This window comes from Rhinichthys klamathensis, unplaced genomic scaffold (assembly GCF_029890125.1).
Source record: "Rhinichthys klamathensis goyatoka isolate OS25496 unplaced genomic scaffold, OSU_Roscu_1.1 h1tg000330l_1, whole genome shotgun sequence".
Taxonomy (NCBI): domain Eukaryota; kingdom Metazoa; phylum Chordata; class Actinopteri; order Cypriniformes; family Leuciscidae; genus Rhinichthys; species Rhinichthys klamathensis.
The window spans coordinates 2,270,536-2,342,624 of NW_026606845.1; the positions used below are offsets into that span (position 1 = coordinate 2,270,536).

Here is a 72,089-nt window from a genome sequence, read left to right on the forward strand (position 1 = left end):
ACAGAAACTGCTCTTTGTAAATAATTGGAATCTGTTCTGGGAGCGACCTAGGCTCTACCGTGCTGATGGCCTGCACCCCAGCAGAATCGGAGCGGCTGTTCTGTCGGACAACATCTCCAAGACGTTGCACACCATCTGACTAGTAAGTCAAAGTCCAATTCACAGTCTTTGCTGTCCCAACTTAATTGATATAAGTAGTGTAGAACATTATATAGAAACTGTGTCTATTCCTCGTCTAGTGAGGCCAAACAATAAATCTAGTGTAGGATCTAGGAAAAATCTTATTGTAATTAAACCAGAAAATCTAAATATCAGTGAACAAAAACAATTTCTAAAACTAGGTCTTCTAAACATTAGATCGCTCACACCTAAGGCGGTTATTGTAAATGAAATGGTCACAGATAATAGCTTCGATGTACTTTGCCTTACTGAAACCTGGCTTAAACCAAATGAGTATTTCGGTCTAAATGAGTCCACTCCGCCAGGATACTGTTATAAGCATGAGCCCCGTCTGAACGGTCGTGGCGGCGGTGTTGCAACAATCTATAGAGATATTCTTAATGTTACTCAGAAAACAGGTCACAGGTTTAACTCGTTTGAAGTACTTGTGCTAAATGTTACGCTCTTAGATGTAAGAAAGAAATCCCTATTATCTCTAGCCTTGGCTACTGTATATAGACCTCCAGGGCCCTACACTGATTTCCTAAAAGAGTTTGCAGACTTTCTCTCAGATCTATTGGTCAATGTCGATAAAGCAATAATTGTTGGAGATTTTAACATACACGTAGATAACACAAATGATGCGTTAGGGACTGCGTTTACAGATTTATTAAACTCCTTTGGGGTCAAGCAAAACGTCAGTGGTCCCACTCATCGTCTAAATCATACACTAGACTTAATTATATCATATGGAACCGATCCAACCGATATAGATATTATACCGCAAAGTGACGATCTCACTGATCATCACATGGTAACTTGTATAATACGTACTGCTGAAATTTGTCATGTTGCGCCGCGTTATCGACCAGGCAGAACAATCCTTCCAATCACTATAGATAGATTCTCAAATAGCTTACCTGATCTATCTCAGCTGCTCAGTGAACCCAAACAAACAGATGAACTAGAGGAAATGACCAGCAGTTTGAGCACCATTTTCACTAGTACATTAGATATTGTTGCACCAATTAGATTAAAAAAGGTTAGAGAGAAAACTAAAGCACCCTGGTACAACAGTGTTACGCATGATATCAAGAGAGAAACTCGTAACTTAGAGCGTAAATGGAAACAAACTAATTTAGAGGTCTTTAGAATCGCGTGGAAAGACAGTGTGTCACGTTATAAAAAGGCTCTAAAAGCAGCCAGGGCAGAGCATCTCCGCAAACTAATAGAAAATAACCAAAATAATCCAAGGTTTTTATTTAACACCGTGGCTAGACTAACAAATAAACAGACATCACCAGAGCAAAATATTCCGTTACAGTATAGTTGTAATGATTTTATGAATTACTTCAATGAGAAAATAGAAAGCATCCGAAATACAATTGTAAATGTACAATCCTCTATGGTGTCTTGTGATTCAGCCTCAATTATCGCCCCTCAAGAACAACTACACCGCTTTACAACTGTAGGACAGGAAGAGCTAAATAAACTTATCATTGCATCTAAACCAACAACATGTTTATTAGATCCAATACCCACTAAACTACTGAAAGAAGTGTTACCTGTAGTGGAAGAGCCTCTTCTCAATATTATTAACTCGTCTTTATCTTTAGGTCATGTTCCAAAAATATTCAAGCTGGCAGTAATAAAACCTCTTATTAAGAAACCGCAATTAGATCAAAATAACTTAGCAAATTACAGACCCATTTCAAATCTTCCATTTATGTCTAAAATACTAGAAAAAATTGTGTCCGCTCAATTGTGTTCTTTCTTGCAAGAAAATGAGATATATGAAAAATTTCAGTCAGGATTCAGACCGCATCATAGCACAGAAACTGCGCTAGTTAAAATTACAAATGATTTACTTTTAGCTTCTGACCAAGGCTGTATCTCAATACTAGTTCTACTCGATCTTAGCGCTGCGTTCGACACTATAGATCATAAAATACTCCTGGATCGACTACAAAACTACACTGGTGTTCAGGGACAGGCATTAAGCTGGTTCAGATCGTACTTATCGGACCGTTACCATTTTGTCTGTTTAAATGGGGAAAAATCGAAGATAACGTCAGTAGACTATGGAGTGCCGCAAGGATCGGTGTTAGGCCCTCTGCTATTCTCAATATATATGCTGCCACTTGGTAATATTATAAGAAAACATGGAATTAATTTCCACTGTTATGCTGATGACACTCAATTATATATTTCATCACGACCAGATGAATACACTAACTTATCTAAATTGACAGAATGTCTTAAAGATATAAAATGCTGGATGATGTGTAAATTCCTGCTACTAAATCCAGATAAAACTGAGGTATTACTTATTGGTCCAAAAAACTACCCACAAAATCTCTTACAATACAACTTTAATTTAGAAGGATGTCCTGTTACCTTATCGACTACAGTAAAAGACCTGGGTGTTATACTAGACCGCAACTTGTCTTTCGAAAATCATATTTCGTATGTTACAAGAACAGCCTTTTTCCACCTTAGAAACATTGCTAAATTACGTAACATGCTATCTGTTTCTGATGCAGAAAAGTTAGTTCATGCATTCATGACCTCGAGACTAGATTACTGTAATGCTTTATTAGCTGGTTGTCCTGCATCTTCAATAAACAAGCTACAGTTAGTCCAAAATGCAGCCGCTAGAGTTCTTACTAGGTCAAGAAAATATGATCATATAACACCGATTCTATCATCTCTGCACTGGTTACCTACTAAGTTCCGTATCAATTACAAAGTACTACTACTGACCTATAAAGCCCTAAATGGTTTAGCTCCTGTGTATTTAATGGACCTTCTATCGCCCTACAATCCATCGCGTTCTTTAAGATCCCGAAATTCGAGGCTTCTGGTCATTCCTAGGATATCTAAGTCCACTAAAGGAGGGAGGGCGTTCTCACATTTAGCTCCTAAACTCTGGAATAGCCTTCCTGATACTGTTCGTGGCTCAGACTCGCTCTCCCAGTTCAAAACTAGATTAAAGACGCATCTCTTCAGCCAAGCATTCACATAATGCTTACCTTTTATACCACTGTTGAATCAGATCGACTGCATTAATATTATGAACAGCAGCTACGCTAATTATTTCCCATCTGCTTTTCTACTGTTATCTCGGGACGCTAGTCCCGAGGTAAATAGCGTTCGTCAGCTCCAGTTTGTATCCAGACTCTCACGGAGACTTCAGATGCTCCAACACCTGCGATGAGACGACTCGACGCCTGTGAAGAGACGACTCAACGCCGGCGATATGTTATGCCCTAAATTAATACATGATGATTAACTAACTATATTCTTCTATGTACATTTCTGAAATGCACTTTCTGTAAAGCTGCTTTGAAACAATATGTATTGTGAAAAGCGCTATACAAATAAATTTGAATTGAATTGAATTGAATTGGAATGTCACTTACCGGAAAAAAAGGAGCGAAGTCCTCCTAGTCCTACAGTGTCGGTTAGTGCAGTTTATAGCAGAGCAACCCATGTTATATACGATATTTCAATACAAATGTTCAGAAAGGATACAGAGGTGGTATGATGTGTTGTGTCAGATCATGGCTGAGAAATCCCACTCAACGCAGCCCGTTATCAGCTGTCAATCAAGCTGTCAATCAAAGTTAACCACGCCCTTATTTGTCTTACATTTTATATCTAAATACGATCTAAACTAATGAGTTAGAAAAAAATTCACCCCCCTCACAGTTGTCAGGCACTCGGAACCTATCGAAAAATACAATAAAAGTCCATGGGACCAACCTGTAAAAACATGAATTTATGCTGTGAAAACGGACATTTTAACATGGGGTATATGGATATTTGCTCCCTTTTGGGACCTCCCTCTAGCGGATTTTACATGTATTGCAGTTTTTCAACACAAGTTACTCGGAGGCGCAGTTCAGCTGTTTGTTCTGTTTTCTTTGATTGCACTGATGTCACATTTACGATTGTGCAGATGTTCGGAAAATCAGCGCTCTTGCTGGTGTGATAACTCACATATCATAGGCTCGTGTTTTAAATATATTAAATGGGAACTCGTTAGGCCTAAATGTTTTTTTGTTTTTTTATCATTTTGATGACATATTCCTATATTGTGATGGCAGTGGGGAGAGCGCTCAAAATTCTCCAGAGCACATAATTTTGTGAAAAAAATAAATAGAAATTATCATTCTCTTTAAAGCAATGAGACGTGAACATATGAGAATTTATCAAGATTTTTCTAAATGTAATGGAGCAGATGCAGATCAACACGCGTGTTATTCTTTGTGATAAATATCAGGTTGCGCCGTTTGATTATAGCCTCGAAGCTCTCAGTCGGAGGATATTAAGGCCCGGGTATTTTATTCCGTCTTTCAAACATAGCCTTTCTACTCCGTGAGTGTGGAAAGACCCGTTTGGCGCGTGCGCGCGCACTATAGTGTATTGGATTTTGTTTTCAAGTGCTCAAGTCACTACTTTGGGCTGATTATAGCCCTCGCTTGCACATGGCCAGACAGTGGAAATACGGCTAATAATAATCTGGCATATACAAGTTTAACTGAACAAAACAAACGAACGAAAACGGGTAAGGGAGTTGGGCCCCCTACTGGGCGGGGCCCATGGGCTGCAGCCCAGTCAAGCCCAATGGTAAATCCGGCCTTGCCTGTTTGATATTACGCTGTAGCCACATTGGACCTACAAATGGCTGTTCCCTCAAATAGTGCCTTATGAAGGGTATAGGGGGCGATTTCAGACACAGCCTCAATGACGTCAAGGCTGTAATGTGATTGGTTATCAAGGCACACGTGATCCAAGTTAGCTGTTACACTTTTTCCAGTGGAAGAGCCACAGATCCTGGTATCTCCCAGTAATAAGACCATCTCTGGTATAAAGCAGGCTTTAGGTGATAGTCAGCTCTGTTCGGTCTGAAGCTGCTGGCCTGAAACTGCTGACACGTATATAGTTCTGCAGTCAGACACATCTCGTCTCATTATGCTCGTTCAATCCCTCAAACTGCCACCAGAGGTCACCATCTCCTGCGACTGACATCCACCTTGATGATCCTCACCTGGAAATCACTATCATTCATCTTCACAATTATTCACCTTTAACTTACAGAAAAATATCATAGTTTTTCTTTAGTTAGTTTTAGTTCAGTAATGTTGTTCTCTTGTTTAGGGAGGGACTGTGATATTTCCATCGCTGGTCATTAATAAACAGTGTTAATCACACAAAGTCCTTCACTGTAGAGCTAAAAGTGCTTGTGTTAAAACAGTCAGTCATTTGGTTGCTGTTGATCTGATGAGCTTCAACACGGTAAGACAAACACACTCTTGCTTAAATGAAACTGATGATTATTCCTCATATAACATACGTGTCTTTACATGAGAAATGTTAAGAATAGGGGGATTTACATATACTTGTTTAAGTGATGAATATATTACCGCAAGTATTCATTACTTCAATGAGCTCATTGTTTCTGCCTTAAATTATTACATTGTTTAAATTTATACATTTTTAGCTAACTGTGATTGTGTACATTTCTGAAATGAATAACTTAGACAGTTTCCTCTAGTAACAGTTCAAAATTGTAATGTGTACTTCTGTAAAGCTGCTTTGAGACGATGTGTATTGTGAAAAGAAGATATTTAATACATACAGTCAACTTCGCGTATTCAGGCAGAAGCCATCTTTGAAAAACAGTCTCTACCAGTCGATCTACGAACACCGATCCAAGCCTACTGTTCGCGCTCACCTTATCACAACTTATAGCTCGTTCACATCTCACCAGCGCACTTGGATCGTAGGGCTGGGCGATATATCGCACGATATTGTTATGCGCATCTCGTCAGTAAAGCCGGTTCCTTGATTAGTAGTAAATAGCCTTCACCTGCTTTCAGATGGAGCGGCATTTACTACAAAGAGCCGTAGTTCACTGACAAGCTGAGCCATATCGCACTAATATCACGGACGTATCGCCAGCGATATTTAATGCGATATGGCTCAGCTTGTCAGTTAACTACGGCTCTTTACACAGCAAAAACTCCAGTGTTAAATGAACACACCTGGGAGTGTATGAGTCCACACTCAAGAGTGTTAAAGTTAATGAGATATTTAAGTGATTAATTGAGTGATGATTGAGCATTATTGAAGACACCTGAAGCAGAATCACTGAAGAAGAAAACCGGAATTTCAGGTCACCATTATGGAGTTGAGTGTTTGCTTTAGTTGGGCTCTTGACCCTTATATTGTTAACTTTAGATTTTGTTCAGCTGTTGTATCGGAGTTATACCTGCAAGATGAATAAAGAAAAACAATGATCTAATGGTATTTATTATATTATGACCTTTATCATTTGAGCTAATTGTTTGTGATGTATGCTGTTGGTAACAGTATAACTGAGATTCTGGATAAATATCCAGAATTTGTGATATAATATAAAGGATTTCTTAAAAGTTGTAAAAAAAATTCTCTCCTTTAGGCACACACAGATATCAAGATTCAGTCAATGCATCTCAACAATGGTGATAAGCAGAATATTCAATTAGGAAAAGTAAATTACATAGACAATTCAGATCATAATTTATTCATACCGCAATGCATGATGGGAGCCATTAATGAGTTGTGATTGGTGGCAACAAGGATTATTATTGTCACCATTGTTGAGATTCACAGGCTGATTATTGATGCCTGTGTTTCTAAATAAATGCATTTGAAAGTGAATTGATCAGAACAATTTTTATTAAATGGTTTGAATTATAAGAAACATACAATTATCATATGCTGTAGAACCACTAAACTGTTGCTATCAAATTAAACAAGATCATCTGAATGAGTTTCATTTTTCAGATCACAGCATGATTATTTCAAAACATAACCAACACTATCAGATCACACTTGTCTTTGTTCATTTGACTGTAATAAATCAATAATAGCAGACAAACAAAATTTAAACTTAAAGTCTAAGGATCAAGAGCCCAACTAAAGCAAACACTGATCGCCATAACGGTGGCTTACAATTTGTGATTTTCTCCAGTGATTCTGCTTGTTATCATCAGGTGTCTTCAATAATGCTCAATCATCACTAAATTAATCACTTAATTATCTCATTAACTTTAACACTCTTGAGTGTTAATTTAACACTCATATCTGCATCATATCTTCCATCTGAAAGCAGGTGAAGGCGATTTACTACTAATCAAGGAACCGGCTTTACTGAAGAGACGCGCATAACAATATCGTGCGATATATCGCCCAGCCCTATTGGATCGGCGTTCGTAGATCGACTGGTAGAGACTGTTTTTCAAAGATGGCTTCTGCCTGTATACGCGAAGTTGCCTGTATGTATAAAATATCTTCTTATTAAACTGTCTGGACACTGACAAAGTTCTCAATGCTTCGGTTTGAAGGTAGGGACCCTCATTATGCTACCGTGTTCGTGTGGGGCTTTTTTGAGCCTTGTTAGTGGTATTAACAAGCGATTTTTATTTGTCATTACTCTATGCCCTATATACTAGCGTTATAGGCTAAACTGTTTTTAGAGATAAAACTATTTACATTCAATAATCATGAAAACAAATCTCAGATAACAGTTGACTAGGTAACAATGTGTAATTAGACCAAAGGTTCATTTTGCGCCGGAGTTCTCCTTTAAGCAATATTAGCTAAGAATTAAGACACATTGTGGGTGAACTGATTCTGGATGAGGTCATTTCCTGTCCCACCCACCTCTACTGTCCACAACTTCCTGTCACTATTCTTTTCGCCAATAAACTGATGGCAAATATTCTCTCAAGGATGTCAAAATATAACTGGTCTGTCCGCGGTCAAAGTGTCGACATCCAGTCTTCCTCAATATAAGTTCCTATCTCGAGTGTCTTGCTCAATAATTCTTCAGAAAATGTTTCCAGGAAGAAAGGTTATAAAAACTTGGTTTTAAAACTATTTTTATTCTATTTATTTATGAACATCCCTTCAACAACCTTAAAATATAAAATAATCCAAGTGAAACTGTAAATACATCCTATATGTTAATACATCTTTGTGACCAATCAAAGTGGTGGACAAAGGAGAACGAGTAAAGAAAGAGGAAGAAACATTTCTGTCTGTGCAGCATTTTAAAAACAGTGTGTAACCATGAGAAATGCATCAGTTCAACATCCGCGGGAGAGACTCGCCAGAACACGGTAAGAGTTACGCTGGTTACTGTGTCAGAGTAAAACTGTTGTAGAAACCACTGACCTAATCAAAAGGAAATATTCTCAATGAAAAATAGTTTATGGAAATGTTCCTAAAGCTGAAGATTGTTTTATAATGCTCATTGTGTGTGATAGTGTATTATTGTTCTTGTAGAGATGTCACTGATAATGGCTGCTCCTCTTCCTCTGGTGTTTCTGCTCATGATTCACGGTGAGTCGCTCCTGTTGGAGAATAGTTTAATGTTCTTTAGTCTCTTATCAAAGTCTTTCTTTCAAATCATGAGTCCGACAGCGCACTGTTAAAACCCCTTTCAGAAAAACAATTATGTGAATAAAAATTCTTCAAAATAAAGTAAAAAATAAAGGCAGTCAGAGCTTCAGATAAATGTTTAAATTATTCTGATTGGAATTAATGTACACTATAAATATGTGCATCAATAATGATTATAATAATGTTTTTAATGTGTTTAATGTGTAAAAAAAGAAAGAAAGAAAAAAGAATGTAATGAACACAAGGGGTCAGTTATTATGAAAAAATATTTTTTGTGTGAACTATCCCTTTAATATGTGTTTCAGGAGTTTGTAGCCAGTGGGGTGATTGGGGTGTGAGTTACAGTCCTTCACACATCTGTGCACTAAACGACTCAACAGTGATAATGAGATGCTCTTATACATACCCTACTGGACATCAGATCAAGAAAGTGTTCTGGACCAAAACACTGGTAATAGATCATGGAGAGCCTCCAGATCTGTCTAATGACCCTGAATACAGTCAGAGGCTTCAGTATCTGGGAGATAAACAGCAGAACTGCACCGTCAGACTGAGTCATGTGACACTGAAGGATTCACACATGTACTATTTCAGATTCATCACTGATAAACCTGATGGAAAATGGACTGGTGATCCAGGAGTGACTATTACTGTCACAGGTGACTTTGGTGAGGTTTATCTCTTCTTCTGTGCATTATGTTGAATAATAATCAGTGTATGACAGCAGCACTAGATATAATGTGTGTGTTGTGTTCAGATCTTCAGGTGGAGTCTCCTGAGAGAGTGACAGAGGGAGATTCAGTCAGTCTGACATGTAAAAGCAGCTGCGCTCTGACTGACAGAGCAACATTCATCTGGTACAGAAACTCACAGCCATTAACTGAGAGAAGAGACAGAAACAATGAACTCCTGCTGCAGTCAGTCAGAAGAGAGGATTCAGGCAGATATAGCTGTGCTGTAGACGGACACACTCACGTCTCTCCTGCAGTTCAGCTCAATGTCATGTGTGAGTGCAGATTAACTTTTTCTCTTTGTCTTTGAAAAGCTAGCAGAGTTTAAGACATAACTAATAAATTAACGGTGAGTTTTGTGGGAGCTCTTGTGTTTTCACTAAAATCTGGAAGAAAAACAACAGATTTATATCATGTGTCTCAAAAACAACAGATTTCTAAGGCCGAGAAGGAAACTGGAAAGATAGTTTTTTTCAAATGCAGTGTTTTGTCAATTGATTGCTTACAAATTATGTAATATATATAAAAAACATAACTATAAATCAAATTTACCATAAATGCCAGAGGCTGCTGGTCAATAGACGGTGATGCCCTCCCTGAACCACACACAAAATAATCATTATTATCATTATTATTTGTATTAATAATAGTATAAATTGATATTGATAAATTATATTTATGTTCCCTCTGCTTGTCCACATGTCTCAAGTTCAGCTCTGATGTGAGAGAGAAATCTGTGAAGCAGTTTAGCCAATTGCTGATTCACAATATATGTCGAGTTATCTTGGTTTTGGCTTCAGTGACTGCCTTAAACTCGAAAAGGGCTTAGGAGATGATAGAGGACACTTGGACAACTCAGCTCCTTAAAATCTTCTTTCTTTGAATTTATTTAATTTTCCAAAACCATCATTTGTAATTCATACATTACTGGAGTTTAATAGGTTGATCACCTTTAAATGCAATCAGAAAAAAAGAAAACACATCAGCTCAGTATTAATTTCTATGCAGTGAAACTATCAGTGTTAGTAAACACATGATCAAAAAATAAAGTTATTTTCCTTATATAATCACACAATAATCACTATAATCACTCCTTCAGTGATTCTGCTTGTTAACATCAGGTGTCTTCAATAATGCTCAATCATCACTCAATCAATCACTTAATTATCTCATTAACTTTAACACTCTTGAGTCTGGAGCCAAATGAACTCCTAGGAGAGTTCATTTAACACTGGAGTTTTTGCTGTGTGAGTTCATGGGTGGAATAAAAATATGGCAGGACTTTTACTTTCTGACCCCTGGACTTTCCACCTCTGATAGTCTCTATATACATCAGGTCAAGCCGGAGGAGAGCGCTCTCTTGGCTTTCTCCATGTGCTCCTACATACATATAAAATATCTCTAAACAAATGTAACATTTAATTTGTCCTCAGTTTTTGTGGTTTCAGTATATACTGTATATATTGTAGAATAGGAAAATAACAAATTATTTTTAAATACAGTTTTGTGAGAATCATCCTTAAGCTGAATCCAGAAAACATTTATCTGTATTTCAGATGTTTCAAGCCTCTCAAATTCTAGTCTTAGTTTCCTTCTGTTAACTTTTTCCTAAACTTGTTCTTTAACTTTCACTATGTTGACCATTAAACAGTGAAAAATAAAACTGGGATGTTTGTTGAAATTGTCCAATAATAAAAAAAAACTTTATAGAACATTTTCCCAGCCGCCACTGATAAATACTTTTACCTGACATCTGTAGATCCTCCAGTGAAACCTGTGATCTCCATCAGTCCATCTGGTGTAATAGTGGAGGGAGATTCAGTGACTCTGAACTGCATCAGTGACTCAAACCCTCCTGCAGAAATCCGCTGGTTTAAAGGAGGAACGATTGTAGGATCTGGAAGAATCTTCAGCATCTCAAAGATCAGCTCTGATGACAGTGGAGAATACAAGTGCAAGTCCATCAATGAACATGGAGAGAAATACTCTGATGCTGTGACTTTAAACGTCATGTGTGAGTTTTATGAATCATATTCTGTATTTTAACCACATACACCTGCTTTCTTTCTTATCTGTCAGTATATTTTGTCTGATCTAGTCCTGTTTAACATTGGTGTGTTTTTATCTGTATTTCAGTGGTCAGATGTTTCTCGTCTGTAACTGTCGGTGTTGGTGTTGCTGTCTGTGTTTTACTCGGTGGAGCATCAGGTGCTTTTATTATGTACATTTGGTAAGAAGTTCATTTAAAAAAAATCTCCTTCTCTATGTATGAAGAATTACTGTATTACATTTAGGTTAAGTGTTACATTTAAAGCAGTAGTGTGTAAGTTTTGCCTCTTTGACGCCATCTCTGTTGTAAAGCTGAAATTGCAGTTATTTGTGGAGTTATCTTCTGTATGTGGGTTGTGCATCGGCACGGCTCGTCAGCGCGAGTGAATCTAATGTTTTGAGGTGTGTGTGGGTTTTCTGATGTTGGAAACTTTTCTTCGTCTTCAAAGCAGAGACCAGGAGACGTTGGGATATCTTTCAAGCAGAAGTTACTCTTTATTGAGAAGTTGCTGTTGCATCTCTGTAGTATCCAAGTCTAAATCAAGGCAGTATTCATTTTAGTTCATATACCTTTCAGGGTGAGGGATTTACAGAGAGGTGGAGACACTCTGAAACAAAGCATGTAAATGAAGTACACACTGTAAAAAATAAAATCGTAAAAAAACGGTCAATGACTGGCAGCTACGGCTGCCAAACAAAAACCGTAAAAATAAAGTAAAATATCCTAATTTAAATTGAGTGCAAAAAACGTTTCCAAACTTTGTCCTTAAATGTTTTACAGAAAAACACTGTTATTTTACAGTTATTTCCTGAATTATTATGATCAAACACCTTCACTGTGAAAAAAAGGTCAAATGACTGTCAGCAATGGCTGCCATACAAAAAACATAAAATGAATGTAAAATATCCTAATTTAAATAAATACTATTGCAGAAATCTTCATTAAGCTTTTTAACGGAAACACAGTTATTTCACATATATATATATATATATATTTACTGAATTTTTATTAAAAAACATAATCACTGTAAAAAGTAAATATCTTGCTATAAACTACATGCATGATTTACTGTGATTATATGTCATCAGCATCTACACAGTTACTGTCTGTTAAATAAAGCAACACACAACATTTCATCAGTGTTTCTTAACTCATCCTGGACTGAAGCTCAGGCTCTACTCTTCAACACAATGGTGACACACAAAACACACCATACAGAAACACTTTACATCCCAACAGAACATTAAACACTAACAGATCTCTCAAGATCTCAGCATCTTCACTTATTACAATCCAGACTTCTTTCATACTAACAATCTTATTGAGAAATATCAGAGGTTTAGAAGTTGATATTTTATTGAAAATAATAAAGTTTGATGTCACCATGATAGAGATCAGTGCTGGCTTTAGTTGGGCTCTTGACCCTTCAGATATTAACATTAGTTTTTCTCTGGCTGCTTTACCTGTGTGTCTCTGATACATATTTGTTATTGTAGGAAGCCGAGAGAAACTCAGATCAGATGATGTTGGTCATTAATTAGTGATAATAATATCAAGCAGTTGTCTGCTTTATTGATACCACCTGATTGGTATGACTTATTATTAACTGAATAAGTTGTAAAATATTATTTGTTAATTTAGAATGCCAGTATTGCTATAGAAGATCCTACAATGCTGTGATATTAAAGCTCCAGTCGGCAAGTCTGGCAGATTGAGTGGATTTAGTAAAATTTTGAATGTTTACAACTCTCATGCCCCTCCCCCACTATCAACGGATACCCTCCCACCCAGTTCATGCTCGTCAGTGCCAGCTCTGGTCAGTGCGTGTGCACCAGATTTTCAGTGAACGCCAGGGCTCTTAAGTGTCACGCATTGAGCGTGACAGTCACTCATTTCGTTCTTTTGTCACGCTCTCCCGCCACACATTGTATTTCTCACGCTGAAAAACTATTTGTAATATATTCAATATGCCGCAGTGGCCAAAACTCTGGCCGCGCCGCTCTCACTGTGGAACCGCCATGAATCAAGCGCGTTTCCTCTGGTGTTGTTCGTCGAGCTACACAATAGCCAATCAGAAAATAGCACTATTGTATCTGGGTAAGATTTAACGCAACAACCAATGACAAAAATCAATATCCTACCCCCGTCGGCTGGGTGTCACTCTTACCTGTCTTCAAAACTTGAGAGCCCTGGAACGCGCCCGTCTCATCAGCATCCATCAACACCATGGAGTATTTGGAGGTATGCTGTCCTGGCTAATGTACCGATAGATTGCATTTGCTGACGTCATTTATACTCTAAATGAGCTTACTTGATTTTCCGCCATCACTCTTCGTTACTGCGCGAACTTCCGCGAACTTCAGGCGTGTGCATGTGATTGTAACGTGCGCGAGGGGTGGCGTGTGCCCGATCTGTGATTGAGAGTCAGATCTCACAGCCCCCTGCGCTGATTGGACATGATGAACCGGGAGCTGTGGATTTTTGCAAAACAAATAACAAGCTCCAGGTGGAGTTAGAAGCTCGGGGTTTTTTCTAAAACCACTTTATTTATGTTGTTCTGTCAGATTATAGTGTCGATTTCACTGAATATGATCAAAAAAATGTTCCCGACGGCAGCTTTAAGATTTTATGAAGTTATTATGCAGAAAATGTTTTGACAGGATCTTATAGACTCACTCAGACATCAATAATTAGCGTATGAATCTCAACAATGGTGACAATGAAAAAAATTCTGACCTATTATAAAGTCACAAAAAGGCTTTGTTGATTGTCACCATTGTTGAGATTCATATGTTGATTCTTGATGTCTCTCTACTCCCTACAAAATAAACGAACTCAAAACATTTTATGTAGAATATATTTTTTTAATTTGAGATTGCTATAATACTGATGCCACAATATTTTAAAAAAATCATGTGAATAAAGTATGATATTAATAATTGCCTTTGTATAACACTAAAGTCCATCAATATATAATTTATTCACAGCCAACAGGGATTTGACTGTCATATGACTATAAAATCATCAATAAATGACCAAGATCATCTGATATTTTCTCTTGCAATTATTGCCATAATAAATGTGCATCAAAACACAGTTAAAGCAGCCAGAGAAAAAGTAATATTAAAACGCAAGAGTCATGAGCCCTACTAAAGCAAACACTGATCTCAATCATGGTGACATCACATTTCTGTTAAAGTTTTTTACACTTTATTTAAATTAGGATATTTTACTTTAATTGTATGGTTTTTGTTTGGCAGCCGTAGCTGCCAGTCATTTGACCCTTTTTTTACGATTTTTTTAAAATGAAGGTATATGATCATAATAATGCAGGAAATAGCTGGGAAATAACAGGGTTTTTTTTGTTTTATTTGAATTAGAAGATTTTACTTTAATTTTTTATGGTTTTTGTTTGGCAGAAGTAGCTGCCAGTCATTTGACCCTTCTTTTACGATTTTTTTTTCAATGAAGGTATATGATTGTTATTTTACAAGTATATCCTGAATTATCACAGTGTTTTTCAGTTTATTTAATTTAGGATGTTTTACTTTAATGTTACAGTTTTTTGGGGGCTGCCAGTCATTTGACCGTTTTATCATTTAACTGTTTTGTTACTGTTTAATTACAGATTATATTTGTAATTTTACATACATTATTCAACGACTGGGACAGGGGCTCCTAAAGCCATTAAAGACAAATGGTGATAGTCTCAGTAATCTGATTAATTTAACTTACAATAGAGAGATCAGGACAGGCAGGAATCTCTTGCTGGAAACTCTGATATAATCATCATTTATACCTCAAATACTAAATTCAGTCTACTGAAATTTCTCAGTTTATATACTATTGTATTGGAACCTAAATTAAACATTTAATAAATTTGTAATACAACACTGTCAACGCACCCGTGTGGATCTTCACTGTACATCAGGATTACAGTTACTACGACTTGGAAGTATATACAAAATAAGCTCTCTCATAACTTGCACAACATAACTGAAATTTACTATAATGACCATAACAAAGCGAGAGAAAAAAGCACAACAAAAGGAAATCCATAACTATGGATGAAGCGAACAAATGTGCTACTGTTATGGCAAGCCGTTTTAGCTTAAATTGTACCCAGCGTTACTCATCGTATTTGCATTTTTACTAGTAAGAATTGAATTAGAGAGCTCTACAATTCAATTCTTACTAGTATCAATTACAATTACAATCCACACACATGATATAACCTACTAGCCAGGACTCCTTCTTTATGTGTACGGACGTGAGGTAATGACACAAAGATGAACAGGAGAAAACTCACTTTTTTCCACGAAAACCGACCCGACATATCAGATTATAACACATTATTACAAGCGTACAGTTGTGAATCAGGCTAAGATAAGGAGATAGTTTTGAACACTGTTATGTACTTGCTCAATAATTTATTTTGAATCATTTTTAACCAAAAAAAGTTACGGATTGCAGCTTTAAGTAGTATATATATATATGTATAAAAATGTGTTGTTTATTCATCTTTCTTCTGACAGTCTTACTAAAAGGATAGACAGAAGATCTGCTATGAAGGAGGTGAGATGATCTGAATTCTTCAGTGTTTTCCTGCATGCAGAGATGTTTCCTACAGCCGCTATGAGCCGTACAGAGATGTTAAGAGTTTAAGACACACGAGTCTCGTGTCCAAACACCTGATTCTTCAGTTCTAGATCCAGTAAAACTGATTTCAAGATCCTCTAAACATCACAGTCAGCGTTTAAAACATGAACTCACAATGTGTGTGTCCTTCTGTCTCTCCTGTAGATCTCTGATCCCAATGAAGACACATATACAGCTCTTGAGCTCAAGTCCACGACCTCTGACCTGTACGACACACTCACAGTAAGTGAGACGTCAGTCAGATACTCCATCACAGATGATCACATGACCGATCTCTCGCTCTCTTTCACACAGACCGTTGATCGCAGACCTCCTGAAGACTCTTATCCTCAGAGCTTTTCTAAACATGAGAATCCATCAGTAAGTGTCAGAACCTGCAGCTCTTCTCAATAAAATCAATAAAACTCTCTTCAGTATAGTGTGATTGTGTTATGCATCTTGTGAAAGGTTTTATAATGTTGTTTAATGAACTTCAGTCAGTCTTTCTTCATCTTATTGTTTGTTCAGATCAACAGGAAGTGCAGAAAGAGGCGGAGCACAAATGATCCAATCCTGAGATCTGTGGGCGGAGCCACACATGATTGACAGGGAACATCAGCAATGAGTCACAAGATATTAATTTCTGTATAGTTTAAGAAACATGTAACAGTGGAATTAAATGAAAATTAAAAGCTGGTGAATTATCGCTGTGTAAAAAATATATAAATGAAAAATGCTAAAATTAAGTCAGAGGAGTAAAACACCTAACGTGATGTTCAGTGGTGAATACAAGTGCATTTCTCTGCTTTTAAATAATAATTTATAGTTTTGCCCTAAAATACTGAACAAAATCATAATTATGCCACTTCACAATGGACACTATCATTTTATAATCAATATTATCAGCTTATTCTGTCTTTGGTGTTCCTGTATCTTTCCCTTTAAGCAGAGGTGTATAGTCCAGGGGTCAAAGAGTAAAAGTCCTGCCATATGTTTCTTCCACCCATGAACTCAGTCAGCTGATTTCACTAATTAGTTCTCTCTCCTGTCTGAATTAGCAAATCCAGGTGATTGGAACAAAATACTGAGGAGGACTTTTACTTTCTGAACAAGGACTTTACACCTCTGTCCACCTTGATGAGCCTCACCTGGAAATCACTATCATTCATCTTCACAATTATTCATCTTTAACTTACAGAAAAGATCATCGGTTTTCTTTAGTTAGTTTTAGTTCAGTAATGTTGTTCTCTTGTTGAAGGAGGGACTGTGATATTTCTGTTGCTGGTCATTAATAAACAGTGTTAACCACACAAAGTCCTTCACTGTGTAGAGCTAAAGTGCTTGTGTCATACCGTCAGTCATTTGGTTGCTGTTGATCTGATGAGCTTCAACACGGTAAGACAAACACACTCTTGCTTAAATAAAACTGATGATTATTGCTCATATAACATACGTGTCTTTACATGAGAAATGTTAAGAATAGGGGGATTTACATATACTTGTTTAAGTGATGAATATATTACCGCAAGTATTCGTTACTTCAATGAGCTCATTGTTTCTGTATCAAATTATGACATTGTTTAAATTAATATATATTTTAGCTAACTGTGATTTTGTATATGTACATTTCTGAAATACATAACTTACAGTTACATCTGATAACAGATCACTCTAAATTGTAATGTAGACTCGTGTATTTTCTCTAAAGCTGCTTTGAGACGATGTGTATTGTGTAAAGCGCTATACAAATAAATGTGAATCGAATTGAATGGTGTATTATACATGAATTTTATGCTGATGATTATATTAATGCTGTATTATACATGAATTTTATGCTGATGATTATATTAATGCTGTATTATAGATGTATTTTATGCTGATGATTATATTAATGCTGTATTATAGATGTATTTTATGCTGATGATTATATTAATGCTGTATTATAGATATATTTTATGCTGATGATTATATTAATGCTGTATTATAGATATATTTTATGCTGATGATTATATTAATGCTGTATTATAGATATATTTTATGCTGATGTGGGTCAGAATGGCTCCTCCTCTTCCTCTGATCTTCTTTCTGCTCATGATTCACGGTGAGTCTCTCTTACATTCACATTAGAAACACTGATGTTTTATTTAAGGCGTCATGAGTGGCTGATCTGCACTTTCTTCTGTCCTGTACTCGCATATTTCTCTCTGAAACAGGAAGTTTGTGTTGAACATGTCAAACGCTCGTCCCTTTTAGAAATGTCCAATAGTCTTTTGCTACTTGCTAGTCAGTGTCACATGGTTTAGGGGGAGGGACTTTCTCAGTTCAGAGCATTTGATTGGGCAAAAATCACTATAGCAGCAGATCATGAATATTTTTGGCTCATGTTCTCGGAAGTGAATGTGTGTATTAAATATTTATCATGTCAAAGGAGTTCACTAGCATAAATGAGCTCTGAGCTGATAGATAAGAACTAAAAGCCTCAAAACTAATATGTTGTCATCGGGTATTTAATAAATCCACTTTGATTATTTTCTTTGTCTTATTTTTCATATATTTCATTATTTGAGAGTGCATCATGTTGTTCATTGCTGACTTCTTGGTTCTCTCTTCACTCTGTCTCTGTACATTTACTTCTGCTTTTCTGCAACACTCTCCATCAAAGCTGATGAAGAACTTCCAGAGGTGTCAAAAGTATTCACATTCATTACTCAAGTAGAAGTATAGATACTAGGGTTTAAAAAGACTTTTGTAGAATTTTAAGTATCAACTCAAGCTTTTTACTCAAGTAAAAGTGTAAAAGTACTGGTTTCAAAACTACTTAAAGTATAAAAGTAAAAGTAATGTAAGGAAAAAAAAATACATTAAGGACAAAAGCTTAGACCGCGCCACAGGGGACTATAGTGCGCTACCACCTCCTTAAAAAAAAAACATTTTTCTAAAGGCCATAATGACTATAATGTTATATGAAAATGTTAATGTTGAAAAATTTGGGATGCACTGTTTCATCCGCATATATGCCCATAGAAAATGAATTTCAGTTTTATTTCAATTTTAGTACAATGCAAATACATTAAAGAACCATATATGTGTACTACTGAGCATTACCATGTTTCATGGAGCGGAAGATAGAATCACATATCACAGAAAACTTTCTGCATTTTTACATTTTCAAAAAAAAATTCCCCACAAGGATTTCGGATATTACCATCTTTGTGGGGATATTTTGACCCTATAATAATGTAGGGTTGCAAACACGCACACACACACACACACACACACTCTCTCTCTCTATCTATCTCACACTAACACACTCTCTTCTCTCTCTCTCTCTCTCTCTCTCTCTCTCTCTCTCTCTCTCTCTCTCTCTCTCTCTCTCTCTCTCTCTCTCTCTCTCTCTCTCTCTCTCTCACACACACACTCACACACACACTCTCACTCTCTCTCACACACACACACACGATTATGGCTGTCTCCAAATCAGTATTTGACGCGATTTGACCCGTATTCTTGAGCAGAAAACTGTTGATTTCTCCGTCGCTTACCGCACATCTCTAGGTTTCTTTCGGAGGAGTTTTGCCACTTCGCACAACCAAATGTAACTATAGACTCTCACAAGTTAGAAACAAAACACAAAGCCAATCAGTTTAGCGATGTGTGTTCAGGAGGCGGGACTCGGATCTATTATCCGTGTGTGTTATTGGCCATTTTTTTGAACGATGACAAGCCGGAATGACTAGCCTGGATGTCAGCCCGAACCCCGCCCACAACATTTTTTGGTCGGGAAGTTCGGTCTGGACTCGATCCATTGAGGAGTAATTATGATCGGTTCAGAATTAGTCGGGCCAATCAAATTGCCAGGGCGGGCTTTATACGATGATGGACAGATGATCTGCAGGGACGTAATCATCACTTTATCAAAGAGCGCTTGGGTTGAACTGGTTTCCCTCAGAGATGACTGCCGCTGGAGAACTGAGATGTATAGATTCCTCTATCGCGTCTGTTGTAAAAGAAATCGACAGCGCATTCATTTTAAAAGACGAACATAGAACTGCAATCAAGGCATTTGTCGATCGGAAAGATGTGTTTGCCGTCCTTCCTACGGGATTCGGCAAAAGTTTAATTTATCAGCTGGCTCCGATGGTCGCTAAGAAGATGGGACGCAATGAAAACCCTGCGGTCGTTGTGGTTTCTCCTTTGGTCGCACTCATGGAGGACCAAGTAAATTGGTTGTAGGTCTATCCAATTGAGTGCAGAGTTTTTTTGTTTTTTCCCTGGTTCGGTTAAGACACGCCTCATAATCAAAGCCCTATGGAGCAGTATCAGACTCACATTCTGACTAGAATATGAGTATGACGAAGTCAGGCTACGGAATGACAACAAGCCGAAATGAAATGGGAGTAACGAGGCTATTTTTAAAATTTAAAGAGTAGAAAGTACAGATAATTGCGTGAAAATGTAAGAAGTAAAAAGTCGGCTGAAAAATAATTACTCCAGTAAAGTGCATACCCAAAATTTCTACCTAAGTAAGGTAACGATCGAAGTATTTGTAACTTCTAACACTGAGATCGACAAGACAATGTTTCAAGCTCAATGACTGGACAGACTAATGTATTATAGTTTCACAACTTGTGTCAGATATATGTTATTTTTGATAAATCTAAACCGAACTCTTATCGGACAGAGGTTTAGATGTTGATCTGTCATTTGAAGTCACCAGAATCGTGATTATTGGCAGCTTTACTCTTGACGCTTTACTTTGCTGTAAAGCTTTCTTTGACTGTTGTAACTGTATTTTTATAAAATTTGTTATGGCAGGAGAAAATATGATCAGATGTTTATTGATGATTATATAATCAGTTGTTCTCCAGGAGGTATAAAAAAATAGTAGCTACAGATTAGCTAAGAGTGAACTTCCACATTCGACTAAGCACTGCTAATTACTAATTTATTCATCAGAGTTTTTTGTTAGTTACAGTAATAGTAGTTACTAGCAGAGGTGGGAGTAAGTCGCTAAATGCAAGTCTCAAGTCAAGTCCAAGTCTTAACATTGCAAGTCCAAGTCAAGTCATTCTGTTGTAAGGGTCAAGTCAAGTCAAGTCAAGTCGCAACTTAGTCATCAAGTCATACCAAGTCGCACACAGACTAGTTTTACACATTTTTTAACTCTGGGACTTTTATTATTTATTTAGCTGATGGGTTACAAAAATAAATAAATTAACTTGTGTGTAATAAATAAAATATCATTAAGCACTTTAAATGCTCTAAAATAAAAATAAATTAAATGAAGACAAGTAAACAAGAATTAATAAAAGTTTTCCCATCTTGTAAAAAAAAACTAAAAAAACTAAAAAGATATTGCATTCTAAATTAGTACTGTATGCCAAAGTTTGTATGTTCTTACTCTAAATATCCAGGTGATTTGATCCCATAACACAAAATATTATATGGAAATTTTAAGATAACAAATCTAATAATTTAAATAATTTAAACCCGACTATTTTTAATACGTGGGTCGTTATAACTGACGTTCTCAACTACTTTCTTTATTACTTTCTCCCGCCCGCAGCATTTATGTTTTGTCCCGCTCCCGCCCTCAAAATATATACTTTTTTTTCTGTACCTCCAAATACTTTCAAGTTAGCCTACGTGTCACATCAGCATAAATGCTCCTGATAAATTATGTGTTATTAAAGCATTAACACACAAACCACTGTATAAAGCAGCTACTGCGTGCAAAGTTTGGCATGACTGCGCGCAAAGTGCGCTCCCTTAATAATTCCTAAAAAGCTGACGTCAGTTCATCGCGATCTCACACATCTGCTATTATCAATGAAGCTTTCATAATATATACACTTTGTTTGTTATAATTCGAGGATTTGCCAGCATACAGAGCTCAGCACTGAACAAAACGTCCGTTTTGAGCGGTGAGGGGAGTCTATCTTAAATGCTTCTGATTGGCCATTGCGTTCCTAGAAATCAACACATATGTCTGTGATTGGCTACATCGCTCAACGCTGGAAACATGTTATGAATAGAAACTCTGGCCTGTAAATCGTTTATATTTTGTTTTAGTTGTGCTTTTCTGCAACAGATGAATAAAAATGTATTCGTTTTTATGTTTTATTCATAGATATTTCTAGTTTGCGGGAGTCCCGCGAATCGTTTTATTCTCAACCCGCACACACAGAGTGAGTGCATTACCGCCCGCGTTCCCTCATTCTTAAATATATATAAAAAAATCACAATAATTGAACTTTTTTTTCACAAGTCATTTCAAGTAAATAGGCACAAGTCAGAGTCAAGTCTAAAGTCAAGTCGAGTCTTTTCAGAGATCTAGTCAAGTAAGTCTCAAGTCCAGAAAATTGCGACTCGAGTCTCCCACCTCTGGTTGGTAGTGTTCATAGTGCGTTACTCATTTGTTCCTGTGTAGTTATTTATTAATGATGGAAAGTGTTACCCAAGCAACTAAAGTCACAACAAAAACAACAACAAAAAATAAAAGCAAATAGTCAGAACAATAGGAATATTTGTTACGAGTGGTGGTGCTAAGAAATACACACGATGAGGAATAACTTTGGAAGGAAGACTTTACTGAACAAACACATTGGAGAAACTCTGGAGAAAAACACAACCAAACATTAACGAGAACTGACAAACACTAAAGGAGAACACAGGTATATATACATGTGGCAAACACAGAGAACTAATGAGATAATTAACAACACACAGCTGAAGCTAATGAACTAATGAAGACGAGATGATGGAAACCAGGAGTGGCGGGAAACTGAACTAAATGAACACAGAAGGAAGTCCAAAAACAAACAGACATGAAACAAAATGCAGCTGCATAATTTATTCATGCCGCAATGCATGCTGGGAATCATGGATGAGTTATGTGGCTCCCAGCATGCATTGCTGCATAAAACTTTTCGTTTGTCACCATTGATGAGATTTATTTGCTGAATCTTTACATCTGTGTGTGTGTGTGTGTGTGCGTGTGCGCGTGCGTCGAAGTTAAGATCCTATTCACACTTAAAGTGCAGATAATGGCAACATTGCCACTCTCATGTTGAAGAACCACAATATATGCATAATAAAGACACCGTTACAGCAACAAAGAAAAGAAAAGCTAAAATTAAAGATTCAAAAGCTCAAATAAAGCTGACACTAATCGCGATTCTGACTTCAACTGAAACATTCAATGAATCGTCAACACAAAACCTGTAATTCTCAATAAGAGCTTCTGTAGAGTCTGACAGAAATAAAGTCAGTCAGGGGTGCGTTTCCCGAAAGCATCGTTAGACAACTATGGTTGCAAGTTCCGTCGTTACCAATAGAGTTCAATGGGAATTGCGATCATAGTTGGATAACGATGCTTTCGGGAAACGCACTCCCGGTTAGTAATAACAAGTGAAAAGTACAGAAAATGCAACATTTTGTTTTAAAAAGACAAGAGGCATGACGTGATTGGCTGCCAAAAAAACATTAATCTTTAGGTTTTTTTTTTTATAAATTTAGTTTTTATTTATTAATTTATTTTAATTTATTGTTTTATTTATTTTACAGCTTTTTTTTTCATAAACACAAACTGCCCTCCACCCAGTGCTATTCTATCTAGAGTTACTTTTTAACACACATTGTGTGTTAAAAATCTACACAACATGTGACAAAATACCATCAACACACTCTGTGTTGTTCTCTTTTTACAGTGTATGAATTCTGTGTTTCAGGGGTTACTAGTGCTGATAAAGGTTGGGGTGGTTGGGGTCTGAGTTACAGTCCTTCACACATCTGTGCACTAAAGGACTCAACAGTGATAATGAGATGCACTTATACATACCCTACTGGACATCAGATCAAGAAAGTGTTCTGGACCAAAACACTGGTAAAATATCATGGAGAGTTTCCAGATCTGTCTAATGACCCTGAATACAGTCAGAGGCTTCAGTATCTGGGAGATAAACAGCAGAACTGCACCGTCAGACTGAGTCATGTGACACTGAAGGATTCACACATGTACTATTTCAGATTCATCACTGATAAACCTGATGGAAAATGGACTGGTAAATCAGGAGTGACTCTTACTGTCACAGGTGACTTTGGTGAGGTTTATCTCTTCTTCTGTGCATTATGTTGAATAATAATCAGTGTATGACAGCAGCACTAGATATAATGTGTGTGTTGTGTTCAGATCTTCAGGTGGAGTCTCCTGAGAGAGTGACAGAGGGAGATTCAGTCAGTCTGACATGTAAAAGCAGCTGCGCTCTGACTGACAGAGCAACATTCATCTGGTACAGAAACTCACAGCCATTAACTGAGAGAAGAGACAGAAACAATGAACTCCTGCTGCAGTCAGTCAGAAGAGAGGATTCAGGCAGATATAGCTGTGCTGTAGACGGACACACTCACGTCTCTCCTGATGTTCAGCTCAATGTCACGTGTGAGTGCAGATTCACTTTTTCTCTTTCTTTGAAAAGCTACAGAGTTTAAGACATAATGCTAATAAATGATCAGTGAGTTTCGTGGGAGCTCTTGTGTTATCACTAAAATCTGGAAGAAAAACAACAGATTTATATCATGTGTCTCAAAATCAACGGATTTCTAAGACTGAAAAGGAAACGATAAAGATATTTTTTTCAAATGTAGTGCCAATTAATAAAAATGGTCAATTAATAAATGTATTATTGTAATTAATAATACATTTATTATTATTATTATTATTAAAGTAATTAAGCAATTGTCAATTAATAAAAATTGCTTATGTTTTTATATTTATATATTTATATACATCATTTATAAGTATATAAATAACAAATTTACCATAAATACCAGTGGCGGCTGGTCAATAGAGGGCGCTCTCCTCCCTCTAAACAAATGTAACATTTAGTTTTTCCTCAGTTTTTGTGGTTGCATTTGTAGTGGCAATTTTAATGATATTCATTGATCTTTAGTAAAATATAGATGATTCAAAGAATGTCACATGTGTGTCTCACTTGTAGTGAGAGAGGATTCTGTTTATGTACCTGGGGAGGCAGAAGAGGGAGACACTCCAGAGAACAGACGAACAAGGACCTCTGACCTAGATGTCAGAAGGCCATTTTGGGTGCAGGGGGGCTTAGTGGGCCAACTAGTGACGTCTATGGAAAACTACTGGGAGGAAGGCTCTGGGGGGAAGAAGGCCTTGAAACTAAGATAAAAGCTAGTTCAGTCTGTCTGGGGCTGTGTCACTCTTCTGCAGGGTAACAACTGTGTATTAGACTGCTCCTATTCTTGCAAGAATAAATACTTCTATTTTATATAATTTGACTCTGAGTGTCTCTTACGCAGTGATGTTTGTTTGAGATGAATTTTTGCCACAACACATTATACATGTAGGCCTATAATTGTGAATTATAGTATATTGTGTATATTAAGAAAAAAATAATAATTAATCTTTAAAAAAATCTTGCAGAAAATAGTTTTGTGAGAATCATTATAAAACTTAATCCAGAACTTGGTAAAACATTTATCTAGAATTTGAGAGGCTTGAAACATTTGAAATACAGTCCCAGTGAGATAATGTGATGATCCCAGTGACATTCTTATACGGTGAGATTCACAGTGTCAGTAATAGGCTTGTTTGAGATGCGCCTTGGCCTTGCCTCGCCTGAAATGTAGGCGGCTGCAGTGAGAGGAGGAGTGAAAAAACTACAGGCAAGCCGGACAGATCTGTCTTCTCGCAGTGGATCAGACACCTATGAGATCAAAGGCGGATATCGCGGGATTCACATTCGTGCAGGTGTTGATTAACCTGGTTAAAACCAGACCTTATTCTGTAGAATCACAGGCTGCTGTAATCAACAATGTACTTTTAAGGCAGAGATTAGACTTTATATGAGTTCAGTGATTCAGGTCAAATTATGATTGTCAAAACATAACCAACACCACCTGACCAACGTTTCTCTATGTTCATCTGGCAGTTATAACTCAGATACAACAGAGAAAATTAATAAAATTTAAAAAATTTCAGGGTCAAGAGCCCAACTAAAGCAAACACTGATCACCATAACGTTTTATTTTTTATTTTTTCATCCTTCAGTGATTCTGCTTGTTAACATCAGGTGTCTTCAATAATGGTCAATCATCACTCAGTGAATCAATTAATAAGCTCATTAACTTTAACAATCTTGATTGTTAATTTAACATTCACATTTTAACACTTTAACACTCTTGAGTGTGGACTCATATACACGCCCAGGAGTGCTAATTTAACCAATAGTAACCGACTGCAGAACCGCAGAACCATACGTCATAGCAGTGTGAGGACGACAGCCCCAGCCTAACCGTCTGATGCCGGAAGTGGGCGTGGCCAGGCATTGCGCTACTTCTGTGTTTTAGAAAGTTTAAAACAATGCTATTATGAATATATTTTTTAACGATTTCATTCAAAATATATATTTAAGAGATAGGCCTATATATATATATATATATATATCAATCAAATATTATAAAATATAATATTTATAAAATTATAAAGTATAATAACTATGTTTTGTCCTATTAACAAAAGACAGGCAATGTAGCCTATTAACAAATGTTAATAGTGTTTTTTAAGTTAAAATGATACTTTATGCATCTGTTTTGTGTCAAATGATTAACAATATAAATTGAACAAAGCTTAAAACAAACAAAATAATAAAACGAAAACAAAGCTTGAGCATTTGAACATTTGATTTAATTGAAAAGCATTTTTTAAATAAAATGAGTTTTTCCCCCTCTGAAATAGCAAAAGCATCACACACTAGCTGTACCTGCTCCAAATAAATAATAGTAATTAAATCAAAATATAAAATCAAAATAAATCAAATAAATAAATTATATAAAACAAAATCAAACCAAAGAAAATAAATCTTATTAAAGTTATGCAGGCACACATTTAACAATACTTCTCAAGTGACAAATAAACTAAATAGATCAAAACTCCATACACATGGAGTTAATCCTGATGATTCCTGAGGCGCCTTTCGTCATGACACTCGCTTTTATTTTCTTTGGTTTGATTTTGTTTTTTATAATTTATTTTATTTAGTTCGATTTTTATTTTTTATTTAATTACTATTATTTAGCTATTTAGAGCAGGTACATCTGTGTGTGATGCTTTTGCCATTTCAGAGGAAAAAAATAATTGCATTTAATTAATCATTTTTGTTTCAGTCCACCATAGAATTATGTTGTTTGGTCTATGAAAAAAAATTGTTAGTTGTGAAATGGTTGAGTATTAACAAAATAGTTTTTTAAAAGTTAAAATTATACTTTATCCATTTGTTGTGTCAAATGATTAACAATATAAATTGAATAAAGCTTTAAACAAAAATAATAATAAAATTAAAACAAAGCTTGAACATTTGATTGAATTGAAAAGCATTTTTAATAGTAGTATATTGTCTTTTGTTAATAGGACAAATAATTATTATATTTTATAATATTTGATATATATATATATATATATATATATATATATATATTTATACAGGTGAAACTCGAAAAATTCGAATATCGTGCAAAAGTTATTATTTTGATAATTATGGCTTACAGATTATGAAAACCCCGAATTTAAAATCTCAGAAAATTAGAATATTACATGAAATCAATACAAAAAAGGATTTTAAATACAGAAATGTTGGCCCTCTGAAAAGTATAATCATGCATATGTATATATATATATATATATATATACTAAATATATTAGTTTCACCTTTTAATTTGAATTACTGAATTACATGAACTTTTGCACAATATTCTAATTTTTCGAGTTTCACCTGTACACACAACTATATATATATATACACATCTTAAACATATCTTTAATTAAATCGTTTAAACAAATATGTATAATAGCATTGTTTTAAACTTTGAAACGTTCTAAAACACAGAAGTAGCGCAATGCCTGGCCACGCCCACTTCCGGCATCAGACGGTTAGGCTGGCGCTGTCATCCTCACACTGCTATGACGTATGGTTCTGCGGTTCTGCGGTTCTGCAGTCGGACCTATCTCAATTTAACACTGGAGTTTTTGCTGTGTGAACCGTAGTTAACTGACAAGCTGAGCCATATCGCATTAAATATCGCTGGCGATACGTCCGCGATATTAGTGCGATATGGCTCAGCTTGTCAGTGAACTACGGCTAGTTCACTGAAATGCCGCTCCATCTGAAAGCAGGTGAAGGCGATTTACTACTAATCAAGAAACCGGCTTTACTGACGAGATGCGCATAACAATAGGCTTGTTCGACTTCATGCAGCTCTGCGCAGACCGATCGGCGGCAGACTTGAAGCAGTGCATGCCGGTTAGAAATTTTGTCCGACTTGATACAGCGCCGACGCCACGTGACTGTGACGTATGCCATCAAAGTACCGCGAGAGCGATTCGAGAGTAGCCGGAGAACTCAGCCAGCGCAGCTTCTCAAGAGCGGCTGCACGAGCTCTGATGACGACACAGCTGTTCCACGATTGGCCGGATTCACCGCATGACAACGATCACGTGCGTTTCGTGTTTATTCTGCTTATTCTCACACCTTTAGTTCCACTAAAGCTCACAAATCAGTTTTTTTTATAACAGTAAACACTCTTGTCATGTAGTCGCGATGTATTGTGTTATGTTTATCAAAATAAAACTGATTAAAAAAGTTGATTCCACTTCATTGATAGTAGCTGTAGGCTTATGTTAAACTTTATTCTTGTTCAAACAAACGCTGTATGAAGCAGTACATAAAGTATTGAATGAAAATGTCTCTGAAACATCTGTGTATTTGGCAAATATTGCATTTATTTCACTTCAGCTGTGCTAAAGTATACAAACACCACGTGAGCGGTCACTACGGGAACCAGAAAGTGTCCGACTTCACGTCTCCGTTTGCAGCTCCTCCCCGCCTGCACGCGGCTACTCTCGCCGATCAGTTACATCCAGCCGCAGCCGATGTCGAACACACCTAATATCGTGCGATATATCGCCCAGCCCTACAGCCCCTGTGAAGCCATTGTACCCCTAAAGGTACAATTATGTACTTTATTTTCTGAGACTGTATGTAGAGCCAGCCCTGATTGGCTGCTTGAATCTCAATTTAAAAGAACGTCCAGTTTTCGGTCTTTACTTCTTTTGGCCATCGGTGGAGAAGAAGTCAGAGCACGGTTACTCATGGTTCTTACAGGGCTTTCAACCGAGGAGGTCCTTCAGAAAATATCAGAAGCAGGCATAGAAGTAACCGACGTCGAGATGAAAGGAGAAGAAATGGACTTTCAGGCAAATGACTCTTACTCAGATGATAATCGTTTATATGTCACAGTTAGACATTGAGTTTAAAAAGAAATGTTGGAAAATGTGAAAATTAAAAGGATTTAATAATTTCTGATTTTAATTCAGCGTGTGTGTAATATATAAAAAATCTCATTATAGTCAACAATTGTACCCTGTCAAAGCCAATTTTGTACCATTTTTGAAGGGTCCATTTTTGTACTGTTAAATAAAGGTACACAATTGTCACCACAGGTACAAGACTGGTCTCTTAAGGTACAAATCACAAGGGTACAAATATGTACCCTATGCAGCCCCAGTGACAAGCCATTGTACCCCTAAAGGTACAATTATGTACTTTATTTTCTGAGAGTGTAGCATTAAATAATAGTGGGATGTTTGCTGAAATTGTCCAATAATAACCAACTGTCCTTCCTAGAACATTTTCCACCAGCCGACACAGATACGTTTATTTTCCTCCAGTGAATCCTGTGATCTCCATCAGTCTGCTGAAATAATGGAGAGAGATTCACAAGTCTCAACTAAGTGTGTGTTTCATTTGTTTGTTTGTTTCAGATCCACCAAAGAACGTCTCAGTGTCCATCAGTCCATCTGGTGTAATAGTGGAGGGAGATTCAGTGACTCTGAACTGCATCAGTGACTCAAACCCTCCTGCAGAAATCAGCTGGTTTAAAGGAGGAACGATTGTAGGATCTGGAAGAATCTTCAACATCTCAAAGATCAGCTCTGATGACAGTGGAGAATACAAGTGCAAGTCCATCAATGAACATAAAGAGAAATACTCTGATGCTGTGACTTTAAACGTCATGTGTGAGTTAATGATCACCAGCACATTGGTTAAAAACTTAAAATTCATAATTTTCTAATATTTATTGTGAGTCTCAGAGATCAGACGCTGTAACTGTCACAGGTGAAGCTTTTATTAACACACTCCTGTATCTTCACATCATTCATCAGTTTGGAGAGTTAATCATGATGATCTTCCTCTTTCAGTTCATCATGTTGCTGGTAGGAATGTGATTGTGATCGCAGCGGCATCTGGAGGATTATTCATCATCATCATCTTCATCATCATCATCATCCTGTTTATACTGTGAGCTCAATAATAAACTGCAGTGATTGTATTAGTTCACTTTTGTTCTGATGAAGAAAATGACTCTTTGTGATTGATTATTAGTAATCTTTAAAAAACAGCATTCATATTCGTCCATATGCTGTTAATGTCTGTGATTATTACAGAAAGAAACGAAGGAGTGTTAAAGCTGAAGATCACATAGTGAAAGAGGTAAATTAACAATAAATAAAACTAATGAGAACATTTAACTAATTTTTCCATGGTTTAATTCAATATATATTTACAATTTTAATATAGGTTTGTTGGCTAATTGCATAATCATTAACATATTGTGTGATGAATGAACATGTCACTTAATTTACTCATTCCGCCCTGTTCTTCTCCTTTCCATGTGTGAATCAATGAAATAAACATGTATTTTACATCACTACATTGATTTCATCTAAACTAGTACTTGGTCTGAAAAGTTTGAGACAAACTGCTGTAGAAAAGCAGCACCTAATGTATCTTAATTATGTATTTTCTTGTATTTCAGAATGATCTCTATTCTGATGCGTCACGGAGAGTTTCAGTCCATGACGAGCCTCTTTCTGAACCGGATTCAGCCAATGACGCTCCGTATTCCAGTGTGAAACCCAGAAGATTAAGAGGAAAAACTCCTGAATCCAGAGATGCTGAGGAGATCCAGTACGCAACTGTCCAACATCACAGAAAGATAGAGACGAAGAAAGCAGAGGAGAATGAAAGTCAATATGACGATATAAGAGTTTATCAGCCGGATGCTGCAGTGAGGTGAGAAAAAAAAAAAACTTAACCAGTACCAATTAAAAACTCGATTTTCTCTACTTTTTGTTCAAATTTTTGCTTTTTTATGAAACAATAAAATAAAACAGATTTCCATTTATATATATATATACTGTATATATACTGTATGTTCAGATATTCATAAAGCAAAATGGAGTCATACAATTTTTGATAATTTTCACGAAAGTGCTACTTTTCAGACTTTTCAGAAACACTGGCGGGGAAAGAGTTAACCAGCACCAACTTAATTATCAGCTCATAAACCAACTAGTTGTGTTCTGCTCATCTTCCTCTTCAGTGTTATTTTAACTCTCTGTAGAGTGGACCACTATAGACACAGAGAACTGTTCATTTAACATTGGGATTTTGCTGTGTAGCACCAGTTTAACAATCACAGATCATATAATCTGGGCTATAGTTAGTTAGTTAGTTAGTTTAATTTTATTTCTGTGTCATGCCAAACATTTGGCCCATCCCACATCGGATTACAAGACACCACAAAATTATTTTACAAACATCTTCCGGTCACATACAAATCATTTGGAGAAATACATAAATACAAATATATACGTACACACATGTATAGTATACAGACAAATCCTCAACTACAAATCATCTTGATAAAGAGCTTTTTTCCTCTTCTCTCAGGCTTTCTCAAGATAATTGGCTAATTTATATGTGAACAGCCATCTCAATCTTTGATCATTCATCCATTTTGTTCGGTTAGCTCTGCTGGTTGATGTCGTTGTACAGAAAGAATGTTGTGACAGTTGCTCGGTGTGGTGTTAGTCCCGCCCCTCCTCCACTGTGATTGGACGGCTGGGTAAAAAGTGACAGTGATGAGCGCTGCGTTTTACCCAAAGTTGAACATTCTTCAACTCTCGGCGACCAATAAAAACGCCGAGCTCTCAGCGCTTCAGCGTGAAAAAAACTTTCAGCGCCTCGTTGCGCTCATGGCGTTCTAAAAACGCGATACAAGACTAAACAGCTCTTTGACAAAACTCTCAACAGGATACTCACGAACAGGGGTGTAGCAGCCATTATAAAAATGGGGGGACAAAAGCTGTATGGTGATGTGACCCAAAGGTCAGTCCTTCCAGAAAAATGCGGAGTTTTTTTGTGATTGTTGATTTAATCATTGATTAAATGCGGCACGTTTACTTAAAAAATACGATGGAATAAGCGGGATATTTAAGCAATTTTTTGCGATGAAATTGTGGGAACTTACAAAAACTGCGGTTTGATGAAAAAGAGAGAAAAAGTGATTGTATGATATACATTTTCATACATTTGTGCATGTATATTTGCACTTTTATACTATTTATTAATCTTTGATTAAGATATGTTCGCAATGTATTCAGTAAAGATATGTTTTACAAAAAAAACAAAAACATTCAAACCAACCAAAAATAATTATTTGCGCAACATAAAAAAAATTACAATATAAAGATCAGAGGATTAGACAAACATCAATAAACTTATGTGTGATCTTTTCATTTTTTAGTTGTTCATTAATATTGTTCACAGTCATTAAAAATTTGTATGAAATCAATGACAAGCTAAAGGTTCAATTTTGGCACTTTTTCAGACTCCTTTCTTTGTTTCTGTCGCTCTCTGAGCTTAAAAATGAAAGCACACGTGTTTGACACTATGATAAAGCAAGACAAAGTTGGATGAGTTGAAACAGGCCATCCTGAGATGAATTTCAAGAAGTAATTATGTTCTCTAAGTTCATACTGCTTTTTATGACTATGGACTTAAAGGCACCAGCTCAATGGGATTTTTGTTGTTACAGCATTTGAGCAAAAAAATAAAAATAAAAAAATAATACAAAGCTACAAAGTTTAAGTTAAAATAAATGTATTTGTGGTGTGAAGGCATTGTGTATTTGGCCAATGATGTGTGTTTTTGTTGAGGAGAGCATAACGACATCTCTCATTAAGAAACTGTTAACAACGGATATTCAAATGACGCATCGTCTCCAAAATGAGACAGAAAAAGACTCATGGAGGGGGAAACTCAAATTAAATTTGCCTCCTCATTATCAGTGGTCACCATTCAAAGCCAATCAGCTTTCAGCATCACATTAGTGTGTCATCAAACCACAACAGGTGAAGTGAAGAAAAACTTGTGAGATTGAATGGGTCTCTCCACTGATGGCTATTAACAAAGTCCTTTTACACTGTAAAAATGACTACAACTGAAAATGTTAAATCTAATCAATAAAATTGAGGCAACAAATGACAATCAATATTATTAATTAAATTTATCAAATTAGAATTGAGTAATAATTAACCAAATGAATTACTTAAAAGTTAACCATTTAAAATGAGTAAAATTTACACATTTTTCTAAACAAAAATATCGGAATAACAGACTGACGTCAAAGATGAATTAAGAAATCTTTTTTTTTATTGCCATCATTGAAGACACCTGATGTTAACAAGCAGAATCACTGAAGGAGAAAACCGTCAATTTTAAGTCACCATTATGGAGATCGGTGTGTTTTAGTTGGGCTCTTGGCCCTTAACTCATTAACTTTAGATGTTGTTTGGCTGCTGTACGTGAATTATAACAGCCAGATGAACAAATAGAAAAGGTGATCTGATGGTGTTGGTTATGTTTTAACATAATCATTATTTCACAATCATTTGACCTGAATCACTCTAGATTCCGGGAGATTTGAACTAATTTGCGGGCATCAGGGAGCCGCTATCAATCTGCGGGAGACTTCTGATGTCTGATATTACACAACTCACACATACACTGCATATCAAATCTGCCGCCTTTTCAAACAGTAACGTATTTTGCGCTGTCGCAAACCTCAACTGTGCGCATGCGTCAGTGGAACCAGACGATAGGCTTAAATGTTTCCCGGCTTGACTGTTAAAAGCAGACGATTGGCTTTCCAGCGGGAGGGGCGGGACATGTGCAGACAACCGCCATCTTTGGCGTTACGAGTTTTCCCTATATAGTTGTATTAAGGATTGATGAAGTGGCATGTCTCTATATAAATAGTCTCTGCTATTAATGTATAAAGCTCATAGTCTGAATATGACACTATGGGATTTGTTCCGTTGGTGATTGCTGCGATTATAACACATCTTTCATTATCAAGGATATTTTAAGATGGCAAATGGGTGTCATTTGTGTACAGGAGTATAATTTGGGTGAATTTATTTTGGATGGGACACTTTTTCTCAGTCGTCTCAATGGTAAAATGTGTGCCAACCTGATTTCCCCCATATGTAAAAATCAAACTGAAATATTTTATTGATTGGTCAACATTAATTTACATACAATAGCCTATGTGAAAAAGATCCCCTCATGATCCAGGTGATATTTTAGGATTTTAATAATTATAATTACTTACTGTCTCTTACTTTAATCTTCATATTATGTTTTTTAGTTTATTTTGTTTTCTGTTAACTTGGCACACAGTAGCCTGTGATTTTTGCATACAGATGCATTTTCTCTCTTTGGCCAGGTGAGGGAGCCTGATATCTGACAAATCTTTTCTGCTTATTTTTTGTTTAAATAAAATCTTGTAAAAACTTTTCACCAAAGTGTCACCTCACTTCCTGTCACCATGGAGACACTAGTCTCTCTATCTCTTTACGCCTGAATTTATATAGCTGTATAAAAAAAATGTTTTATGTGTGTTTTTGCCTTTAAGTAGATGGTAAATAATGTTGAGATTATCAATTTCACTTTTGCACAACAAATAAATCGAAATTTTGGTATGTCGCAAATTTGCAACAGCGGGCATAATGGTCAATAATAAGATAACAAAAAACACAGTAAAATAACAGCTAAAAAACAATGTTTTATTTATTCACCCTTTTTTTTAACTTATTTATATAAATCTGCAACAGCAGGTATTTAATAATAAGAATAATGACACTTTCATGTCACCAACACAATATACACAAACGTTACTGTTACGGCTATAGGAAACATTGAATTCATTTGAATTGTAGATTGATTTGAATTGTAAATTAAGTTTTCAAATGTATGTTGCTGAACCTGAAAGAATGAGAGGGAATGCACAGAAGCAGTTCTTTGTACTATAACAATGTAACAATGTAACATAACAATGCTACTCCAGTCTTTAATTATTGAAGGAGCAGGGGCCGTGAAACACCTCTTGGGTAGCCCCAGGGTTAACCTCCACACACACACACACACACACACACTCGCATACATACAAACACACACATGCACGCATTCACGCACACGTGGACACACATGCATGCATGCATACATACACACACTCAGGCATGCACGCACGCACAACAATGTAACATCACTGCTGCTCCTGTTGCTCTCTTCATCCCCTGGCTCGGGAACACATTCGCCATCGCTGCCCGCATCTTGGTATTGAACCTCCTCCTCACTGCTGCTGCTCCTCACACCTGCAGGGGTCAAAATGAACTTTTAGAAATGTGAAAATCTATGGATAATCTATGGATAAACTGGCGAAATTCACTAGCCATTCAATAGGAAATCAGCATTTTCAGTCTAAAATCTAGTACCAGCCAACATAAAAATTAACCAGCATTTGGCTGGTGCTGGTGCTAATTTTGAATCCTGATTCACCTGGCTTGACAAAATTTTCCTGATCACTGCAGCTCTCTTCATCACCTGGCTTTTGAACATATTCCTCATCGCTGCCTGCACTATCGCTGAGACAACTATCCTCACTTTCCTCTGGGGGAGCTCTGACGTGAGGTTGCGCATTTACGCGCTTGCCGTAAAACACGGAAGGTTTCATTCGGATCTGCTTAAAAATAATTAGCTTTTGTATTCATATCCTAGCATGGTGTATCCCAGCATGGTGTCTGTATACAGACTATTGAAAATAACTAAGCAAAATACAAAGGATTACCTAGATAAGCTATCACGAAAAGAGTTTTTCTATATAGCGCTGGTTAGCGGTCAGCATTAGGCTTATGGTCCACTGTCGCTAATATGCAACAAAGCGAAATATTACAATAACTTCAAAAATACTTGTCACACATATTTCACCTCATTACGTCGAGTGTATATGCACACAATAAGCAGGTGAGTATTTTTTATCTTAGCACAACTTACCTTATATACACCTCAGGATCAAACTTTCCCGACTCATATCCATAACTTCGCGTCCGGAGTAATCCTAGTGCGTAAACAGGAAATAAGTCCGTCACTTTGCGGTCCCACTAGAAACAAGTGCTTGTCGAAGGTTACTAGGTCCTTAGCGAATATGCACTAACCGGCATTGGGGGAATGCAGACGTTATCTCGGCTGGTTGATTGAGTCAAACGGTTTGTCGCATATTTGTGACAGTGGGCGTTAAGGGGTTAAAACAACAGCATAATATGAATAACCATCTTCTCTGCCAAACAGCTGTTTGATATGCACTGTACATGTATAGATTAAAAGATTTACAGTAAAATTTAAATTTATGCAGATTCCATCATTGCATTAATATGCAAAGAAACTCATGCAAGTTCAGTTCATATCCTATCCCATCTTAAAGAGAGATTGCAGAAAGATTAATAAACAGTTTTTATGTAGGCTATTCAGATGGTTATGTTATATTTTATTGGAGCAGACATAGTCAATGTTAACAAGTTACTAAGTAGTTTTCAGTGCTCTGGTCTATTGTTATCGTATTGTTAATAAAATGCGTGCGTTTTATATATTTTAACGATTACGAATGTAAAACCGCTGCAGTTGTAAGAAGGTAATATGATGCCATAAAGAATCCCATGCGCAGGGTAAGATTTGTGAAAGTGTACATAAGTTTGCAAGTGTAAGTTAAATTTGCATGTGCAAGAGAAGATTTGTAAAGGTGTAAATCGCCTTTTTTGCAGCATTTTACTGTTATTCCTTAAGTGTAATTCACATATTGTAAAGCTGCAGCTTCATGCTAAAGCAAAATAAATAGGATCTGTAGCCAATCAAACGAGCTTCTCGCTGACTCTCGTTTTACTCTTATCTGATTGGTTCAATAAACACGCCAGATGTCTTTCACTTGCAGAAACCGACTGCTTTAAATTGACCAACTCTCGTTTTAAACATATAAACTACAATTTATAATGTACTTATATTATGAGCAAAGTATTACCGTCAACTTTCAGGCTCTACTCTTCAGCACAATGGTGACCAAAAAACAAAATTTTACAGTAAACTACTGGCAATAGTGTATACCAGTAATACCTGTTTTAAAACTTACAGTTTATTACTGTTAACCTGTTAAGCTTCAAGCCCATTTTTGAAAAATCCCCAGATATGGCATTCCCAAACTGAAACAGATACAGTTCATGAACCCTTTGTACTAAAAGCACAAGTAAGATCTCATTTGAAAGCTGACACCTGGAAGTTTATTGTAAATGTAGAATTAATTAGTCATAATGAAAAAAAATAGTTATAAATAGCTTCAAAGTTTTGTAAAGTTATTATACATTTATTTTTATGAAACATCTTCATGAAAATAAAATTGAAGTTGGCATTGTAGCAATCTAGAAATGCACTGCAGCTAAAGCCACATGTCTAACCATGTTATATTTAAAATCTGAAGATGATAAGTCTAAAACTCTGTATTTAGTTCAATGTTTTTCAAGATCATGTCATATGACTTTATTTTGATTAGACTGGTGTTTATTGTCATCTTATAAGCATCTATTCAGTCTATTGCCTCTATTGTTTTGTGATGCAAAAACGAGTCCCATTCAGTCTCAGGCTCCCCTGCACATATTCACACCTCTCCAGCCTGTTTATTGCTCTAAATATGCTTTTCTTTTGTCTGCATTATAATCACTAACGACTAGCAATTCACACTGTTTCAATCCCTCATTTATTTTATAAAAGTTCTCACTTCACAGTGAAACTGTATCAAATGGCCTTTTTGAAAAACGAAACATTTCAGTAAGCATTCTTATTTAGAAAAAAAATCATAAAAATTACATCGAAGTTAGGTAGCAGGTGCTCAGTACTAGCTAGCATGTTAGCTTAGCACATCAATACACGACAATTTATGAGAATAAAACTATGTTTGTGCTCCAACTTACTTTATAGCGCAAGTCGAGTGTTTTAAATAACTTTCTGTAATCTGATTTGGCTTCAGATAAAAAAATCAGATAGAAAATATATTATTTTATTGTATTCTGCACAATTTGAAAGTCTATCTCGATTAGCATTACATTATACATATAATCTATTATTATGAAAATACCTGACATGACTCGAAGAACACAGGTAAATCAAATATCATTGCAATCATGTTTATTGTCTTCAAAACATCTTTATCTGCACTTTACAGCGATCTCGGATAGCTTTGTTTATGTGTCAGGACTTCCTGAATGTCACATGATTATGGCTCTTCTTCATGTGATCCATATATGGACTTAACTGTGCAAACAGCGCCCTCAGACTTCAGTATGAATGGATAACACAACTGTACATCAGAGTATACAGCGCTCAAAATGATTACATCGACGCATTTGGGTATAAATTCAATAAATATTATTCCTGTCTATAGAAGTCTGATGTAAACCTATGAGAATCTATCAATATTTCTCCAAATCTGCACATGTTTGAGCTAAAAGCCCTGAGGGACGTTGTTTTGTGAATCGCTGTCATGACGATCGCACGGGAGTTTTTTTCTGAATGAGAGCAGCTGACGCTCATAATTCATATTAAAGGTAACGACTCATTTTTGTATTTCATAACTCCTGACACAAATTAAGACATAACTGTCACTATAAGTTTCACAGAATACAATAGTGGTCAAATACTGAAACTTGAGTCTTATATCGTTTTAATGATGTATAGTTTGTCAAGTTAATCACATTAAATATGATAGTAACTTTGAACTATTTAAAAAAAAAACGCTTCAGAGCGCCCACGCACTGGTGACGGTTAACAGGTTAAAATACATTCCGTGGGTGTGTCTTTTTATTTCACACTGTTAACCCTTTCAACCCCACAGGAAAATCCACACTTCAAAGAGTAAAAAGTAACATTGACAGTGTTGCAGTGAGATAATTAAGGGAATATGTAAGTGATTGTTGAGCATTAGTGATGAACACCTGCTGTTAACAAGCAGAATCACTGAAGGAAAGAGGAACGGCATTCACTCAAGTACAGGGGTTTCAGTACCGCGACGCACACGGGGAGTATCCGAGGGTGTGGCCATCACACCCCTTTCCAAAAAAAAGATAATACTTTATTCAGCGCACATGCGCATAATGCCTTCTTCCCGTGCTCCTTTCAAATTAGAGACAGAACTGGTGGACGATGAAGAGCAATCCGGTAAACATTAAACAGCCATGGACAATCAAAGACAAAACAGCAAAATCGGTAACTGTTCTTGACATTTTATTATGATCAAGAGGCAGACGGTTTTGTAAAAGATGCGGTAGGATTCTAATGTAAGGACTGGTTTCATAGGCTAACGTTACCTGTCCTAACTGAGTTCCATGTGCATCAGACACCTGCGTATGTTTACAGGGGTTTCACGTGAGATACCTGTCCTAACTGAGTTACATGAGATACCTGTGTGCAGGGGTTTCATACGAGATACCTGTCCTAACAGAGGCTGCGTTTACACTTGGCATTAACATCCGATCAAGCAGATAAGATCATTAGCCAATCAGGACATGGCACGTTTACATTATTTCACATTAAGTAGCCTCTGTATCTGGATAACCGATCGGATTTCTGTTTCCTGCATAATATTTAAATTAGGTCTGTGGCACGACACCAGATTAAGAGTAAAAATGATTCCAATTAAACAATGTAGGCTACCAATTGCTTTCATACTTGAATACTTCCAGTTGATCATACAAAAATAACTGGGTTGATCATGTTAAACAAGTCACATCAATCATCTGGGTTTAAGGGTTATAGCGTGCAATGACTATATTGACAGAAAGGGGAGATTGATAAACATGATGAAACAATAAAAACATTCAACATTTAAAACATTAAAAATATCCGATTCCGATTATTCCTCTGCAAAGCAGCGTGCAGCTCTTTATTAAGATCTCATGACTGACTGTGATTGTATAGGCGATCGCCTCGTTCACATAATGTTGCAATTAAAATGAAAAATGAAACACATAGTATCATGTAAGCAGGGCCGGCTCTAACCCTTTGGTATGCAAAATAAAAGTATGAGATGTACTATGTATCGGCCCAAAAAGCACGTCGGGCCCGCGGGAATCTCCCGGTTGTCCCGATGGCCAGAACATTTGACACCTTAATGGCTGAGATGAGAACACTTACCTCTATACTGGGCTTTCTTTTTATCTTGTTGCTTTCTCCGTTTTCGTCCCTGTGCACCAGAGGGTTTAGACCGCTTCATTTTCGATCAGCGCGCGCAGCAGCCGAGCACTTGCCTAACGTAACCATATAACGTAACTTAACGCAACTAACCCCCGCCCCCCCTTTAGGAAATGATCGACAATAATCATCCATTCAATCTAATAATCAGGTTGACAAGTAATTAAACGTATGGCTGAAGGGCGCCTTAGGATGATCATGTTTAATAAACATGTTTTTGTATCGCTTGTCATTCTAATTCTATGATTAATGGGAAGTAGGCCAGGGGCGACACTAGAGGGCGCCCGCGCCCCCAACACATTTGTCGCCCTAGGCAACCGACTAGTTCGCCTATAGCAATTGCCGGCCCTGCATGTAATTCTAAATAAACTGTTTTAGAGGTTGACGGATTGGATTGCATTTACATTACACTGAGATCCGATCACAATGCGTCCTCGACTCCCTCCGAACCTGGATATGCTGATCGGATAACATTCCCATCAGAAGTATGTTTACACTTGTCTTTTCAATGTGTCTGTGGACAACATCCGGATACAGGTCGCATGTTAATGCCAAGTGTGAACGCAGCCCGAGTTGTGCATCAGATACCTGTGTTTACAGGGGTTTCACGCGAGATACCTGTCCTAACTGAGTTACATGTGCATCAGACATCTATGTGTGTTTACAGGGGTTTCACGTGTGCATATGAACGCATCTAAATCAACAGTCTATGATCTAAATAGAATGAATAAACAATAAAGGACAATGTAGACTAAAGTACTAAACTACTTTAAAGGAATATTACTCTCTTTGCTGTTTCCCACCAGACTGGCTTCCATTATCTTTTCAAATATGTTCATCTTCAGAAGAGTACATCACAGGCATAGTTTCTTCAGAAGAAGACCTGAAACTTCTTCTGGAAAGCCACAAACGGGCAACTGGCACATCTTACACTGTTTGGTAGTTTATCAGTTTCTAAATTACCTGCATGTTTATTTGTTTGATGGTTTATTCATGACCTTATGCAAAGTATTGCTATGAAGAACATTTGTTGCGTTTTATAGACATGCAAGACAGCTTTCATTAAACAAATTAGTTTTTGAAATAAGAGCAAGTAAAAGAAAGGTAATGTGCTATGAAAAGTATTAAATGCCTTTTTCTTTTATTTACTTCCTGGTGACAGGTCGGATGACAGTAAAAAAAACTAAAAGTGACACCCCGATTTCTCTGGAAAGTGGAAGACTATTCAAAACACATTCTCTCTGAGAGAACATACCAACAGATGAGTTTTAAATGAGTCATAATTATATGTCATACATATATATATTAAGGTACATTTCACTGTTATGACTAATTTAAATGCACTCATTTATATGAAATGAGTGCATTTAAATGAGTCATAACAGTGAAATGTACATTAATATATATCTTATACCTTAATGTATAACTTTATTACCATTGTAAAGGTAATGATGAAAAGAGTGCACTCTCATTTAAGGGTGTTGCAACATAATACATGGGACTACTTAACTGGATATTTTTCAGACAGATACTCATTATGGTATGTTGTTCTTGACAGATATGACAAATTTGCTGTTGGAGACAAAAGTTCTAGAAGTGAAAAACAAGCACACAGCAAAATCCAGTGTTAAATTAACACTGAGAGTGTGAATTATATAAACTCTGCAAAGAGTGTTAAATGAACACTGAAGCAGTGTTAAAGTTAATGAGAAAATTAAGTGAATAATTGAGTGATGATTGAGCATTATAGAAGACACCTGATGTTAACAAGCAGAATCACTGAAGGAGAAAACTGGAATTTTAAGTCATCCCTATGGTGATCAGTGTTTGTTTTAGTTTGGTTCTTGACCCTTAAGTCAATGACTTTAGATTTTGTTTGGCTGCTGTACATGAGTTATAACAGCCAGAAGAACAAATAGAAAAGGTGATCTGATGATGTTGGTTGTGTTTTAACATAATCATTATTTCACAATCATTTGACCTGAATCCCTGAACTCATATAGAGCCCAATTTCTGAGTTAGGTTTACTTTATTAATTATAGCAGCACTGTCCTTGTACAACATATTGATTTTAACTTTTACAATATGATCCAAATAATTTCTTAAAAGTTTTGTTTATACAAAAAAAAAACTGTTGTTTTTTGTTTGGCTGCTGTACCTGAGTTATAACAGCCAGATGAACAAATAGAAAAGGTGATCTTATGGTGTTGGTTGTGTTTTAACAACAATCGTTATTTGACCTGAATCACTGAACTCATTGAGAGCATAATTTCTGAGTTGCGTTTACCTTAAGGATAATAGCAGGACTGTCATTGTAGAGCATACCATTTTATTTTTTTAAATCAAATCCAAATCCAAATGATCAAAACATTGGGTTTTATTTAGACACACAGACATCAAGATTCAGCCTGTGAATCTCAACAATGGTGGCAATTATAAAGCATGTTGCAGTGCATTCTGGGTGCCACCAATCAAAACTCATTCATGGCTCCCATCATGCATTTCTGCATGAATAAATAATGCGCTTATGTTCAGAGGTGATTTGTTTGTCACCATTGCTGAGATTCATACGCTAATTCTTGATGTCTGTGTGTGCCTACACAAAATAATTTTTGGAAGTTTTTATTTTTTATTGATTTGATCATTTGGATTTCATTTAAAAGGATAAAATGGTATCCTCTACAATGACAGTCCTGCTATAATCCTTAAGGTAAATTAACTCAGAAATTATGCTCTCAATGAGTTCAGTGATTAAGGGTCAAATAACGATTGTGTTAAAACACAACCAACACCATCAGATCACCTTTTCTATTTGTTCATCTGGCTGTTATAACTCAGGTACAGCAGCCAAACAAAATGTAAAGTTAATGATTAAAGGGTCAAGAGCCCAACTAACCCAAATACTGATCACCATAATGTCGACTTAGGCTGCATTTACACTGCAGGTCTTGATGCCCAAATCCGATTTTCTGACTATATCCGATTTTTTTGACGACCCACTTACATCATCTTTTAAAAGTGACCCATATCCGATTTTTGCATTTACACTATACACTGCTGAAACTACCAAATGTAGACGTTCTGACCCGGAAAAGGAAGTAAAACAGCACGAAAAGTCATTAAGCTTTTTATCTTACGGTGGCACTGCAGCCACGAGCGCTTAAAACCGTGCCTCCCCATATCTTGTGAAATGTCTTCAAACACGGATTTATTTCTGTAACAACCCTGCATTTTTGCCTGCACTGCACTTCGCCCCAAACACTCAAAAGACATGAAACCTCCGCATTGCTCCACTGTGTGTATCCTTCGTCCTCCATCGCGCCTATAATAAGTCATCTGATCTCAGTTGGTGGTGTCCACCTGAGTTGACGTCACTTTTTTAATGACGTACGACTCACATTTACTGGGGAATATCCGATTTGTCTGATTACATGGCACACGCAAATGCACGTATCCGATTCATATCCGATTTATTACCACATATGAGTGAGGCCTGAATCCGATCTGAGAAAATCGGAATCCATGCGTTTTTTTCCTGCTTACAGGTTCATTTTCCTGCTCCGATCTGTGAGAGGAACATGAGAGGAAAAAAATTGGGTTTGGGATTTGGGTCACTTGAATCATGTAGTGTAAATGGGGCCTTAAACATTCGGTTTTCTCCTTCAGTGATTCTGCTTGTTAACATCAGGTGTCTTCAATAATGCTCAATCATCACTCAATTATTCACTTAATTATCTCATTAACTTTAACAATGCATCAGTGTTCATTTAACACTCTGCTCAGAGTTTATATAATTCACATTCCGGATTTTGCTGTGCAGCTATAAAGTGGCTTCTGGCGTCAATAAAAGAGAACCCCACTGCCACTTCTGAAGTAATTCATGTCAAAATACCTTTGGCAGAAGCACACAAACAGCAAAACATTTCATGAATGTGTTTCATTTGGAATGACCTCTGTCCCTTTCCTGAAGAAGGTTCTGAAAACCTTTGTTTAAGGACTTGAATTACCCGTTTTATAAGTATATACAACATTTTTCATACAACGTACATTAAGCTCATTAAAATGTGTGCAGACTTTAGATTAGAAAATACCAACTCATCTGTTGGCATGTTCTCTCTCTCTGAGTGTGTTTTGAATAGTCTTCCACTTTCCAGGGAAATCAGGGTGGCACTTTTTTTTCTTTTTTTTTTTTACCTGTCACCAGGAAGTAAATAAAAGAAAAAGGCAGTTAATAATTTTCATAGCACATTCCCAGGGTTCTCAAGTTTTATCAAAAGCTTGAAGTGAGATCACATGCGGTTAGGTAAGGAGCCCTAATGGAGCCCCATCCCCGCCCCCCAATTTTACCCATTGTTCATAAATAACCAGCACAAATTGAAATTATAACAATTTGTAAATCTGATAAATGACAGAGAAATTAATCACATCAAATATACTCTTTAATGTTATATTTCAAAATTACAAATATGTATAACAAATTGCTCCAAACAGTTTGGAAAAACAAATCTGTTTTGCATTTTGAATGTGTCTAGTTGAAATGGTATAATGATTTATTGTGTGGTGGGACATTGTGAACAAATGGACATATTAAAGTATTAAGGTGTGTGTGTGTGTGTGTGTGTGTGTGTGTTTGTGTATGCACAAGAGTACACACTCCAGCTTATGAAATGTTTTTTGTGTTGTAAGTGTTTGTTGCACATTTTGCATTTTGATGCCTTGATAACAGGGGTAGGGGGCTCCCACTTAAAGCACTGTGGCTCGATGCCAGACATTTTCACTGTCATAATGGATGACAGTGTTCCGTCCAGAGCCAGTTTTTTCTAGTTTTTCTAGTTTTGGTTTTGTTCAAACCTACAACAGAGAACACTCTCTCTGCATCTGCATTGGAGTGGGGCAGAATTAAAACCAGTTTGGCAATCTTTGACAGCCGTCCAAATCGGAAGCCTTCAATTCAGGTAGCCTTAATGTAACTAGAAAGACTATTAAAGGGATACTCCACTTTTTTTGGAAATAGGCCTATTTTACAACTCCCCCAGAGGTAAACTGTTGAGTTTTACCGTTTTTGAATCCATTCAGCCGATCTCCGGTTCTGGCGGTACCACTTTTAGCATAGCTTAGCATAGATCATTGAAGTGGACAAGACCATTAGCATTTCTCAAAAAAAAATGACCAAAGAGTTTCGATATTTTTCCTATTTAAAACTTGACTCTTCTGTAGTTACATTGTGCACTAAGACCGACGGACCGACGGTGCCTGCGCCTGCTGCACTCATGGTACGGCAGTAAAGTTTCTTGATTACTACGTAGGAATGAGAGTATAGTTCCTAGCCATATCAGCCTAGAAAATCGCAACTTAACATTTTCCGTCGGTCTTAGTGCACGATGTAACTACAGAAGAGTCAAGTTTTAAATAGGAAAAATATCGAAACTTTTTGGTCATTTTTTTTTTGAGAAATGCTAATGGTCTTGTCCACTTCAGTGATGTATGCTAAGCTATGCTAAAAGTGGTACCGCCAGAACCGGAGATCGGCTGAATGGATTCAAAAACGGTAAAACTCAACAGTTTAACTCTGGGGGAGTTGTAAAATAAGCCTATTTCCAAAAAAAGTGGAGTATCCCTTTAATACAGTATAATATATACTTTAAAATAAAATGAAGAAATACATCTTCATTCCTTCCCATACCCACTAACATTTCACTTAGTTTTTTTTATCCATGTTGAGTCCAAAGAAATTAACTTGGTCCACGTGAATCCAAAGAAGTAAACTTGAAGATGAAGTTGCCAGAAGGAAAATGTTGTCTCAAAGAGATTGAGCAAAGGATCTGAACTAATCAGATACTCTTAGGCTACTACGTCCACATTAATCCGGATACATTTGAAAACGGCGTTTTCGTTTAAAAACGCTCTCCGTCCACACTAGCGTTTTCAGGCGTTTTCCGACGTTTCAGTGTAGATGAGAAACTTCTAAATTCACCTTACTGCGCATGCGTGAAACCTCACAAAAGCTCACCGAGATGATACAGATGGAAAAATAAATAATAAAGTTATCGCGCAATTCTTCTAACAGGATAATTTTATTTAGCAAAATATCTCACCATCACTGATGGTCGCACTCAGTCACCATATGTTTGGTCTAAAACGCAACTGCTCTCCTGTATTGCCGCAGGACAGCAAATGTGAGTACATTTTCTGTCATCTGTGCAGGACTGTGATATGAAGACTGTCCAAAGTAACATATTATAGCAACAGTGTAAAAGTGAATAGCACATAACAGGCACTATACCAGTAAACATGAATATCTATTGGTACAACATGGATCACATGATTAAACTTACGTCATCGTTTTCAAATACCTCCGGCCTCACAGTCCACACTACAACGCGAAAACGGCGTTTTCAAATTTATCCGCTTTGGAGAGCGTATTCCAAAAGCTACGTTGACTTAAAACGCCGTCTCAGTGTGGACGGAAGGTCAATTCGGAGAGAAAAATATACTTTTTCAAACGAAAACGTATTAGTGTGGACATGGCCTTAAAGATCCTATCAGTTCACACCCATTTGGTGAGGTGACCAATCAAAGATGACCTGGAGAAAGTCTTTGTTCCATCTTATCTCCATTTGCATGTTCATGGTGGCATGGAGAATTTGTGCAGTCTTTACACAAAAGTATGGTAAAAATATGTATGATGCAATTTATCATAATATATTGTACACCATTGATTATAAAATCAAAAGAGGATTCCTTTGATACCAAGAAAGATGGGGATTCGAAGACATTAAAGCAGTGATGCATCATCTTTGGATATCAACATTTGAAAGTTACTCTAACATAACTAAATAATCATATCTAGGCTAATAAAACATAGGGACATACATAAAACAGGAGAAATACTATAAACATTTGGAACAGGTTTGGGTTAGAATGGAGCTTCAATTGATTTCATCTAGACTGTGTCTGAAGTCAGTTGTTGTTCTTGTGTTTCTCTTTCCTTCAGTGATTCTGCTTGTTAACAGCAGGTGTTCATCACTAATGCTCAATCATCACTTAATTAATCACTTAATTATCTCATTATCTTTAACACTGCTTCAGTGTTTAACACTCTGTAGAGTAGGACAATATGCTCTGAACACTGTTGACTTAACACTGGTGATTTTGCTGTGCACCATATAATGTATTGATCATAAATATATGGAAATATATTTTTGACCCGTAAGGGTCAACATCAAAAGGCAAAAGAAAATACATGACAGCAGTGATATAATAGTTATACAACAAGTAATACTGACTTTTCCATTACACATTAAGATAAGCATTTATAGATCCATGTACATCTGAAAAAAACTGTGCTTGTAACTTGTTTGCTGGGTTCTTATTGTGGTTGTGTATTTTCATCTTTAATATGTTTTGACATTTTGTTCCTCATTCTTGTCAAGCATTTGTATGATTTTCATACTAAGGTTTGGTAGCAGATGTAACCAGTAATGTTACATGAAACAGAAGACATACCAACACCCATCTGAAATACACTCCGTGCAGGTTCAAACCATAAGGTATGGAGTGTTTTGTATAAATGTTCACATAGATAAAATTCGCTGTAATTCTGTGTTGGACTTTAATTAAGTATCTGTAGTGAAACAGGTTCTCTGTGAAGAGTGAAGCAGCTCCAGGCTATTTAGCATTTGCAATGTATGTATTAAATTATTAGTAGTATTAGTGTATTATTATTAGGCAAGGCCTTCTTTTATTATTACATTTATAGGCTATTTTCATTAATTTGCCACGCAATAATTTTATAGCGCATCCCCGCATAACCGACAAGATTAGATAGAAGCTTAGCCTAATCATTGAAAATTGTCTAAAAACATTTAGGTCGATTACAATGAATTATAAGCCCATAATTAAAATATGTCCAAACACTGCAGTGATCTGATTTCATCCATGGACTAGTCTCTGGCATCAAATAATAATTAATAACATTAATAGCAAATTAATAAAAAATATTTATTATCATAAGCACAAGAATCCAGGATTTCAAACACATGAGATCCAGCAGTATTTGAATCAGAAAATCTGGATTATTTAATATAAAAAACTAAATCTCTATACATTATTAATAGATATATAATAATAAAAACATGCCCATACTTTTACATGAACATGCTTTTCCTGTAAATGGAGACTGGTCTTGTAAGGCAGTGTAAAAAACAAAACCGTAAAAAAATTTATAAAAAAAAAAAACAGTCAATGACTGTCAGCTACACTGTAAAAAAAAAAATCTTAAAAAAACAACAGTCAATGACTATCATTGTTTACATAAAAAAAAAAAACAATAAAAACAATTCAATTGTTACCATTATTGTGTTTTACATGCTAAATGTTGAAGTCTTTGTGTGACTCCAGTATGATCAATTACAAGATATTGTCACAATTATAGAAGGATTATATCAACCCAATTAAAAGTTTCACAAGGTGTTTAAGACACAAGGGTGATCATCATCTCACAACAAAAGATCATTTTCAGCATGAAAATAGACTTATATGATTTACTTAGGTCACCTTTTAAATGCTCTCTCAAGTATTTCAGTTGTGTTGACACAATTCATATTTAAGATGACTTTGGGAAATAGTTAAATGTATAGAGAAAAATAACTGCAGAAGTGGAGGAAAGTCTATTAAGAATTGCCACGCATTTTTTATTTATTAATTAATTTATTATTTATTTATTTAATTTTTTGTTTGACAAAATGGTACTGAAACCAATCAATAAATCTGAACTTGTGTTTTCTGAGTAAACAAGGAATAGAATGTGATTAATAGAGAAAACTAGATTTTTAAAATTAAGACATTAAGTAGAGTTAACTAAAATGTGTTCGTTGGAATCACTGTTGGATTTTACAGTGTATAATGTAACTTAACCGAGGACAAAGATTCTTAAGATATTAATTAGATGATACTGGATATTCTCATTGTTTGTGTACTGTATGCAAATTTGCAGCCAATGGGTTGCTTTTCCTCATAGTTAGTGTGCAAAATAGCTTAGACACTTTTAGTTACTCTTATTCAGTTCATACAGTCACAAGTGACAGACGGAGAGACTCTGACGAAACAAACCGCTGAACTGCAGGACACAATGGCATCAGAATGTGAAGGTCAGTCTAATTTAACAACCTCACACACTATAGCTAGTTTATTAATTAATAACTTTTATTCAATTAAATTCCATTGAAATAATTGTTTACAAAAAAAGTATTAAAGAAATTTATAAAAAATGTATAATAAAAAAATAAAAATGAAATGAGATTTAAATCACATATACAGTGACCTCTCTGGTTTATTGTATTACAGAGACAATAATTATTTTACATTCGTAATATAACAAATATTTGTTGCTAATTTTAATAAGGCAATGAGACAGAAAGTAACCCAGCACATGAGTAAGACTTAACCCAGCAGGAGGGTTAATTTCACCCAAATTAATGACCCAGATATATGGGTTAAATGGTAAAACCCAGCGCTTGGGTCAAACCAACCCAGTGTGTGTTCTGTCCAATAGTGACCCAGCGGTGTGCTTAAGGTTGGATTATATTTTAATCCTGCAATTTTTAGAGTGTACAATGTATACTAAGGTAATAAAAACATAACGGTTCATTTATACACCACTGAAAACATAGTTATGTGTATGATATTGCATTTCTGTCAACAGATCCTCCTAAATATTACACAATGCCCCTTTAAAAGTCATTAAGCAACTAATTTGAACTCTTATACGATTATTATTTCATTTATTAAGAGGTGTTGATTTATTAAGAACAGCAACAAACATTTAAAATGCGACTAAATATCATATGTGCCTGAAAGAACTCTTTTCCATTAATTTGATACACGGTGTGGCGAGGTGAAGGTAGGGCAAAAGTTACACTTATGGGAAAAGTATAGCAAAATAAAACGGGAAAAGCAGACTACGCCACCCCGTTTCACTAGACGGGGAAAATTTCACAAGAACACACAGGTTCGCTACCACAGAGGACAAGAGACGTGAATCTGAATACAAAAATACTTTATTTTTCACAATCCTAGTTATTTTAAATATATATAAAAACTATTGACTCCGGAGGAGCAAGGGTCTCACACTACTTCAGTGTGCGTCCAAAACAAAGAAACACAAACACACTTTCGGGCTGAGGCTTACCGGTAGGGAGCTAGCTGGGCAGTGAGCATCCTAAGACCACACCACTCACAAAACTCCACTCCTCACAAACACACTCACACTAGATAAGTGAAAGGAACGCAGGTGCCAATGGAAAAAAAACACTTGGTGAAGGAAACACCACCACCAGAAAGGGCACAAACAGCTAGCTTCCCTACACCGGGGGCCTGCAGCTCCTGAAAGACACACAAACAGACACAATACAATTTCACAATTAGCTGCAGACACCTGTATCAACAAATTATAGTAGAAAAAATTCTGACTATAAAAGAAGCCAACACTTGGCAGATTACTGGTCACAGCAGTTGAACTGGCTAGTGTTTCCCAAAGAGTTCACATCAGACTGCCAGTGCAGCATAAACATTAGAGCAGCCAAATGCTATATAAAACAAAAAAATAAAGTAAGATACAAAATGAGAACAGTGAATTAAATCACAGAAAACAAATCCAAAACCGAATGTAGCTCATTTCTTCACAGTCTTTAAGAAAAGCACTGATCACAGAACAAAATAACCAAACTGCTGGTGGCAATATTACAAAAGGTAAGGGCTAAATTACACGATTGATAGCACGTCTCACGTCAAATGACGGCTCTGGGACTAGCCACTCACTTAGGCCACCAGCACTGGCTTAAAGCAAACTTCACAGAATAAACAAATAAACTAAAGAAAAGAAAACGAATAATGCAACAAAATAATAAAACAATCACATAATAGGATTATTGGCAGCAGAACAAAACAGTGCAGTCTTAACGACGTTGTCTATGGAGCATTTTGCCCCGCAGTCCACCAAGATGAACCGCTCACAACCAGCTTGACGCACTTTCCAATGGTAGATCGCTAGACCCACAGAAGACTCAGCTACTCACAGCCTCGTTTATAATAGGCCAACCGAAATAGTACCGGTGTTCCATCTGACCAAACACATAAGCTGTACTATGATGGAAACATAGGTTACCGGAGATCAAACCAAAACTAACAGTAATCCGTTAGCAGCAACATTAGCCAAACAGCTAGGTACATACCTCCAGCAGAGATGGGCGCACGTACCCAAACAAGGGTGACAATGACACATACCCAGGTGGCCTGAACTCCGCCTTAAATATGCCAGGGATGGCTGCCGATAGGCTGTCACACCCATCACTCACCACAATTAACAGGGCGGGATCTAATCCGCCCTGCCACAACGGCATGAGAAACTCCCAGGCGGGGAGACACTGCTTCCTGTATTTAACATGAAAAACAAAATAAAGCTGTGAAACAAAGATCAACAGCCTCCAGCAAAGACTCTGTCTCGATGTTGCAATATTCAGTTACAAAATTCCTTTACACTACTAATCAGAGCAGGATTTGACAACGCGTACTGTGATAAAGGCCTAGAGTTTTCTCCTTTAAATGTTATTCTTCAGTTAAAATTCTGTTCTTTGTTCATGGTTGTTTACTTACAGTACATTTTGTTTTCTCATTTACAGGTTTGTTTTCACATTTAAATTTTAATTTGATCATCAATCCATACCTTTTGCCATCTCTGTTTAAAAACATAAAATTGCAGGGTACTTGAAGCTATTTTCTTGATGTGGATGACACGTTTAAATTCTAAATAACTGCTGTAAGAACACGCTACAAACGCAGTAGCATCACCAGTACTCTGACATGCGATATAATAGCTTTATATTCTTTGTATACAGACAGACATTTCCAGTGAAATCAGACTCGACAGCTCAAATTATAAATCATTATTATAAATGTACCGTTGCGAATCGGCGGAAGGTAAGGCGAATGGGACACTGGGAAAGGACACTGGTCTTTCATGTACTCGCTCAATAACTGATTTTTGTACATTTGTTGTCCAAAAAAAGTTACAGATTGCAGCTTTCCCTAACTTTTGTAGGTTAAAGCTGCAGTCCATAACTTATGGTGCTCTCGCGGATAATAAACAGAACTGCATGTGTCTTGCAGAAGAACATTGTAACCGGAGCTACTTCTCGCTTTTTATGTGACGAGTCCCGCAGGTACTGTGCTCCTCCACCAGTTTAAAATAGTCTGAATAGAAACACTTATTATAGGTGTACCGTTAGTGATTCAGGATAAGACAAAAACAAGATTTGGAAAATCGATTCATGATGCACTCGCTCATTATATACATTTTGTACATTTTGAACACAAAACAGTTATGGACTGCAGCTTTAAAAATGAAAAACATATCTGCAATTTTATGTTTCAAACAGAGAGGATTGCAGCTTTAAATATTCTAACCCTAAATGACTTTCACAGTTATCAAGCATATCAAACAGTGTCTACCCTTATTAAAGTAGAAGCACTAAAGCAAAACTTACAGGTTGCATGTGAATAAAGGACCTCTGGGCCTCTGTGGGTCTGAAGACGTTTCCTCCTCTCCTGTAGATGGATGGGGGAAGCAGAGTTAGCAGGACCTTCAAGGCTGTCTCCCCTTTAGCAGCTATTTGACCATAATACATAAAGTTGCATTAACATTTAAATAGTATGCTGTATATATAACAATATATATTTCTAAAGTAGCATTTCTGCCCTGGTGTTTAAGATGGAGCTGTTGTGAATAGGCTATGACAAAAAAATATATATTTGGCCTAAAAAATGATTCGCTCACTCTTGGCCCATGACCACTGTCTTGACACTAAATTAGTCTTAGTACATCAAGTCTTAACAACTTGTAATGGGTTTTCAGGGCGAGAAAATGCTTAACATGAAATCAATGAATTTACAATTTAAATGTCATATTTCATAAAGGCTGCTGATATACAACTATGGATTTAACGATGCGGCATTTTGTCAAAATATCTAACCGGCTAGCTGTGGCTATTTAATGATTTACAGAATAAATACGTTACCCCTCACACTTCCATATCAAAGACTGCATTGTAAAAAATAAAATGCCATTTTTACGGTAAAATACCGGCAGCTGTGGTTGCCAGAACTTTACCGTCAAAAATATGGTACAGACGTTATTGGTTTTACAGCAGTGTTTCTCAACCTCTCCTGCAGGGACCCCCTGACAGGCCATGTTTCTGTTTTAACCCTGAAATGGCACACCTGATTCAAGTCATTAAAGGCTTAATGAGTAGTTGACTAATTGATTAATTGAACTATTCCTACTCTAATTACTCATTAAGCCTTTAATTACTTGAATCAGGTGTGCCATTTCAGAGTTAAAACAAAAACATGGCCTGTCAGGGGGTCCCTGCAGGAGAGGTTGAGAAACACTGTTTTACAGACTTAACTGAAAATTTACAGTAATAAACCGTATTTCATTATCTGATATAATGTTAATTTTTTCAACCTATTTATGTATTAAAATCTGTTTTGTACCATTGTAACACACTGACAACCAACAGTCATCACAACAGTGATGAAAGTCACATTATAAATCAAAGCTCATCACAAGCAGCTCATCCACGAGAAAGTTAGCACTAATATATAGAAGCTGCACAGTGTCATTCGCACAAACTCTATACAGCATCATGGTAACACATTAAATTTTTAAAATGCAATAAACATTAATTTAACAACATTAAATGTAACATAAAACTCTAATGTACATAACTGATAAGAAAAGAACTAAGAAAACTAAGAAGAAACATAGTTATTTCAACAAAAATACATCAAATGTGAAGTGTCACCCAGGGAATTGTGGGAATGTCAATTTACGGTTTTTCATTGTAAATTATACAATGAGGTTTTTTTTTTTTCACTTTCAAAAACTGTAAATTTAACGGTATTTTACAGTAAAATTACATTAAATGTACCGTTAGATCTATCACAGTTATTTACCGTATATAGTAAGGAAACTTTCTGTTAACCAATTAACAGTTTTTCACTGTAGCATTTTTACCGTCTTTTACCGTTAAAATCACGATCATTTTTTACAGTGTGCATCATGTTGAACAGTGAAATTAGCTTGCTGTTACCACATCTTGTTAAAAATATAGGTAAACAAACATTCATAATAACTTACCATAAAACACTGCCCGCTCTGAGTGGCGTCATCCAAATAGAAAACCTTTGGCGTATGCGTTAGCTGCGACGGCACTGTCGGTGCGTTTGTCTGTGTGTTCCGTTTGAGTTTATTTTTTGTTAATTTCGAGAGTGTACTACGACAAAACATCATGGGAAATTGGACAAAGTGGTTTTGGACTTTTCTTCTAATTACATGGATTGTAACTGACTCCGTGGTATGGACTATTCAATTGGAGGATGCTGGAGCATGGCATGGACTCACCTATTCCCGGGAGGACCTTCTATCTCTGCGCAACTCTATCCACTGCCAACTGATTCCATCTATGATCATTCCTCCTGAGCTAATTCCAACACCAAGCTTAACCTCCTAAGACCTGAGTTTTGGTCAGAGGTGGAAAGTCCAGGGGTCAGAAAGTAAAAGTCCTGCCACATTTTTATTCCACCCACAGCAAAAACTCCAGTGTTAAAGTTAATGAGATAATTAAGTGAATAATTGAGTGATGATTGAGCATTATTGAAGACACCTGATGATAACAAGCAGAATCACTGAATCATTTTTTAAGTCACCATTATGGCGATCAGTGTCTGCTTTAGTTGGGCTCTTGACCCTTTAATCTTTAACTAGATGTTGTTTGGCTGCTGTACATGAGTTATATCAGCCAGATGAACAACAAGGAAAGCTGATACGCTGTTGTTGGTTATGTTTAGATATAATCATCATTTGTAGAGTTTAACCTTTTGGTTACACAGTATAACATTTTCAGAAATTTAAATATTATCCAAAAGATTTCTTAAAAGCTATTCTATTCTAATTACTTTATGGGCACACACAGACATCAAGAATCAGCCTGTGATTCTCAACAATGGTGACAATTATATAGCATGTTGCAGTGCATTCTGGGTGCCACCAATCAAAATTCATTCATGGCTCCCATCATGCATTGCGGTATGAATAAATTATCTCACTCCTTAATGTTGAAGGCAAGATTTTTCTTGGGATTCTGGCGAAGAGACTGACCACCTTTATGATGGACAACGGGTACATGGACACGTCCGTCCAAAAAGGGGGAGTTCCAGGGGTGGCAGGCTGTCTTGAGCACACCAGCATGATCACCAAGATTATCGAAGATGCAAAGAAGAACCGTGGTGACCTTGCAGTTCTGTGGCTGGATTTAACAAATGCATTTGGGACGATACCCCACAAGCTGGTGCATTTGACGTTGAAGACCTACCATGTCCCAGAGCGATTCCAGAAGCTCTTGCAGCGTTACTATGATAACTTCAACATGCGCTTCTCCTGTGGAGACTTTACCACAGAATGGCAGAGGCTAGAGGTGGGCATTGTCACTGGATGCACAATCTCAGTGATTTTGTTTTCAGCAGCGATGAACCTTCTCGTTAAATCAGCAGAGAAGTTGCGTCGAGGCGCAGTGTTGGCAAGTGGCATCCAGCAGATACCTATAAGAGCATTTATGGACGACCTCACCATCACGGCAAAATCAGTACCTGAAGGGAGATGGATCTTGGAGGATCTGGTTGAACTCACCAATTGGGCAAGGATGGATTTCAAACCAGAAAAGTCCAGAAGCCTGGTGTTGAGGAAGGGGCGTATTCAGGACCGGTTCCGCTTCAGGATCAAAGATACCATCATCCCAACGGTCCAAGAGAGACCGGTGAAGAGCTTGGGGAAATGGTACAGGGCAGACCTCAACGATAAGCAGAGTGTGAGGGAGATGATTGTCCAAGTAGATACCTGGATGACATCCCTAGAGAAGAGTGGCCTACCCGGCAAGTATAAGGCCTGGGGTTACCAACACGGGGTACTTCCTAGGCTGCTCTGGCCATTGCTTGTTTATGAGGTACCTGTCTCTATCGTCGAGGGATTGGAGAGGAGGATTAACACCTATTTGAGGAGGTGGCTGGGCGTCCCAAGAAGCTTCTGCTCCATTGGCTTGTATAGCACAGGCAGCAAGCTGCAGCTGCCAGTAACATCAGTGGTCGAGGAGTATAAGGCGACAAAGACACGCCAGGCCATGATGCTGCGAGACAGCAAAGACGAAAGAGTACGCCAAGCAGGTATTGTGGTCAGGACAGGTCGTAAATGGTCAGCCAGCAGAGCATTGACGGAGGCTGAGGATCGACTGCATCATGCTGACATCGTTGGGACAGTAGCTCTGGGCAGGCTTGGACTGGGTTGCTCCACCAGAGTAAGCTGGGAAAAAGCTGACCCAAAAGAACGTCGCGGCATGGTGCAGAGGGAGGTCCGTAAAGCAGAGGAGGAAACCCGGCATGTCAAGGCTGTTGCCATGAAAAAACAGGGCAGCTGGACAAGGTGGGAGGGCGTGCAAGAAAGGGCCCTGACGTGGCAGGAGATCTGGACCATGGAAGGACGTCGGATAAAGTTCTTGATGTGTTCTGTCTATGATGTCCTGCCTACCCCATCAAACCTCCATATTTGGGGGATAGCAGAGAACCCCAGCTGCACGCTGTGTGGAAAGACAGCCAATCTTGAGCACATCCTTTCAGCATGCCGGTCAAGTTTGACAGACGGGAAATTCCGGTGGCGTCATGATAAGATCCTGTCTCGGTTGGCGGATGGTGTGGAACAGGCAAGGAAGAATCGTAAATGGCTTTCTGATGGGCACCACTTTATCCATTTCGTCAGGACAGGAGAGAGCACTGCAGCGGTACGGAGGAGCAGAGGGGTCCTGGCCTCAGCAAATGACTGGGAGATGCGGGCAGACCTGAAAAAGCAGCTCAAATTCCCGGAGGAGATAGCACTCACTAGCCTCAGACCAGATATTGTACTCTGGTCTAGAGGTACCAAGCAGGTGGTGCTCATAGAGTTAACTGTACCCTGGGAAGAAAGGATGGAGGAGGCACATGAGCGTAAGCTCAAAAAATATCAAGGCCTTATCCTCGAGAGTCAGCAAAAAGGATGGAAGGCCTGGAATCTACCAGTAGAGGTCGGCTGCAGAGGTTTTGCGGGACAGTCGCTCTGGAGAACACTCGGATTGTTGGGGATTGAAGGGATGGCCAGGAAACGGCTGATAGGCAATGTCACTGAACAGGCGGAAACAGCATCAAATTGGATCTGGATACAGCGGGAGGTGCGGTGGCAGAGCAAACCTGTTGAAGGACCAAAAACGGCATAGAGTTGGGTGGTGGTCAGCAGGGGTAGATCCAGGACGCTGGATCTACTGTCGAGCCCTCCCGAGGTGTTATGGGCTTAAATCGACGAAACACCAAGGAAGGGGGGTGCCCATCTGATGACCGGCTGTAGCCACCTAACTCTTGTAGTGTTGAGAGATGCAACCAAGCCTTGAGCTGGCCCAGGGAGAAGGTTGGTGCTTGGAAGGAGGAGAGAAGGAGAGGAGAGAGCGATGCCACTGGCTCACAGATGGGGCAGGGCAGAGTACCTGTAAAGGTGGGCCAGTTGCGATGATCACATCGTTTTTGCATATGATCTGAATTGTCTGAGTAATTTCCTTTTCCTAATTGAATTTTCTGTTTGTCACCATTGTTGAGATTCATACACTGAATCTTGATGTCTGTGTGTGCCTAAAAGAAAGATTATTATTTATTTATCAGGACAACGTGTAAGATATCATTTGGTTTATTTGGAAAAATCTGGATCTAATGTTATAGAATCACTGTGATGCTGTTATGATCATTATACATTTAAGTCAGAGAGTAGGCTTTAAATGAGTTCAGTGATTCAGGTCAAATGATGATTATGTCTTAACATGATCTACAACATCTGATCTGATCTGATCTGATCTCTTTGTTCATCCAGCTGTTAAAACAGCCAAACAAAATCTTTAGTTAAACATTTAAAGGTCACTTGCCCAACTAAAGCAAACACTTATCACCATAACGGTGACTAAAATATAGATTTTCTCCTTCAGTGATTCTGCTAGTTAACATCTGGTGTCTTCAATAATATCTCAATCATCACTCAATTATTCACTTAATTATCTCATTAACTTTAACACTCTTGAGTCTGGATCCAAATAAACTCCCAGTAAAGTTAATTTAACACTGGAGTTTTTGCTGTGGGTGTAATAAAAATATGGCAGGACTTTTACTTTCTGACCCCTGGACTTTGTGATGTCCACGTATGTGGACAACCAGGTCTGAGGAGGCTACAGATGAAAAGAGGAAGGCGAGGAGGGGTGCGATGCAGACTTAGAAGACGTCCTTTTAAACCTCCGTTACCTTCATTGATTCTCTCAAATGTTCGTTCATTGAGAAATAAAATGGATTTGTTGCATGCTAAATGTCTCACGGATGCATCGTTCAGGGAGGCATGTGTTTTTGCTTTGACTGAGTCTTGGCTAGATGAGTCTGTCCCAGACACCGAGGTTAGCCTGGATGGCTTTGAGATCTTCCGGGCAGACAGAAACAGTAACTCTGGGAAAGAGCGTGGAGGTGGGGTGTGCATGTACATCAACTCGCGCTGGTGCACTAACATCAAAGTACACGAGAAGATCTGTAATCCAAACCTGGAGCTGCTCACCCTGTCCGCCCGTGCTTTCTATCTCCCTAGGGAATTCCCGACTGTTGTGCTTAGTTGTGTATATGTCCCACCAAGCGCCAATGTCAAGGCAGCGGCTGAGCAGATAGCCCAAAATACACAGGCTATGCTCAGCAAATACCCGGATGCTCCAGTGCTAATTCTTGGTGATTTTAACAGCTGTCGGCTTGACTACTCATTACCAGCCTTCAATCAACATGTGGATGTCCCAACGAGATTAAATAAAACTATAGATTTGTGTTACAGTAACATTTCGGAAGCATTTAAAGCTAGAGCTCTCCCACCGCTAGGGTTAGCGGATCTCAATGTTATTCATTTACCTCCTGTTTACAAACAACGGCTGAAACAATGCAAACCGATAATACGTAGCATCCCCCAATGGTCGGAAGAGGCTATTGCATGCCTTCAAGGCTGTTTTGCATGCACAGACTGGGAAGTCTTTGAGGGAGACCTGGAATGAGCAGGTTTCAGTTATTACAGATTACATCAAATTCTGTATGGATCTTTTGATACCAGTAAAGACTATCAGAACATATTCCAACTCAAAACCATGGATTAATTCACAGATAAAATATCTTTTCAAGAAGAAGAAACTTGCCTTTAGGCAAAAGGACTTTGCTGATCTCAAAAAAATAAATCAGGATATCAAAAATGAAATCTTTAAAGCGAAAAATAATTATAAAAACAAACTGGAGCAGGATTTTGCAAATATGAACACCAAGCAGGCATTCCAGCGCGTTAGGACTCTTACTGGACACGCTTCTAAACAGACTACTTGTGTATCAGATCCCACCACTTTTGCAAGTAGTCTTAATAAGTTTTATGCCCGTTTTGATACATCTGACTTTTCAGCAGAGTTTGATAGCCCTTTGGATTCTTTGCCCATCCAAGAGTTGAACTATGAGTCCCTGCTAACCAGGCAGGATGTCTATTCCCAGCTCATTAAGTGCAAACCAAATAAGGCCCCTGGGCCGGATGGTATTCCGGGTCCTGAAAAAGCTGAAAAGCTGAAAAGCTAGAATTAATGCAACAAACTTAAGTAAATTTATTAGCTTAACTTGTTCATTTCATAAAAGTAATACATATACATACTGTCCAGCCAGGCAAAGTGAGCTTTTTTTAGAAAACCTGGATGATTTATGATTTCAATAAAACTTTATTAACAAAAGGCTTTGTCTCTTTCTTCATAAACAGCATCTAGAAGAATGTGACTGAGCACCTCAGAAAAATATAGAAAAACTATTTTAAAATATTAAAAAACTCCAATGAAATACTTAATATTCAATAATATTAAAAGTGGGTAGGGGTTTAAGCCCAGCATCCTGGCCATATTTGCCCATTGGCCTCTATCCATCATAATGGCCTCCTAATAATCCCCTTATATACTCATTGGCTTCATCGCTCTGTCTCCTCTCCACCAGTAAGCTGGTGTGTGGTGGGCGTTCTGGCACAGTATGGCTGCCATCGCATCATCCAGGTGGATGCTGCTCATTGGTGGAGGTTGAGGAGAGTCCCCTCTTCCATGTGTTAACCGCGTTGAGTACCCAGAAAAGTGCTTTATAAATGGAACAAATTATTATTTCATTATAAACCAATATTTCCATTGTGCAGCATTTAATACAGTAAAGTTGACCAAGTGGATCAGGTATTCTGCACTGGTGTGAGTGAGTGGAAGCGGGGCTAATTTGCATATTCATATGTCCACTTAAACTAAATGAAGCAAGGGTGTAGAGTTACATTTAAGCTATTTTAAGGCATGAATATATTTTCTCACAGGAAAAACGATTACATACTGCACTAAAAAAAAATGATATGTTGGCTTTACTTAACTTTTTTATGTAAGCAGGTTCCACCGGTTCCACATAACAATGTTTCGTTAAACAAATATAATATGTTCATGTAACTTCAACATCATGGAATTTGGTCATTTTAAGCAACCCAATTAAACTCTGAGCTAAAGAATTAATTAAGTGAATAACTGAGTGATGATTGAGCATTATTGAAGACACCTGATGTTAACAAGCAGAATCTCTGAAGGAGAAAACCGGAATGTTTAAGTCACCATTATGGAGATAAGTGTGTGTTTTAGTTGGGCTCTTGACCATTAACTTATTAGCTTTAGATTTCGTTTGGTTTGGTTGCTGTACATGAGTTATAACTGTCGGATGAACAATAAACAAAGGTCATCAGGTGTTGGTTGTGTTTTAACATAATCATTATTTCACAATCATTTGACCTCAATCACTGAACTTATATTGAACCCAATTTCTGAGTTAAGTTTACATTACTGTCATTGTAGAGCATAATATTTTTAGGCTTTTAAATGAAATTCAAATGATCAAATCAGGAAATAAAAAATAAACTTCTTTAAAAATATGTTGAGTAGGCACACACAGACATCAAGAATCAGCATATGAATCTCAGCAATGGTGACAAACAGATCTTAATCTCATTATTTATTCATACAGCAATGCATGATGGGAGCCATGAATGAGTTTTGATTGGTGGCACCCAGAATGCACTGCAACATGCTTTATAATTGTCACCATTGTTGAGATTCACAGGCTGATTCTTGATGTCTGTGTGTGCCTACTCAAAATATTTTTTAGGAAGTTCCTTTTTTATTTATTGATTTGATCTTTTGAATTTCATTGGAAAGTCTAAAAATAGTATGCTCTACAATGACAGTGCTGCTATTATTCGAAAGGTTAACTTAACTTTAATATAAGTTCAGTGACTAAGGTCAAATGATTGTGAAATAATGATTATGTTAAAACACAACCAACACCTGATGACCTTTGTTTATTGTTCATCCGACAGTTATAACTCATGTACAGCAACCAAACCAAACGAAATCTAAAGTTAATAAGTTAATGGTCAAGAGCCCAACTAAAACACACACTTATCTCCATAATGGTGACTTAAACATTCCGGTTTTCTCCTTCAGAGATTCTGCTTGTTAAAGTAACAACAGGTAACTTTTCAACCTTCATAATATATTTCCAAGTCTCTTGTGATGGTACATCGACTTACAATAGGTTGAATGACACGTCTGCCATAGTCTGACGGGGTCTGTAGCGTTTTTAATCGTACTTTTAAACTTCGGGTTTCGGGTAGTAACCGGCGAACAAAGAGAACTACAAAATTCGACTGCTTTACGGCATATACGTCACTTCCACCACCACCCCCACTTCCTTAAAATCGGACTTGCGAGCCAAATGTTATAGTCATGGCCGAAGCAGCACAGAAAAACAAGAAAGCAAAGGTTTTATCGGAGCAAAGCAAAAAGAGAAAAAGAGAAAGTGATCGCGTTAAAGGCAGAACGAGGATCAACATTGCAGAGCTGCCAACTCTCACGCATTGGCCGTGAGACACCCGCATTTGATTGGTTTCACACGCTCACACGTACGCCACACCCCCGGTTTCTCACGCTAAATTGTCAACCCGGTCGGTCAAATCCCTGAAAGATGAGTTTATCTATAGATCTACCTGTTGAGCCACTCGTGATCGACAAGTTATACCGCAAATTAGTTCAAATCTCAAGCTATAATGCAAATCGATTTGTAAAATTTGCAGATTCATTTATGGTATTGATATTATAATATTGACGATATATGGTTATTATCAACCACTCAAACATTGCATTGAAGTGTCATATAGATCCAGTAAAACGGTAACCAATAGACTAGGCTACTATAATGACGCTGGCTTGTAAACGTGAGCATCGCGATCATTTGTCGTTAGAAAAAAAATAAAACCCATGAAATTATATTCATATGACATGCTGAAATATATGCCACTGTACCTGGGATGAAGACATTTCACACGCGACGCAAGCAGAACACCTGCATGTGACCTCCTCCTACAGTGTTCAGGGCTATCCTGGTTGTCAACAATTGCACGTGCATGTAGGATGACAGAGTTTACGACAGTAGTAGAGGACAATACTGTTTCCCAACTGTAGGGGGAGCCCGAGAGCAAAAAACGACCTGTTGTTACTTTAACATCAGGTGTCTTCAATAATGCTCAATCATCACTCAGTTATTCACTTAATTAACTCTTTAGCTCAGAGTTTAATTGGGTTGCTTAAAATGACCAAATTCCATGATGTTGAAGTTACATGAACATATTATGTTTGTTTAACGAAACATAGTTATGTGGAACCGGTGGAACCTGTTTACATAAAAAAGTTAAGTAAAGCCAACATATCATTTTTTTGAGTGTGTATGTAAATTTGGTGATGAGGAGTTTTAAGGGATAATATTATTGACTTACATGGAGACTTTTTTTATTGTATTTTATTACTCATTTTGAGTATTTTGAACATCACAGGTAGCCAAATGATGTATAGGCTTAGAGAAGAGCAGCCGTGTATTTAATAGCAAATTTCTTTCCTTTCAGACGTTGCAGAGAAACCGGCCGAACTCTCTTTTTCATCTGATGAAGAGTCGAGTATTCATACCTCAAACTCTAAAGGTGAGAGAAATCTGAAAGTTCAGACATTGTACACTGATTGCATTTAATGTTAATGAACACACTATGTATTGTGATGTCATTGTAATTTGAATTATTCCTGCTTCATACATTGTTTAGAATCAGATCATGAAGAATTATCCACCTTGCACTGAAAACCCTAATAAGTTGATTGAACTCAATTGATTTGAGTAAACTCGTTCCCTCAATTTAATTGAGTAATGGGGTCTCCCAAAACGTGCATATTTAAGTGTACTTAGCTTGGTGCTTATGTAGACTGTAACACTGAAGCAGTGTTAAAGTTAATGAGATAATTAAGTGATTAATTGAGTGATGATTGAGCATTATTGAAGACACCTGATGTTAACAAGCAGAATCCCTGAAGGAGAAAACCATAATTTTAAGTCACCGTTGTGGAGATCAGTGTTTGCTTTAGTTGGGCTCTTGACCCTTAACTGATTAACTTTATATTTTGTTTGACGGCTGTAACTCAGTTGTAACCAGATGAACAAATAGAAAAGATCAGCTGATAGTGGTGATTGTGCTTTAACATAATCATTATTTTATAATTATTGGAATTTAATCTTTAAAGTCACATAAAGCTGAATCATGTTCACCTGCACTGTTTATATTTTAAATAATATTTGTAACATTTAAATTTTAATCCAAATATTCTCTTTTAAGGTTGTTATCATAAAAAAATAAGTAGATCATTATTTTAGACAAATAGATATCAAGAATCAGCCTGTGAATCTCAACAATGGTGACATAAAGCATGTTGCAGTGCATTCTGGGGGCCACCAATCAAAACTCATTCATGGCTCCCATCATGCATTGCTGCATGAATAAATAATGAGCTTATGTTCAGAGCTGATCCGTTTATCACCATTGCTGAGAATCATACGCTAAATCTTGATGTCTGTGTGTCTAAAAATAATATACGGTAATATGTATAAGAACAACTTTAAAGAAATTGTTTGCATAATGATGTAATCATTGAAAACGTTATGCTCTACGAGGACAGTGTTGTTATAATTAATAACATAAATCTAATTCAGAAATTGGACTTTAAATGAGTTTAGGATTCAGGTCAAAAGATTGTGAAATAATGATTATGTTAAAACACAATCACCACCATCAGATCACCTTTTCTATTTGTTCATCTGGCTGTTATAACTGAGTTACAGCAGTCAAACAAAATATAAAGTTAATGATCAAAGGGTCAAGAGCCCAACTAAAACAAACACTTATCACCACAACGGTGACTTAAAAAATATGGTTTTCTCTTTCAGTGATTCTGCTTGTTAACATCAGGTAACTTCAATAATGCTCAATCATCACTCAATTATTCACTTAATTATCTCATTAACTTTAACACTGCTTCAGTGTTCATTTAACACTCTTGAGTGTGGACTGATATAAACACTGAGCAGTGTTAATTTAACACGGGGGATTTTGCTGTGTACTTAAATATACAAGTACACTTGAAATCCACACTAAGTTAAGTGAACTTTATTGTTTAAGTACATTAAATAATCGACAAAGTTTGGTGAACTAAACAATTTAAGTCAAGTCTACATAAGCACCAAGTTAAGTACACTTAAATATGCACGTTTTGGGAGACCCCATTACTCAATTAAATTGAGGGAACGAGTTTACTCAAATCAATTGAGTTCAATCAACTTATTAGATTTTTTCAGTGTTAACTTTCAGAACTTGTAAAAATGACGCTCAATCATCACTCAATTAATCACTTAATTATCTCATTAACTTTAACACTGGTTCAGTGTTACTTATAACACTCTTGAGTGTGGACTCATATAAACACTGAGCGATGTAAATTTAACACTGCATGTACTGTATTATGGGTATTAAAGTTTATTTATCAAGTTTAACCTCCTGGGACCCAAGAATAGACTTTTGTCCACTGTAGTGGACATTATATTTTAGTGAATTTCTCTGACATCATACATGTCACATGACACAACCTGGGTGTCCTGTAAAGAGCACATTCAGGACTTTTCAGAGATACCAAATGTTTGGAGGTTTCACCATGAAAACAACTTCTCCTTGGTCTTTAAAAATGTCTGACATTAATTTAGTGATCAAATGTAGCATTCTTATGGAAATATGATAATATATTGTAATTATATTTAAATTGGACTACTTTTTCAAATTGTATTTCATAAAACAACATCTCAGGAAAATGTTAAGGGGTTTCAAATAAAAAAAATACTTTCTGTTACAGAACAGGGCATTGATTTCAAACGTGTCCACTGTAGAGGACATCAGGACTAAAACCATGTTTATCAGGCATTCTGGGAGACACAACAAGTGAATATGGAGATAAATTATACATCAATATTCCTATGAAATATTAGATGATATTATTAAAATGTTGCCAATAATTACTCCAATTGTTACACTTCTTTTTTCATTAATTGTTGCTCCAAGAACACATTAATGTGCAAATTAGATACAGTGTATAGATACATTGCATTGAATGGGAATATTAATTTATGGCCATTTTATGCACATATTGCAAAAAGTAAAATGGTGTATCAATTCATTCCATTATTTCTTTCATAACATAGTTGAGAATAATCTTTAAACAAATTTTGGTTGAAAAAATCCTGAAACCCCAAAATTTATTGGTGATTGAAAAAAAATCCCATTGTTTTTGCCTATACATATAATTTCATGTCATTTTATTTTTTAAACAACTTAGTCCTGGCGTCCACTACAGAGGACATAGCATAACGTATGAATAAAATATTATTTTATATATGTGTTTTTTTACCATTTGTTTATTGTGCTCTAAACAGTGTGATGACATGGAAAAAAACTAAATTCAAAAAACTTTTTTTTTCTGGGTCTCAGGAGGATATAGTATCAGATTTAAAAATAAAAATCAGTTTATTTCCATTACGATCAATAAATGTAATATAATGAAAGCCATTTGTTTTCTGGTAAAATAAGAATGACACCTTTCACTTGAAGAAAGCATGTATGAATGTATTCATTTCACAGTCAAGAAAACAACATCTGTGAAAATGACCTTTTGTAAGGATTAATCATGATTTTGAGCTCATAGCATTTGAAATCTTAAGTTTATGTATTTTGAAGGTAAATAAGTTATTTGAACTTATATTTTTGAGTGACAGGGCCAAAATGCTAAATTTAAAGTAATGTTTAGTCAAGTACACTTGATTGTTTAAGTAAAGACAACATTAGGGTTTACAGTGTGGGTATGTTGAAAAATGTATACAAAATGATTAAATGTGTTATTATTATCTTACTGTCTCCATTTGTTTTACCCGAATGTGCTCATATATCCATTATGTTTGTTTATTTGAATGTTCTCAAATAGTTTGAGCACTGAAATATGTATCCAAATAGGTCTCTAGGACATCAGTATTTTCAGCATAAACACAATCTGCTTTTCTACAAAAGATTTTTCCTAATTCAGAAATCTCACTGCTGTTTGTCTGCTGATTGACACTTCCACCACCCTCAGAAAGCACGGATAAAGAGAAAAGTAAAGTAGAGACGGAGCTGAGCGTGGAAGAGGAAGACCAGCAGAAGACTTCAGAAGAGGAGAAAGTGGAGAAGAGAAAGAGTCGTAACCGGATCATGAAGAAGGTGTTGGTGGGAGCAGCTGTTGCAGGAGCTGCGGCGTTAACTGGCGGACTCTCAGGTCCTGCTCTTGCAATGGCAAAAGATGCTGTTGCCAAGAATAAGAAAAAAGTTAAATGACACATTATAAACCCTTACAATAACTGCTAGAGAGTCTCTAACCATTCTTGACAACTGATTACACATGATTTCTGAAGCTTATAGAACATTAAAGGATTCTATGAGGCGCTTCATATTTGGAACCTCTTTAAGTTTCCACAAAACCTTTTTTAGGGGTTCAATCAAAAGAGTTCTTTATTGTTCTATAGAGAATCCCAATGAATCATTTTTTTTCTAAGATTGTACAATACAAGCATATACAGTATTTTCCAATGATGTATAGACACGTTTATGTTACGTTTACGAAAACTGAGTATAAATCAATTTGTGTAATCAAATCATACATGTCCTCATGGTTTCTTTATGAAGATTAGTTGCTGTTGTCTGTTCTGTTTATGGTTCCCTGTACCTCAGTCATGTTTTTACTTTATCTCCAGTTTTCATTAGTTTCTTTGTTTATTGCTTTATCCGTGAGTCCTTAGTTTTAATTCTGCTGTGTCTTTACAAATCCGGTATTTCATACAGTCACAAGTGACAGACGGAGAGACTCTGACGAAACAAACCGCTGAACTGCCGGACACAATGGCATCAGAATGTGAAGGTCAGTCTAATTTAAACAACCTCACACACTACAGCTAGTTTAATAGCTTTTATTCATTTAAATTCCATTGAAATAATTGTATACAAAAAAGTATTAAAGAAATGTATTAAAAATATATAATAAAAAATGAGATTGAAATCACATATACAGTGATCTCTCTGGTTTATTGTATTACATAGACAATAATTATTTTACATTCGTAATATAACAAATATTTGCTACTAATTTAAATAAGAGACAGGAAATAACCCACCATATGAGTAAGACTTAACCCAGCAGGAGGGTTAATTTCACCCACTTGTTGGGTCATATGAATGACCCAGAAATATGGGTTAAAGGGTAAAACCCAGCACTTGGGTCAAACCAACCCAGCGCGTGTTCTGTCCAATAGCGACCCAGCGGTGTTAAGGTTGGGTTATTTTTTAACCCTGCAGTTTTTAGAGTGTACAATGTATACTCATTCTAAGCTAATACAAATAAAACGGTTCATTAAGTAAGGTCTTTATACACCACTGAAAACATAGTTATGTACAGTATATGATATTGCATTTCTGTCAACAGATCCTCCTAAATAATACACAATGCACCTTTAAAAGTCAGTAGCCTCCTAAGACCTGGTTGTCCACATACGTGGACATCACATCAGAGGTGGAAAGTCCAGGGGTCAGAAAGTAAAAGTCCTGCCATATTTTTATTCCACCCACAGCAAAAACTCCAGTGTTAAATTAACTTTACTGGGAGTTTATTTGGATCCAGACTCAAGAGTGTTAAAGTTAATGAGATATTTAAGTGAATAATTGAGTGATGATTGAGATATTATTGAAGACACCAGATGTTAACTAGCAGAATCACTGAAGGAGAAAATCTATAGTGTTTGCTTTAGTTGGGCAGGTGACCTTTAAATGTTTATCTAAAGATTTTGTTTAGCTGTTTTAACAGCTGGATGAACAAAGATATCAGATCAGATCAGATGTTGTAGATCATTTTTAGACATAATCATCATTTGACCTGAATCACTGAACTCATTTAAAGCCTATTCTCTGACTTAAATATATGATGATCATAACAGCATCACAGTGATTCTATAACATTAGATCCAGATTTTTCAAAATAAACCAAATGATATCTTAAACGTTGTTCTGATAAATAAATAATAATCTTTATTTTAGGCACACACAGACATCAAGATTCAGTGTATGAATCTCAACAATGGTGAAAAACAGAATATTGAATTAGGAAAAGGAAGTCACTAAGACAATTCAGATCATAATTTACTCATACCGCAATGCATGATGGGAGCCATGAATGAGTTTTGATTGGTGGCACCCAGAATGCACCGCAACATGCTACATAATTGTCACCATTGTTGAGAATCACAGGCTGATTCTTGATGTCTGTGTGTGCACATAAAGTAATTAGAATAGAATAGCTTTTAAGAAATATTTTGAATAATATTTAAATTTCTGAAAATGTTATACTGTGTAATCAAAAGGTTAACCCTCTGGGGTCTAAGGTATTTTTGGGGTCCTTGAAATGTTTTGACATACTCTGACATTTGTGCTTTTTTCAGTTGCTTATAAACAAATTACTGGCAAAGGTGTAATTACACTCTATTTAGCACAAACAGGGCTACCATAATATGTTATCAACATGTATGTACATGTTTGTATTTTTGAGAGAATATTGTTTATGCGTGGTTATTGAAAAAACTTAAAACTTAAAGTTTCTGAAATAAGGCCACAAAACACATACTAAATATGTGTCCACAAGACTTTTGACTAATGGATGTTGTTGCCTAGAGTTTTTTCTTCAAAATTATCTGAAAATCATCCTGCCTTATCATTCACATAAAACAATATATTGGTTTAAATTTAAAAATGACACTTTTTGTTTGGAAAGGCAATATGCGCAGGGGTGTGACCTGCTGTGATTCACACCTGAGAAGACAATGGGCCCGCATGATGAGCGCATAATGGGGCTGCATACTAATGACCCTTTCATTCAGGTGTGTCACTGAGCCACAAGAATGCAATGACAATATATATATATATATATATAGGCCTATATAATACAAAATTGGTTCACAGTTCCAATTATTTATTTATTTTTAAAATTTTGCTTGCAAATTGTATAATATCAAATGTAAACATTTCTAGTAATTGTGCAGTTAATTCTCATACTGTTTTTACAGACAGTTTGGGAATATATCCCAAATGTGTCACTAATAAAACACAATACAAATAATTTAAAGAGGAGGCTTATATTGAGCTTTTAAGATTTACCTAAGATTTATTTATGTGTAGCCTACATATATTTGTGCTATTTTAACCCTCTGGGGACCAGAAACGCGCCGGCGCGTTTTGCTCGTTTTTTTTCACATAGCAGAAAAATAGACTTAAAGTACTACCATCATTTCTGTTCATATAGAGTTAAGAAATATGAGAAAATAATCTGTTAAATGTCTACTTTTTTATGTGCCCACATACAATCGAAATAAAATATTGTGCTTTTGTAAAATAAAGAAAACAAACAGGGTGTGCGTTCTGCCTCTCGGTCACCGTGAACATTTTTTCTGGAGCACGTCTCTAATCTTCAACACAACTCAGCTAATACTATTCACCCAGCCATAAGCAATATATCTTTTAAATCATTTGAGTTTGTACTTTTAAATGATCCGATTCAAAACTAAAATTATTATTCTCCGACGCCGTTTATGTCATCTATATAAAAAGAGAGACGTGTCAGCCCGTCACATTATCGTTCTCTCAGCTGATTATCTCTAATGTGACACGCCCACGGAGAGCACGCGCTATTCAAACGCAAATATGTGAAGCAACACATTGAGACGCGTTAACGCCCATAAACTCTGAAAACACACATTATTTTTTAGTCAGATTAATCTACTGTCGTCTTGCGCGGCTATATGAGGAACAATCCTGGGACATTTACCACTGGGTTTATTTTCACTTGGAGGATGAACAGATTCAGCTGAGAAGTAAGTGTTTTTTGCAAGTGCTTTGTTCTAATCGCGATATAGAATAACGTAGTGTCTGTAAACGGAAAAATAGCATACTGTTAAATGTGAATCATGTTTGTGTGTGTGTGTGTGTGTGTGTGTGTGTGAATGAATGAATGAATGAACGCACCGATACGCACTGTTACAGACTAAATAACAGACAACATTTCGTTGACTCGTTTTGGATAAAGTTTTTACTCTAAAATAGACATCAAATAAGCTTTTTTTAGGAGTTTCTGCTCATATGTTAAATATATAGTATGTTTTGTCTATAAACTAATCAACTAAGATGTTATAGTGTTTGTTCAAGCTATATCAAAATAATGAATCCTCAACTTTGAAATATGTATGATCAAACTAAGACATTTATGGAGAAAGACAATTTTCTTTTCAAGATGTTTCCAACTCTAACTTTGAACTTTGAACTGAAATAAAACCATGTCTATATGGTGAAGGGTGTGTGATAGAAGTGTCCAGACGTATGCACCCTGTATTTTCCTTATATAAATCCAAACAATCTAAAAGCCATTCTTTTTTAAATCTCCTCATTCTTTGTGCAAGGCTCCTGTAATGATATGGCCTGATAGCACCTAATAGGGCCATTATGGGGAGGGTCTTTGTCTTTCTCAGGTGTGGAATGCCACACATATTAATGAGAGATCACGCCTCCTGCATGAAGCTTTCTCAAACAAAACACGTCATTAAAAATGTAAAAGACGTTATTGACTTATCTGAATGAGTAGTCAGGATGATTCTCACATAGTTTTGGAGCAAATATTCTAGGCTATGTGATACAATTTTCAAAAGCCTTGTGAAGAAATAATCAATATGTGTTTTGTGGTCTTATTTCAGCAACTTTCATTTTTATTTTTTTCAATAACCATGCATAAACATTATTCTATTAAAAATACAAACATGTACATACATGTTGCTCAGATCTCATGGTAGCCAAGTTTGTGCTATATAGAGTGAATTTACACCTTTGCCATTAACATG

General features: G+C 36.7%; 2 protein-coding genes across 2 annotated transcripts; both read left to right on the plus strand.

Moving 5' to 3' along the window:
- Nucleotides 1-8,287: 8,287 nt before the first annotated feature.
- On the plus strand, nt 8,288-11,504 carry LOC130105949 (carcinoembryonic antigen-related cell adhesion molecule 5-like). Its single transcript, XM_056272138.1, has 6 exons — nt 8,288-8,330; nt 8,497-8,553; nt 8,919-9,281; nt 9,371-9,619; nt 11,104-11,339; nt 11,481-11,504. Exons 1-6 carry the CDS (start codon nt 8,288-8,290, stop codon nt 11,502-11,504), a joined length of 972 nt encoding a protein of 323 aa, XP_056128113.1.
- A 6,583-nt stretch (nt 11,505-18,087) lies between these two features.
- LOC130105950 (B-cell receptor CD22-like) lies at nt 18,088-30,189 on the plus strand. The gene is made up of 4 exons (XM_056272139.1): nt 18,088-18,133; nt 23,763-24,134; nt 24,224-24,472; nt 29,879-30,189. Exons 1-4 carry the CDS (start codon nt 18,088-18,090, stop codon nt 30,187-30,189), a joined length of 978 nt encoding a protein of 325 aa, XP_056128114.1.
- The last annotated feature ends 41,900 nt before the right edge of the window (nt 30,190-72,089 follow it).

Coding starts and splice junctions, on each gene's coding strand:
- LOC130105950 (XM_056272139.1), top strand. CDS start 18,088: ATGGCTCCTCCTCTTCCTCTGATCTTCTTTCTGCTCATGATTCACG. Junction 18,134..23,762: donor CTTTCTGCTCATGATTCACG/GTGAGTCTCTCT, acceptor TCTGTGTTTCAG/GGGTTACTAGTGCTGATAAA. Junction 24,473..29,878: donor TGTTCAGCTCAATGTCACGT/GTGAGTGCAGAT, acceptor TGTTTGTTTCAG/ATCCACCAAAGAACGTCTCA.
- LOC130105949 (XM_056272138.1), top strand. CDS start 8,288: ATGCATCAGTTCAACATCCGCGGGAGAGACTCGCCAGAACACG. Junction 8,554..8,918: donor GTTTCTGCTCATGATTCACG/GTGAGTCGCTCC, acceptor TATGTGTTTCAG/GAGTTTGTAGCCAGTGGGGT. Junction 9,620..11,103: donor AGTTCAGCTCAATGTCATGT/GTGAGTGCAGAT, acceptor TGACATCTGTAG/ATCCTCCAGTGAAACCTGTG.